At 45.3% G+C, this 72089-nt stretch overlaps 1 long non-coding RNA gene across 1 annotated transcript; it reads right to left on the bottom strand.

Annotated features, from left to right (window-relative positions):
* Positions 1–35344: 35344 nt before the first annotated feature.
* Positions 35345–60429, bottom strand: LOC142830482 (uncharacterized). Its single transcript, XR_012905768.1, has 3 exons — positions 60292–60429; positions 58135–58199; positions 35345–37022 (listed from the first exon to the last, which is right to left on the bottom strand). It is a non-coding gene; the product is annotated as an uncharacterized LOC142830482 (long non-coding RNA).
* Between the last annotated feature and the right edge of the window lie 11660 nt (positions 60430–72089).

The raw sequence follows: 72089 nt of genomic DNA, 5'->3' as shown, positions 1-72089 counted from the left end.
GCTCTTACACAAAAAAAGCAGAAGAGCAGACATGTTCCCTGGACATGGCGGAGTTTTTCCGGGATACCTCTGGTATCCCGGAAAAACTCCGTAGTGTAGACATAGGGTACATCTAGACTACATGCCTCTGTCACCAGAGGCATGTAGATTAGGCTACCAGACATAGGAAAATGAAGCGGCGATTTAAATAATCACCGCTTCATTTAAATTTACATGGCTGCCGCGCTGAGCCGACAAACAGCTGATCAGGTCGACATCCCAGGAGGCATACCTGAGTGGTCGACAAATGCCTTTAATGTCGACACCCACGCGTCCAGACTACAGTGCTGAGCCGACAAACAGCTGATTAGCTGTTTGTCGGCTCAGCGCGGCAGCCATGTAAATTTAAATGAAGCGGCGATTATTTAAATCGCTGCTTCATTTTCCTATGTCTGGTAGCCTAATCTACATGCCTCTGTCGCCAGAGGCATGTAGTCTAGACGTACCCATAGTATCAACAACACCACTTCCTGTCCTTGGAGGTTGTGTGTCTGAGTCCAGGTCTACACTTAGGGAGTGTGACGGGGTGCAGTCACAGAAGACTGTGTCACAAAGAAAAAGTCGACTTAAGATATTCAATTCCAGCTACGTTATTCACATAGCTGGAGTTGACATACCTTAAGCTGAATTTCTTCAGCATCCCCTCAGTGGGAGGTCAATGGGAGAAACTCTCCCATCAACGTCCTTAACCCTTATGACCCAGTGGAGTACCAGAGTCGATGGTGGTGCGATCAGAGGTCGATTTAGCATGTCCTTACTAGACCTGCTAAATCGAATCCCAGGAGATTGATCTCCGGAATGTCAATCTCCCAGTAAGTATAAACAAGCCCTAAGCACTGATCCAGCCCAGGCCTGCTTAGCTCATTACAAAGCTAATAAGAACCCCAATACATACCGCAACAGCTCAGTTGTGCTTTTTCTCTGCAACATCTAGGATCAGCCAACATTGGAGGCAGGACACAAAATTTGACTGATAACAGTCTATGCCCCCCCGAGGCTCAGAGCCCCCCCAACATTGGGGAGCCCACATTGGTGTTCCAGCCCCACTGGTGCCTCACTACAGGGGTGGAGCACCCATAATCTACTAGGCTGGGCCCTCCTAGGCTCTGGTGGGCAAGGAGAATGTGGGGAGTGCCTTTCTCCTCTGTTGTGGGGGAGTGTCTCTCCTCAATGAAGGGGGCTTTTATAGCTTCTCACTTATGTTCAGCTCCTGACTGATTTTTCTGTGGGTCAGTGGCCCCCGGCCCCAAAAAGGTTCCTCACCCCAGGTCTATGCCAACATAGCAAGTCTTATATACATGATATCATGTTATATTCTGTATTCAGATGTACACAGTATCAGAGCTAACAAGTGGAAGAATGACATGATTCTGGGTAGGGACTGGCGGATCTGCTTAGATGGGGGTTGTGGAACCAATTTTCATTACCAGAAAAACATTTAGCAGTCCTGTGAGTCAGCTGCAAGGACAAGAAGGGCGGAATGAACAAATACTGTTAATGGATAGGCTCTTATTCTCTTTTTTTTAAAAAAATTATCAATATGGTAAAACATCTGTGTTCGCAACCCAGGGAAGCACAGCTCAATGTCACCTTCCTATCTGCAAAATCTCTCAAGAAAAAACACAATGGCTTTGGATAGATTTCATGAGAATGCGTTTTCCTCCCTCGAGAGTTGCCTGAGATTAAGATCGCATCACCGTTTTTGCTTTTCAGATCAAGGTTTGGTGGTGGTCCATGCACCTCTCTGGCAACTGACCCTCTGAACCTAAGGAAAATTGGGTGTGCCGTGGAAGGGAAATGCCCTTGCTTTTAGAACGTCATTCTCTGTGAAGCCGATTGCATCCACCAACGCATCTGAGAAAAATCGGATGTGACAGGACTGACCATGTTCCGGGGCTTGACACTGTGATTGGATGCATTAAGGTTACCTGCAGCGAGGGTTTTGATCCCAACCCTAAGAACCCCTTCATATCAGAAATGGGGGACAAAGACATCAGGGATCAGAAACTGGGAGAGGTAAGGAAAAGGCCATGTAGTTTTCACAACAAAGCCATGGATCATCTGATCTGCCCTCTCAATGGCAAATGGAGAAGAAGTTTTGGGCAGTGGTCAGCAACATGCAGAGGACATCAATGTTAATTTGGAAAGGAAGATTTCGTTCCTCTGATAAGAATAAGCCAAATGAAGCATCCAACAGTGTCCTGGCATAGGCAAGGATGGTGCCAAACACTTATAGAGTCCTTTGGAGTGCAGGGTCCAGATCAGCTGACTGAGTGTTTGCCCTCCATTGGCTATAAAGTTATAGCTGTGACACATACCGCCTTGCAGAGATGGCTCTCCCAGGGACAACGTTAAGTCGGTAGGAGTGGGCGTGACCCACACCTCCAAAATTTGAATGCTTCCAAAGTCCAGGTGGGTCCATCCCGTCAAACGAGCAGGTACGTGGACATACAGACCTTATATTGGATGGCAAATGCAGATAGTGGCAATTAAGAACAACACCTTGTACTTGTATAGTTCTGTGCCACTGCAGCTTTACAAAAGAAGGCAAGTATCATTATTCCCATTCTATAGGTGGGGAAAGAGAGGCACAATGAAGTGAAGTGACTTGTCAAAGCTCATCGAGCTGACCAATGTCAGAACCAAGAATAGAGCCAGTATAGAAACGGGAGCAAGCTCCTGACTTCCCACCTGCAACCTCCCTCCCCTCCCCCCATTTAGTAAAAAGCTTGCAGCACTTGTCTTTCCCCTGCGCCTATGTCATATACAGCGGCTTTAACCTATCCTAATTCCTTATTAGTCTTAGGGTGGTAACTACAAAGTGAAAACACTGAGTCACAGTGTCAAAAATGATTTCTTCCTGACTGGATTCGAACCACATCACTAGCCGTGATGTTAGAGCATTTAAATATACTTTCCCACCCTTGCTGAGATGAGCTTGGATAGTTTCTAAGCCAGGTAACGCATCTTTAATTCAGAGGAGCTTGGCAAGAGGATGCAAATGAGACCGAAGAGCAGCCCTGATAGAGAAACCTCGTCCACCCACAAAGATGGGCTATGCATGTCACATTTTCCACTCTACTTCTCTTAGACATGTTTTGCACATTCTACTGCTAAAAATAACTCCGTGTTACATTAGAAAAGGAGCAGCAGCAGAAACCAGTACGTGCAGGCAATTTTTTTTTTAAAGAGGGCAGCATTTTATCTGTGGTGCTGCAGACTTCTTTAGGGTAACCACAGCTGTTCAACAGCAATACTACTTATGTGAAAGATGAGATTGAAAGGCTGTGTGTGTGTGTGCACTTGTGTGTGTATAGTGAGCTTGATTCTGTCCTCTCCGTGTAAATCTGGAATAACTCGACTAAATTAGTCTGAGTGCAGAAACAGGAAGAATATATGTTTGCATACATGCAAACCAGCATTTATTCGTGACTGCCAAATGGAACATACATTAACCGTACAAGTTACCATGCTGAAAGAGTACCACAAAATTGGGATATTCTCTGAAGGCAAAAACACTACAAATGAAATCTCATCTACGCAGTGTCTGGTCTCTCAATTTCAGTGTCACTCTTGTAAGACAGTAACAACTGTAAAGAGGGAATTATAATAAAACTGAGCCCTTAAACAACACTTTTTGTGTAGCCATCTCAAAGCACTTTGAGAAGCATTAATTAAGCCTCACTGTGAAGTCAGATGTTAATCCTACTCGAGTCGAAGCATCACTCCAATGATTAACAAAGCAAGGCTAACGCACAATTAATGTAATGGAAGGTACATCAGTCTCCAATATAGTATGTATGTGTGTATCTAAGAAGGCAAGTCAAATTATTACTCACTAGGCATTTCTGTATATTCCTGTTTATACTATGTCGCTTGTTTAACATTTCCGGGAGCAGGCCAATAAAGAAATTATCAAATATCAATATGTTCAAATATATTTAAATAACAAAAGCTTTCATGCCAAAACCCACCAAACAGTGCCACCTACCGTAGACTGCTCATTACTGTTTTACAGCCCTATGCATCACAATTCTCAATTACCTTCAACTCACTGGTTAAAATATTACAGAGCTCGACCGATTCGTTCAAATTTGAAACTAAAGAGCTATAGAGAGAAGAAGGAACAAAGAAACAAACATCATTTAACTGAGCTCTTCTGGAATCAGAAAGAACTAAAGAGTCTATTATGCCTTTCTGCTATTGTAGTATCTCCAGGACCTGTGAATAGTTGATAGTCTGCGTACAGAAATCATAATGCAAACAAAGATATATACACGCCAGGTAAATGCCTATAGGACTGTAACTCACAGTCAGCTGATTAATACAAGGGAAATGTTCCAGCTGAGACTGGAAGAGGAGATCCCTCTGACTGCCAGATTAAAAGACTTTGCCGTTTAGGAAAAAGAACAATCAGACCAGCTTCTATAGAAATCAATAGCAAAAAAAATTAAAGTCTGAATAAAGCATCAGACCACTATTTCAAGGCAGATGTTCTCACTCTTTCCCACAATAGGACTTCCCTCCCATCTAGCCTCAAACTCCCACTGAGTTAGTAACCCAGCACAGGGTGACTGCGACTCTCTCAAGACCCGCTTTAACTCCCAGATAGAGAACCACTGGAATTCATAAATCCACCCATGACTCCTCATATCCCTCATAATGTAACAGCTGGACTACAAGGGTATTCAACCCCAAAAAACGTGTTAAGAACTCATACAAAGGGGTCCTTACCTCCCATTTCTGTGATCATGAGCCTATTTGTACCAAACATGCCTTTGGTATTTCAGCTCAGATGTGCTTGCCTACCACATTGATGCTTACCCATGGACTAGAAACCCAGGGACTAATATCCTTGGCAAACTATGCAGCAGCGTCTTATTTTGAGCACCCATCTACCATGGTACTAAGCACAAGGAAAAATAATCATAAGAATGAGGCACAGAGAAATTAAGGCCGTCCATGTTTTATAAAATACAAATGTCAGGTGGCATGATTATTGAGTGCCCCATCTGAGGTATTTTTATTTTCAAACCCATTGCCTCCACACATCAGCAAAAAAGGGAATCGGAGCAGCAATCACTCGTTCACTCTGAAAATCAGCTCCTGGTAGTTTGGTAGGACCCACCCTGGGCAACCAATAGTTCTGGCATCCAAAGATTACAAGCTGCTTTTGAAAAAGTGAGCAAGGCAGTGCAGCCTAATAGATGGAGCACGGGACAGAGACTGAGCGGGTCTGGGTTTTGTTCCCAGCTGCCCTATGGGCAGAGTTTGGGCAAGTCACTTCACATCTTGCCGACTCAGTTTCCCCATCTATAAAATGGGGTTAATGATACTGACCTCCATTGTAAAGTACTTTGAGCACTATGGAGGAAACATGCTATGTAAGTGCTAGGGCTGATGATGATTAAATGACTTTCCCAAATGACCCAATGAATCCATAAAGCTGGGAACAGAACTCATACCTCCTAACTCCTACTCCAGTCCCCCACAGAGCCGCCGCTGGATACCACAGCTTCAAATCCCATCCGGGAAAACTTCATCTTTATTCAAACTACACAAATTATATCTGTTAATTGAATGGATGCTTTTGGCATCAGACATAGGCCCTGTCTGCTCTAGAGAGATACTAAAGACTATGCTGCACTTTTCACATGATTGGGGGGGTTGGATCTATTTTCCAGGGCCAAACTTTCCTTTTCCCCTTTCCTGCAGTTCTGTATGTTGTCACTTGAACCTCCGAGGTGGCTGCAGTTCAGTGGCACAGACAGTAGTTCCTGAAATATTACTATCCTTTGGGAGGAGAGGCGCGATATAAATATAAGCGGTTGGTGTTCCCAGAAACGAGGGGATGTTGATGCTCCCACATCTCCTGGCAATATTTCACTCACACTGCCACGCAACTTTTACTTTTGTAAAAACAGGTTAATTAAATACAGATTGATTTACATTTTTTAATTCACAATGAAATTGAAGTGAAAGGTGGCATGTCACAGGTGAAGCTCTATTAAAAGCCATAGAGACCGTGACAGGAATGAAAAAGTACCCGTCTTAATTGCTTTTGCCTTTACGGTGCCACACTTACCCAGTGACGCTGCTCTCCTCATGCATGAGCTCCGTTCGTAGGAACAGTGCTGGGCTGATAGAAGTGAAGACTAGAGTGTCTGATTCTCATTTACACAAGACTCCCGTCACTCTTCTCTGACAGTGTAAATGGCCCTTAAGCAAGTATAAATGCTACATTTGCCCACTCTGCCAGAGCTGGGTAAAGGGGTTGGACTGTAAATGAGCCCTGAAATCCTGTTTTTATTCACGGAATAGGCTGGCCAGTCGAAAACCAAGCCTTCCCAATTTACCATGCCAGTACACCTCGAACCTGCTCTTAAAAGGTGCTCCCAGGAAATAAGAATACCTCAACCACCAGGTCTCTGGTCTTCTGACAACACTAGCAACGGTGGCTGTTAGTGCCCTTTGTTGTGGAGGTGGGTACCTGTCTACTGGGAACTCGACTGAGACCTATCCATGTAGTCTATACGTCAAACAGCCAAAAGTTGATACTATCTTTCTGTCATTAACAAGGAGGCCTATACTAGAACCACTGAAGTAAAGGTGAAAGGCTGCGACTATCCCCCATCACCAAACTGATGTCCAGCTTTGACAAAGAACAGATAGCGTGATGTATCTTAGACTATTTTCAGCCGTGCTAAGTGCATTTGTGTACCACATCAGTACCCCTTTTAGTGTCATTATTGCACACCATATTGCATGTGTGCAGAACTAATGCAGATCGTGAGCCATGAAAAGATGAGACACCTTGGAGAAAAGACCCCCTGCTTACTCACCAACACATCCTTGCATATCAAGATTCCATATCTGCATCTAAGCTCTTCTCTGGGATATTTCATGTCAAGACTGGGTTGCTCAGTACTAGACCGGTTTCTAGATCAACCTTGCAATGTGTCTAAGACTATGAAAGTGTTTTGCAGACATTATGGAATGAAATCCTACAACATCCCTATGAGGCAGGGAAGTTTTCATATCTTCATTTCCCAAATGGATAAACTGAGGCATTGAGATAGGACGACCAACATTTTCAAAGCTGGAGGACAAATGTTGGGTGTACAGATCCACATTCAGGCATCTAAACAGCCCAAGTTTCAGAGGGTTAACGAATTCTGATTTATGTGTACACTGTTTAACTGCTCCGTACTATCACTGCCCAAAGTTATGATGTGCTCTATTGCTCACTGAATGAACATATCCTTTCCATTTGGAATTTCCAAACACTGGCACCTGATGATTCTATCCAGCTGTGGATAGCAGACAACTGATCTCGCATCACTTGCGCCATGGCCTACGCCACCAGACACTGGCCTGAGACATAACAGACATCGCTCGAGTCTTTGGGGAGAGGAAGGTCCTTCTGCAGTCTGTTGCTGCTCAGTCAATGTTATTTTATTTTTTAATGTTTTGAAAGTCTCTTGCCGTCTCTGTGCACATGTGCAACTGCAAACAGTACAAAACATAACAGTAGGCTTCCCACATAACAGATGCCTGTCTATACAGAACAAGTAGTCTGCACAACGGTAGGTGCAAAGGCTAAGTAAACAGCTGGACTTTGCATGGTGTCCTGATGGTTAACAAGTGCTGACTGTGCTCAACCGACAATCCCAGAGGTAAGGCTTTACTTTAAAATTAACTTGCTACCCCACTTCAGATCTGCGGCCTGTTAGCACAAGTGAATCTGAAGCGGGCTCTCTCAGCTACGATATGCATCTTGGCTACATCTAGATTGCATCCCTTATTTTAAAATAAGGGATAAGGGATCTTTCGGAAAAGGCTTTATTTTCTGAAAGATCCGTGTCTAGACTGGCGTTTTTTTCCGGCAAAGCTCCGTGCCGAAAAAAAGCGGCAGCCACTTTTATGCTAAGGAAGCAGGGGAGATTTAAATCCCCGCTTCATTAGCAATTGCGATACGTCTAATTTGCATCCCTTTTACAAAAAAAGGATGCAATCTAGACGTAGCCCTTGAGATTACAGGAGCAATTGAGCTGCACAGAGCTAATTCCTAGGATGACCAGCAGGGGGTGCTGGCAGGTGGTTCTTACCAGTGCGTCATACCAGCCCACTTTCACCTCTGTTTTCAGACCCAGTGTGAGATGTGTACACCCTGTCACAAAACCCAACTGAGCATGCCCCAGAGAGTCCTTGGGGGGGGACGAGCAATCACCCAGACACCACATTCAGTAACAATTTTGTTAGGAAAGGACATAAAAACAGTAGAAACTTTTGATGAGGAAAAAATAGAGTCACTCACCTCTACAGGGGGTGGATAGCTAGTGGTGTCTGGTGCTATACTGAGAATTCTGCTGGAATTTTAAGCTCACACTTCCAGAATGTGGGGATTCTCTTTTCCAGTTTGCAGGCTCGGGGCTCTGGCAAGAAGTGTGTGATCGGAATCAGTCTGGGGAAAAAAAACAGCCTAAAATGAGGTTTGATTGAGTTGTGCATCTCTGACTTAGGAAGTAGCTTGCTTTGCCGCTCTCTGGTTTTGTGGTAGTGGTGTTCCAGATTCTACAAATTAAAGTAGTGTTATCTTGCAACCTTCCAGAAAAAGTATTGTATGCTTTGATCTAAACTCCCTGTTTGTATGCCATGAATATAATAGTATCAAAGGCATTTGAGCAGTCCAAAAGAACTGGGATCTTTGGTCAGTTGTCCCTAGTGGCTTTTCATCTCATGGCAAATGCATAGCTTCTGTCTCAGCTCTGTCTGTTTAATTTGTTTGTGGATCAGCTTTTTCTCTGAGTGCCAATGCACTGTTTGAAACATAGATAGGAAATCCTGTAAATTTACAGATGGATAATTGTCAGCTAGTGTGCACAATCAAGCACAGTAAATTAACTGTTTAAGCCATAAATCAAGTTTATAATTTGCACTGTTAATGTAATTGTTAAAAATGTGCATTTTAACAGTAAGTAGCAGTTAAAAGGAGCCAATTTAATAGTGACAGTTTCTAGCTATAAATAGTGTTAATATTGTTCATTTAAACAGCAAACTTCTGTCCAATTTTTATAAATGGATATCACAGAATGCAATCTTAAAATTCCGAATAGTTTATTTCAACAGGGTTTTTTTCTTTTCTTCTTTGAAATGAGGCAATTACCTAACTGTGAGGTTTGGTTTCATGTGACTAAACACATAGGAGCTCACGTTAAACAGGAAATACCAAGAAAGGACCCAGTTCAACTCCACTTCCAGGGAGAAGACAAAGGAGAGAACTTCTCAAGGATAAACCAGTTGCTTTTCTGACAGGTACAAGTGTAAGGAATGGAAACACATCAGAGCACTGTGCAGAAGTCAGTTTTCGAGAACATCCTAATTACAGACATGAGGAAACTTGTGCATATTGTTTGCACAATCACACGCTTATTGGACAAAATGGAAAACGGCTTAGGAATTCATAAGCTTGGGAAATTATGAGCTATGTACGATTATGTATAAGATCTGTTAACGGCAAAGAAAGAGCAGCAGCTTACACACAGTGTGATCAATGCATGTGCCAAAGATGCAGAACGCTATGCAGTTGCTGCAAATTGTAATGCTCCTGTCTCTTTCTTAGAGTCAATAAATGATTGCAATGGTGTTAGCAAGTAAATTCCTTGCAGGGGCCTACCCAATATCAGAGTCTAAACACCATTTTACTCAGCTCTCTGCAAATTCCATATGCAGGTCTTTGTATCTGATTAGTCTACATTAAAATGAATGGTTTTTGACACTACGTTGTTTACACTATCTGTGGTGTTAGTCACCTCCCATATGCCTCCCAAGAAAATACAAACAATAACAATCTCTGCTCTCCTTCAAACTTTCAGCCTGAAAGAGAAATAGCTTGGTTAATATATGTAGAAGGTTCTCTTTATACGTATCTGGGTTAAGAAATGCCTCAGGGCAAGTGAAGCCAAAGACATAAGATCGGCATTGAAAATGGTGAGTGGTTATCCTTTTCTCTAGTGGGAGATAATTGCATAGGCTAAATCCAAGCCCTATGACAGCTGACCAATGTGGAGTCAGTAGCGGTCAGGGAAGTTCCATTCAAGCTCATCTGAGAAATGGATTTTGCCCACAAAAGCTTTTTGGAGAAGTTCTTGATCATGGAGAGATCATGTCTCAACATACTACGACCAACTGTCTTGAGGGCTCTGAGCATCTGGATGGATAACTCCATATTCATGGCTTTGACTTCATTGGAGCTACGCTGAGTTACACTAATTGAGGACATACTTAGCGATTTAAATAAGGGAAGGTCTTTAAAGGTGCGTCTGCATTGCACCCGGAGCTTGAAATAAGCTGCACATTTTGAGCTACGTAAATTGCGTAGTTTATTTCAAGTCAATTTCAAAATAGCTTATTTCATAATTTGGCGCGGTTTAAACAGAGCCAAATTTCAAAATAACCCACTATTCCAAAACATCCCGTACTCCTTGTGGAACGAGGTTTACAGGGGTGTCTGAATAGCGAGCCCATTATATTTCAAAATAATGGGCTTGCTGTTAAGATGCAGGATAGCTATTTTCGGGATACCTCCAGCTGCTGTGTAGACATAGCCTAAGAACATTGCCAGTTTTTGGCTGCTGATTTAAGAAATACCAAGCAGCTGAATAGTCCGCGCAGTAAGCTGGATTTCTTAGGCTTCGTTTCAACAGTCTATACCTCTTCAACAAAGCATGATGAGGCAGATTTCCAAAGGTAACTCAATCTCATTGATTTTAAGCATATGTTTAAGTGGTTTGCTGAACAGGAGTGGACTTAAGTATGTGCTAAAATGCTTTGCTGAATTGGGACCTGGGAGAAGACTAATAAAAATACAGGGACCAGAAATTATGTTCCCTGACTTCACCTTGGGAGGTTTTCCATTACTGAGACCTCAAGGATGTGGAGCCATGTAAAGGAAGATAATCAAATAAAAAGCCCTCATACCATTGGAGACTGTCAGCCCTTTAGCAACATCAGTGTTTAGTTCTCATTTGCGACGTTGTAATGGTCACCAAATTGGGCTGAATCATTCTCTTGTCATGGCTACATCTCGTTTGTTTGTGAAATTTGCATTACTCACTTCCCATTTACTGAATGTAGAAAGATAGTTTAAGGAGGGGGAAAGTTCACTTTTCACACCAGCCTCTCCTATCAGCAATTTGGGACAAAACAGTTCAAGGCAAAAGCTTAGTTTTTCAGTTTGACAGAGCTGGGTAATTTTACCTCAGAGACATTACAGTTCAGATTCCACATTTGCCCGCAGTGCTTGCCCCTATGGAAATCAAAATCATGTCATCCAAACATTGTCCTACCCCAGAGGGTTTTTATTTGAATCTGACGTTTTCTATATTTCAGGCCGTTCCTCGTTCCAAAAGGACATTCAAAATGCTAGGTCTAATCTATGCCGCTTAGACATATTTTAGCCCAGGCTTCGTTGTAATATTCTTCAGGGTCCCTTTTATTATAGTAATCCTAATTACTGTCAGTTTGAGGCATAGGAGGTTGACTGAAGAAGCAGCACCCTTTGGCAAAAATATTGTGCATTCTCAATACAGAGATATGCCTATATTTATGCTCATGTTTTTTTCAATTTATAACGCCTGAGGAGTTTTATTTTCCAGCAAAATTATATCTTCCCTTACCCCTGCCAAATTTAACAAGTTTTTATTTTCTTTCCTAAATAAATACTATTTTTTTAAAGGTGCTCCTGCTTCTACTACAGCACATGGGCAAACTCCTGGTGATATGATTCAGCTGTAGTCTATATTGTCTAGTGGGCGATACACTGGAGTGGGTGTCAGGAGATCTGGATTCTATTCCCTATTGTGATGGGACATCTGCCACACACTGGCCTCTCAGGGGTTAATAGAGCCCTAAGGAGGCTGCACAGGAGGCAGCCAATCACAGAAGAGCTTATTGGAGAAACCAAATAGAGCCATGCAGTCCATATAAGAAAAGCTGCAGTGCAGAGTAGCTGTAGTTACTCCCTGGAGCTTGAAGAGGGAGGATGACTGTCTGCCTTGCAGGTGGAGAGCAGCAAGTGCTGCTGGTAGAGGGCCAGGGAGCCAAAAGCAGCTCCTGGGGCATGGCCCATGATCCCATTGTGCTAGGCCCTGAACAAATTATCTTCCATCCCATCTTGTGATGAAGAGAGCGACATGGTCTGACCACTGTGTGGACTGAAGTCTAACCCTGTCTCTGGCATCTATCCTGCAGACCCCTGTCAACATATTTAATTTCACACATAAGTCATGTTACCGAAGCTTGGTTGAGTTCTGTTGCCTACTGTCACCGTGCAGAGTGCATGTGTTTGCTCTGAGGATGCTCTGTAACAGTTGACAATGGCTCCCGCTGTGGTATTGGACAAGTCGTTTCCACTCAAAAATGGTTCTATTTTGCAGCAGGAAACTATGAAATTCAGGGTTTGTGCAAAATGGGCTCGTTTTTACAAATGGGGAGGGGTTTGCATTTCATACACCCTTATTACTCATACTGCTACTTATATTTCAGGTCGCTTTGGGAGGATTAAGTAGTTAAGAACTGTGGGTATGCCTACACTACCCCCCTAGTTCGAACTAGGGGGGTAATGTATGCATACCGAACTTGCTAATGAAGCCCGGGATTTGAATTTCCCGGGCTTCATTAGCATAAAGCCGGCGCCGCCATTTTTAAAAGCCGGCTAGTGCGAACCCCGTGCCGCGCGGCTACACGCGGCACGGACTAGATAGTTCGGATTAGGCTTCTAATCCGAACTATCTAGTCCGTGTCGCGTGTAGCCGCGCGGCACGGGGTTCGCACTAGCCGGCTTTTAAAAATGGCGGCGCTGGCTTTATGCTAATGAAGCCCGGGAAATTCAAATCCCGGGCTTCATTAGCAAGTTCGGTATGCATACATTACCCCCCTAGTTCGAACTAGGGGGGTAGTGTAGACATACCCTGTGTAAAGGTCTTTGGAGATGAAAGTTGCTATGAGCCAGGAACCAGTTGCAGCTGCCAAGGTGATCTTTCCTCTGGCAAAGGGGAATTCTTTCTTGCCATAAAGCTGGTAGCTATGGCTCTTCCATCAGCCAACACCCCAGTCCAGGATAGGGGAATGGGAAAGTGGGCACGATATGGATAGGCAAAATGTGGAGTGGAGCTCTGCTCGACTACTCCAGCTCATATCTGGCACAGGGTCACTTGGCAATTACTGCCCACTGTCTTAAATTAGAGCAGCCCCAAGACTGCTCTAACTTATATTGGGATCAGGGCTCCATGAAGCTGTCTGCAGGAGCACAGACAATCTGGATCTATAAATATTTGTATTGTTCTGTTGCCATAGATTTCTATTTTATTATCATTTCTGTGAGCCACATCAATCCCCCTGGATTCATACATCATTTGAATGGAACAGACTTTTTGATGTACATCAAAAGTAAAAAAAAAACACCTAAAAAACCAGGAAAGCAAATAGAAATGAGACAGGAAGCAGCTTGTTTTCAGTTTCCCACAACGTTGTGCTCCGTCAGGCTGCCACAACAGAGTCTGATTTTTCCCAGAGCCATTACCAGGTTCATAGTTTGAAGTGCAGCAGAGGACATGTTCTCAGAAACATGGCCCAGACATCAGCCTCTTCTTGAAGAGGTGCTGGAGTGACAGCATTTGAGTGTTCTGTAGTGCAGATCTGCACGGTTAAGCCCACATGTCCAAGGAACTCAGAACAAAGGGTTCGCTGCATAGGTTGTACTAAAGCTATGTGTACGTTATGAGCTAGGGCTGTGATTCCCAGCTCACAGAGACTTACTCACGCTCCTCAATGAAAGCTCATGCAAGTATAAACAGTAGCGTAGCAGCAGTAGAAGAGGCAACAGACCCATAGCTTAGTTGTGCCAGCTACGTACCCACAGGATTCAGATAGGTTTGTACTTAGCATGGCTAAGCCATGCTGTTGTTGCTGCAACCCATGCCTACCAGCGCTACACCACTATTCACACCAGCACTAGCTCTCCTCAAGCTCAAGAGACTACTGGGAATCGCATCTCTAGCTCGTAGTATAGAGGTTGCATGACAGTAGGTTGCTAACTCAGTCAGAGGACTGGACTCTATTTGCAGCAAAGGTGTCCAGTCTATCTGGTCTGAACAAAATGGCAAAAGTTGTAGGGGGTGGGGTGTTCGCTTTTTTTTTTTTTTTAATGAACATCTTATACTTTATTTCTGGACATCCAACACTCTGGTCATCTGAAGAAGTGGGCCGTGCCCACAAAAGCTCATGATTCCATCTACAGGTTTTGTTAGTCTATAAAGTGCTACCAGACCATTTGTTGTTTTTTTAAGTTCATCTTATATTTGTTTGGCTCCGTTTAAAAACGCTCATCATGAGAGTCATGTTGCTTTACTAGACTCAGAATGCTCTCTGTTACATAGACACAGAAAGTGAGATGAGATTTTACCCTTTTCCCTAAAAAGAACTGACACAATTGCCCTCAGTCCTCTGGTTCATAGCAGAGTATCCCACGCCCATGGATTTTTCCGGGTAATAGGAAGGAATCACACATATAGATGGATTTACAAAATGTCAGACCTGGCAGGTTTCTGAAATTAGAACAGCCTGATGCATGGGGTGTGATATAGTCTCCCCTGTGCAAAATGTCAAGCTGTGGAACAAACTATTCCAGAAAGTAGCTGCAAGTTAAGCATGGAGTTCACTTCCCTTGTCACTTGATCCTCTCCTTAGAATTAAGAACTGAACTTGCCATTTTGAAACATGTAGAGTAGCAGTTTAAAAAAAAGACTCCGCCACAAGAATGTTCATATTAAGGGATTTTCTGCCTTTGCAAGAGTTTAAGAGATTGTCAGAGGTCAAGCAGGATTGAACATCCCTGCTGAGCCACTTCTGTGAAGACACTCTGTGGAATGGGGTAGGTGTGCTTGCTCTGTATGGCTATTGAGAGCGAGTCATGGAAAAAAAGGAAAAAAGACAAACTTCTTCAATATTGATGCTCTTTAGATCTCGGTAATAAAGGGCCCATTTGCAAATAGATAAGAGGTTATTTTTTCTGAGAGTGAAGGGTACTGTAATCCAGCGTTTTTCCAGCAACAGCCATGTAATTCATTACTGCACTTAGGACAATCCAGGCATGCTAATTTGCTCTTGGATAAATTAAACTTGCTTTACACAGAGGCATATGGCTTCTTTTCCTTTTCATGAAATTGAAAAGGATGTGATTTGTAGAGCCAGTAGCTGGAAAGGTTCTTTTAAATGAAAAGCTGTGTAGAAACAGAAACGCGCGCACACACACACACACACACACAAAATGGACATACATACATCCTTCAGAAAGAATTGTCAGAACACCTGTTAGACACCTACCTCCCTTTGGTGTAAATGGTCTCTCACTGGAAGCTGACATCTTGCTGCCCAAACTGCTTGGTAGGAGGCCCAATTTAATGGTGCAAAATAGGAGCATGAACTGTGTTCCCTGTGATGTGAGTGCTTAGGCAGCCACCCAGCAGAGATTCAAATGCCACCCAGCTTACTAGCAGAGCACCCACAACCAACAGCATGTGTTTCTACTGGTGGTGCACATCTGTACATGCTTTGGTGCACATAACAAAATTTATTCTGTACATTGATGGAAAAAGTTAGAGGAAACATTGAATGTGATTCCTTCTGGAATGCAAGGAGCCAAAGACAAGTTATTAGGCCAATTTTGTTTTTTAACAATTAAATCTATTCTGCACCAGTTTTGAAAGTCTCTGCTTTCTCATGCATTCAAAAGTGAGCAGAATTATTTGAGTCTTAGGCCCCCTCTCTGTTAAAGAAAGGCATACTTGATGAAAGCAGCACACTTTACTTTCCCCTTAGATTTAGCTGCAAGACTGTAAGCCCCATGTGTACCTGTGCAGCGCATTCACAGAAGGGGTTTGCACCAGAGATAACTACATTTAGTTACATACCTGTGAATATCCATAAAGTAGATTCAAGGAAACAAGGCCAGAAGGAACCTTGGGATCATCAAGGTCCCTTAACATCGTGCATAACAGATTTGACCTCTAACATCCTGCATAACAGATGTAGGGCTTATCTGAATTAATTCGGATTTGAACTGCATCACATTTTTTATTTAAATCTGGATTTTGAAATATCTAATGATGGAGAATCCACAGGAATGTCAAGAATTTACACCACCTGTCTAGTCTGAATTTGTCTAGCTTCACTGGATCTTGTTAAAGCTTTAACTGCTAGAATAAAGAGCCCTCTCTTCTCAAATTTCTGTTGCCATATAGATACCCGCAGACTGATCTCAGGTCACTTCTGAAAACAGTCTTTTTGATAAACTCAATAGACCAAGCTCCTTCAGTCTTTCACTATAGGTCTTGTTTCCCTATTCTTTAGTTATTCTTGTGTCTCTCCTCCAAACCCTCTCCAGTTCATCAATACCCTTCTTGAACTGTGAGCACCAGAAGAGGACATAGTATCACAACAGAGGTCGCACCAGTGCCAAACACAGAGGTAATATAGACAGGCTAGTCTCACAGCAAGACAGCAGCTTCCCAGCCAATTGTGCATCAGTCTTTCCTTATCATGGATTCATGCCACCTTTAACACGGTTTTTCGGAATGTGCTCCTCTCTTGGGATTGGTATTAGGTTTAACGTGATTTAACTGCTTTCCTGAATAGGCATGAAGTAAAGCACATACTTAATTGCTTTCCTGAATTGGAGTCCTTAGGGTTAAGGTTAGGGTTAGCACTCCTATGTGACAGGTTTGTAGATACATACGTATGAGCTCCATATTATAGATTGGGAGACTGAGGAAGCAAGGTTCATTGCCAGGCCTGCGAGTCAGTGAAGATGCTGAACTCAATGGGCGATCAGGGCACTCTGCGCCTTCCATCATTGGACGTGATTCATGTTTTAGCCCCACCTGACACATCCATGGCTACAGGGAGACTCCAGGTCAGAGCAGGACTTAACGTTCTGTCATTTCAAGTTCCCCCCAAAGGACTCCCCAAAGGCGAGGCTGGTGCCCCTTTTCCACAAGGACAGTAGAGTCCAAAAAGTACTGTTTCCTCTTTCAGGGTAAATACAGCCCTATAGGCCTAGTCCCAAAAGTACCGTTCCCTGTCTCAGGAAGGCGCTCTCTGGCCTGGAGGCCTAAGCCACCAGTAAGTCTCCCCCAGCTGTCTGGGAGACAGGTGCCATAGGATAGGTGGGTAGGGGGACCCGGGCCCTCCCGCTCCACCGGGTCCCAACATAGGGCCCTGTTGGCAGTGAAAGCTTTCACTGCCTGCTCAGTGGGGATTCCCGCCAAAATGCGCTGAGCTCCCGGGGGGGGTCAACCCTCCGCCCTGGGTCACATCCTACCGTCTCTAGCATCGTCCAGTTCTCTGGCCACTGCTCCATGTGTCTGACTCACATGGCTGGCTTCCCTTGTTGGGGTTGTTGCAGAGGCTGTGGCAACTGTGGCGGGTGCTGCCGGGGTTACTGCTCCTGGGGCGACTGTGGCGGCAGCAGCGGCAGCTGCTCCTGGGGCGGCAGCTGCTGCAGAGACTGGACGGGCACGCTGCCCTGAGCTCCTTCCCCGCTGGCGGTCTACCCAGACTGAGCTGCTCTGCTGGCTTTTATACTGCTCCAGCATTTGGAGCATGCCCAGTCTGGGAAAAAGGGCGGGACTTCCTCTGCTCACAGCATCTTAGCTCCCCCTGCCATCAGTGCAGGGCACCTTTGCCCCGTCACAGTGCCCATCCCCTCAGAGAGTTGTTCGAGCTGTTGGACGCTCAGAACATTGAGAGGTTCCATTCAGTCTGGGGCAACCCCCTGGAGAGGGGATGCATGGCTGAACCTTCCCCGAACTACTGAACTATCTGCAACCATGTGTCTGCGCTGGAACGCTATCTCCCCTGCCGGGTAGTAAGGCAAATTCTCAGACAAGACCTGCAGCATCCTTCGTGTAGATGGACCAGAAATATTGCAAGAAAGATTGGCTTCATTGCAATGTCCATCTCCAGCCATGGCCCATCCCCACACGTGCAGAGACCAGTGAAAACACCACACTAAAAAGGCAGGCTAGAGGCACAGTTTTTAAACTCTGTAAAGGTCTGGTTCAAGATCAGACAAAAAGTTCACTCGGTGCCTGAATCCCTCTGACTAGCCCTCTTTTCAATCCATCATTTCACCTCTCATTGCCTAATCCTGCTGCAGTTGTGGCTTTTTCCCTTTCTGACTCTTCTAGTTTCTGGTAACGGGTTTGAAAATTATCTATGTCTTCATGAGATGGATGCCGTTGAAGAGATTTCAGTGCTCACTGGGCCCTAAGTACAGAGCCTACTATGCCTCTGCTGGCCGGTAAAGTTTGAAATTTCAGATAAGTGAATCTTATCTAGATCAGACAGCTCTGCTGAGTAAACAGCTTGGTGAGCACGGTTCCAAATTGAAGAAGAGGGAGGTTATTAACACAGCTAGAGCTGTGGCCAGATTTATGACCTTGCATACTAGGAACATAAAACGTCACCTTCAGACTAAATAGAGCTGGGCAGATTATGCCCAGCAAATAATTTATCTGATGAATTTAGCTCCCCTCACACACACTTTTGGGGGGTTTGTGAATTCTCTTGGCTCACTGTTTGATGCACAGTTGATGCATTTTTTGCCATGATCAACTCTTTTGAGTATTTGCTAGTAATCCTGGCACATTGGTTTTCTAAAGCGTGTTCCCTTATTCGATGACCCCAAACTCACAAAGAGCTTGACGGCTGCACACATACTTCCAATGAAGGTAGCAATACAAATGGACAAGAGCGTTCAGGAAATTCTCTTTTCTGCATATACTTTTGGCAACAAAAATAGGCTCTTCTATACATTTGTGGGACCACAGAATCAAAAGGCCGTTGAAAACCAAATGCCGGTTTCACTGCCGTAATTGTGTGTATATCATCCAGGATTTGTAGTATTCACCTATCAGTAGCCTCAAATGAAAAAAATTAAGACACTTCACAGTGGAAAATGTCCAGCCTGTCATGCCATGTCTAGTTGTGTGTTAACTCCTTCATTGCCACAAGATCAATGTGTGTCAGCGATTTTAGATCTTGGTGAGTAATTCATAATCATTTCATTTAGGACAAAGTTCACTCTTCCTGCTCCCATACTGTCTGCAAAGATACTGCTATTTTCTCAAATGTACTTCATTATTAACATTAAGAATAGGAGCAGAGGTGAAAGTAAGCGGGGGTGCCTTGGTGCACAGCTCCAGCAAGAACTGCCTGAGCCATGGCAAAATGCCAGCAGGGAGCTATTTAAAAAGCTGGCAGGGACCTGGGTTGTGATAGGACAGTACCTGTAAGAAATGTAAGTTCCTTTCACCCAATCAGGATAAAGGATTCCCATATGGTAGGCACTTCATAAACACATAAGAGCTGTTACAATTATTGGTTGAATCATTTCTGCAAAATAGCCAGTAGCTTTGTTGGGAGTATTTGAAATTTGACCTGCTTTGATTGCATGCACAAGTCACATAGTATTGACTACATTACCAGATGATTAACACTGAGAAACAGGTTTGTGATTGGATATTGGCAATAATATAATCAAAACTTGGCATTCTGACTTTTGCTTCAAATTCCCCCTTTCAACAAACATTCCTGCTGGCAAACTCATTTAGGCCTTGTCTACACCATGGAGAAGATCAATACTACCACAGTCGATCTTCCAGGGTTGAATTTGAATTTGAGTCTAGTGAAGACCCGCTAATTCAAACTGAGAGGGCACTCCTGTCAGCATGTGCTCCCGTCAATTTCACGCTGTGTGGATGGTGCCAAAATGTGATTTAAGATACACAACTCCAGCTATGTTAATTATGTAGCTGGAGTTGTGTATCTTAAGTTGACTTTCCCCATTAATTCAGACCAGGCCTTATTAAAGGATTTCCTGGTGAATGACCGCTTTGGGAATGAATACCACTCTGACGATTCACTGCACAGAACGCACTCTGATAAATGCATGAAAGTACATCTGCTTTCACTGCAGAACAGCAGCTTCTTAGTCATAATTGCAATGGGATGTACAAGGTAGAAAACACGGTGGAACGGGAATTTAAAACCAAAGAGGCACTCTGTGACATGCACTTTCTTGTACAGCTTTAAGAAATGCAGTTTTCCAAAGTTCCATCTGGCCAGCTCAACTATACAGAAGCAATATTCCACCGAAACCCTTCGTTCCTGCACTGGCAGGCCCTGGAGCATCGCAAAGCAGAATGTCTCGGCCCGCCCAGCAGTGGGAAATGGATTGCTTTGCTTCGTGTCACCCGTGACGGCTAGTGACCACTGGAAGTTGGTAGGCAAGTCTAACGCACAAGGATCTTGCCCGAAGGCAGCGTAAAGTACTGACTACGGATCATAACATATCTCAATCAAAGCCTGCCTTATGAGGCTGCCACTCTGAGTCGCTCTTTGGCAACCCCTCCAGCTGGTACATGAGCAATGCCCATGGGCTCCCTTCCTGACCAGCAGGACAGCTGCCACGGTGCAATGCCTTGTAGGTAGTGGGAGCCAAGCGGCAAAACGGATAGAAAGACTTGGAGTGTTCTCCAGGGAGCAAATAAAGCCTGATTAATGATGTGTAGGGTTCTAGTCTGTTCTGATGCACCACAGAGATGGCTGATTTAGAAAGGCAGATCATAAACGCGCTAGTAATGGCAAGCCATGCATTGCTGATCTCTCTGGAGGCTCGTTGTGAGAGAAGAGAGCAGAGTGAGGAACTGGCTGGGGTGCCCACCAAAGGGTTAATTGGTGGAACTCTGCTGTTTCCACAAACAGCTACCAACAATGCCCTGCCCCAAGGGTAAAATCAGCCCCTACGAGTATGTTCTGAGGTTTGGTGCTCCTAAGTGGTGTGTGATTCTTGCAGCTTGCTGTCACTCTAAATCCTGCAGCAGGGCTGGAGTTCACGCTGTTAGTTTTCTCACTTGCCCCCAGCCTGCTAATTATTTGTGCTGCAAACACAAGCCAACTCCGATTTAACGGGCCCTTTTCTGTTCTCCGTTAACCCCATGCAGGCCAATTGTGTCGGTGTCAGAATTCAGCCCCCAGAGCGTACAAAGACAGACACACTCTATACCCTTTGTAAAAGCTGGTAGGTTTTCTCTCCTAGTAATTTATATGAGGCTCGTCACGATGGCTGGGGTGAGGGGAAGACCAACCTACAAACGGCCAGAAGAATTCTGTTGATCCTTAATGTGAATGGTCCTGTAATAGTATTACAACCTGCACCCAGACTATTGGACAGTTGGCGCTCTAGCTGTAATTGAATAAAGGCAGCCTAGAGAAGCCAGAGATTTCAAAAACAAAAAACCACAGCTCCCCACAAAAGCTGAAGCTCTTCCAGTAATTCTACCTTTGAGCGGGCTTTTAAAACTAAAATGAAATGAATTTACAGCATGTCATTATTCCTAGACCTTATGGAGTGTACACTTTACTGCCTACAGAGACAGTTTCAATCAGATTCCGCATTAAGTTGAATTAGTGTCCCAGAGTGCCTGCTCTCCTCCTCCTTTTAGACAGGTCTCTGGTTAGGCACAAGGTCAAAAATGGAGATGAGCAACATGCTGCTTTTGACTCCCTCATCTGCCTATTAAGGGTGGATCTTGAGTTTTATGACTGCGAGGCTTCTGTCAGCCAACCATCATTAATTTAATTTATTAGGGGAACAGTGAATGATAGGATGGAAATAATGTATAGCCAAGCTTCTCTGACAATGTCCTATCTGCTTATTATAAGCAAACCTGTTTTAGTCAGTACACCTGCACTGGAAGCCTATCTTCCCCTGTGGGATCACTTAGCATGCAGTAGTTTTTGGTATTTTTTTATCTTCCTCGTGATAAAAACTTTCCATTCTGTTTTCTTAGGAAATCTCTCTCCACAATCTGTTTCAATGTGTCCCCCTGTTAATCTCTCTTTTTCTTTCTCTGGCTTTATCCTTGGGTGGGTTTTCTGTTTTGCTGTTAGGACTTGGTTTCATTTGCTTCCATGTGAGTTGGTTTAATGTTATGAACTTTGCGGGGGGGTTTCAATCTCATGCAAGACTTTGAATTAGTGTATTTGTGTTGGGAGCATAATGTTAGCCAGCCCTTTCCCTATTTAGCATTTTTATGCAACAAGATTGTACAGAAAACAAATATTGCCAATTCTGGCTATTTCTGGAGGCATTATTGGTTTGCTCCCCACTTTGGACAAAAGGAATGTTTGAGGTACACTTAACCTAGACTCATCAGCTGCAGACATTAAGACAATAAAAATTACTAGGGAATCAAAAATTCCGCCAGTATATTTAAAAATGATGGATACAATGAAAGAATCTCTCATACTCAAGCTGATGGTTATCCATTTCCACAGTGACTAAGTCTGAAGCACAGGATTTGTACAGCTGGTTAGTAGTTTAATATAAAAATGTACCATATAATTTTAAACTTCACAATCCTTGTAGGTATCTTAACCCGGCATTCTTTGGTCCATTGCTATGATGTGTAAAATTTAACTTTTTGGTGGAGACTTTTATTCATCACTTTTAGGGCTTGTGTACACAAGGCCATTCAGGAAAATGAATCCAAATTAACTAAAGGCGTGAATCTGAAGAAAATTAATTAAAACACATTAAGGCCCTGCAATTCCTTTGACTTCTATGATTTGCTCTAGTGTCAGAGTGAACAGGATCACGCTCAAACTTGTTACTATCGCATTCTTTATGCCATAATACATTAGGGGTGGGATTTTCCAAAGCATTCAGCACTGATCTAACTCTGTTGCAGTTGAAGTTAATGGTAAAACTCATTTACTTCAAATAATAGAGGAGTTAGGCCAACACTGAGTACTTTGGAAAATCCCCTCCCCCCCAACCTATAAAAACATCAGATGAACAAAATATGCAACTTTAATGACTGCTCCCTATAAATTTACTTCCACCCAGGCCTCATCCGTGCTTAGTTCTTGCATTGCTCAATATCTTGAATACCGTGTGATGATCTGGTTTCTCCATCTCAAAAAAGATATATTAAAATTGGAAAAGGTCCAGAAAAAGGCCAACAAAAATGATTAGGGGTATGGAACAGCTGCCATTTGAGGAGAGATTAATAAGACTGGGATTTTCAGCTGGGAAGAGACAGATAAGGGGGGATATGCTAGAGGTCTATAAAATAAATAATGACCGGTATGGAGAAAGTGAATAAGAAAGAGTTATTTATTCCTCCTCATAACACAAGAACTAGGGGTCACCAAATGAAATTAATAGACAGGTTTAAAACAAAAGGAAGTTTTTCTTCTTGCCATGTATAATCAACCTGTGGAACTCTTTGCCAGAGGATGTTGTGAAGATCAAGACTATAAGAGGGCTAAAAAAAAAGAGCTAGATAAGTTCATGGAAGAGAAGCCCATTAGTGGCTATTAGCCAGGATGGGCAAGGATGCAAAACCATGCTCTGAAGTGTTCCTAGCCTCTATTTGCCAGAAGCTGGGAATGGGCAACATGGGATGGTTCACTTGATTATTCCATGTTTGGTTTATTCTTTCTGAAGCATTTGGCACTAGCCACTTGTAGCAGACTGGATACTAGGGCAGATGGACCATTGGTTTGACGCAATATGGCCGATCTTAAGTTCTAGTTGTTACACTGAGCTCATTGAAGTTTCACCCAGGCTGGCCAGGTGGGAGCACTGTTATAAGTAGATTGGGCACAGACATTCTCCACATAGGCAAGGTCGCACTGGTAGGAGGAGGGCCATTACAATAAACAAGCCCATGCCATTGCAATGGTATCTTTGGGGCCATCAGAGGTCTCGCACATCCAAACCATGCTCTTCAGGTGTTTCAAGGCACATCACTTTCCCCCTTGGCCCACTGGTAGTTTGTTAGCACATCTGAAACCTCGCCTTCTGCTTGTAAATTGCCAGAACAGCAACACGTCCCAAGCAACTGGCGTCTGAATACTTCAGTAATGGTTCCTCAGTCGCCATCTTCATTTTCTGTTGTCGAGAATCATTGTTCACCTTCCTCTCCGAAATCTGAGTCTGCGTTTCGGAACTGCAAAAATGTCCATGCTCGGAACAGCAGGAATGGCTGAATTCCTGAAAAGAGGCCAGGTGTGCTAAAGATTTATAGTCAGGCCTTGAATGGGTATCTTTTAATGATGAGAAGACCTTGCTGACATTTCTATCCATTTGTCATTGAAGATTATCCTCACCCTTCTCCTCCGCTTTTATTCTCACAACGAATTTGTGGAAGCAAAGATACCGTTTTAATCATAATTAATTTTCACGGCATGCTGTACATTTCAAATGAAAAATTGTATTGTAGCCACACAGGGCAGTATCAAATTGAAAGGTTGTTTTAAAAATCCAATTGGTCTTTTACTATAGCACAGGGGAACAAAAAAGGGTACACCTTTAGTATCCAAAAGAGACCATCCTACTGTCTATTAAGTAAGTACCAGACTCACACAGACTGCCAGGTCCTACATGGAGCGAAGAATGTTCAGTTGTTTTTCTTTATTCCTCATCTTTCAGCGGCACCGAGAGACTCCCACTGAGATCCGAGACCTCTTGTGGCAGGCTCTGTGCCAACGCCTAGAGAGAGTGCCTGGCCTAAAGAGCTCACAATCCAAAAAAACAAAGGCTGAGAGAAAGGGAGTTGTGTCACCCCCATCTTACCTTTGGGGAACTGAGGCAAGAGAGATGATGCCATGTTTTGGCTGCAGCACGTTCGGGAGGTGTGACAGACGGCTGGTTAAGCCAGAGCTCTGCCACTATAGCCTGGCTGAAGAGGCTGATGGGAAACAGCTGAGCAAGCCCAGGCTGAAGGGTTATCAGAAGCACCTGTGAGCCTCACTGGGAGAGGGCTATATAAGGCAGAGGAAGGAAGCCAGGAGGGGGCAAGGAGGATCAAGGAACCAGGGTGTGGCTGAGTGTGCATCCAGGCAGATGGAGGAGTCGACTGAATGGACTGAAAGCTTTGTAAAGACAAGGTGGTGGGAACTAACAATAAAAGTGTGGGTGACTGCACCAGAAGCATCTGTAGTGGATTCGTGGACCAGAAGGTGTCCCAGACCAAAGGGCCTGAGCAGGAGGTATTCACACTGCTGCTGCCCTTGTTTTGTGGATAAATGGAGGACTCCATTTCGGCTTAGAACAATTTTTCCTCTGTGCACCGAAGTAGCTACACCTCCAGTTGAACCCCCCATTACAGGGGAAGCCTGAGGAAATCCAAGAGGAGCTCTTTCCCTTCTTGCATGTTGGTCCAAGCGCTTCTTTCATGTCCAGTGAATCTTTGTACAGTAGACTTCCGATAATCCGGAACCTATGGGACCTAGGTGGTGCCAGATTATCAAATATGCTGGACTATCAGGAGGTACTATAAGATGGTTATATATATATACTGTATACATTATATACTGTATATAAAGTGTTCTTAACCCTTTTTATTGTACATACTGTATACAGTATATTGTAATGTTTTAGGTTTTTTAAAGTCTTTTTTACCCTTTTTGCTCAGTTCAGCTGCTGCTGCTGTTACCTTGTGACTCATTTTTTGCCAAAGCTCACTCACTAGGCTTTTGCCATTTTGATGCCGGACTATCAGGAGTGCCAGATTATTGGATGCCGGACTATTGGAGTTTTACTGTATTCTAATCTGTTGCTTCACAACACCTCTTAACCAATGATCAAAAAGCATCCAAAACAACCACCACCACCCTCTCTAAATGAGGCCATGACAAATAAATTAAGTCATCTGCTGGGAGAAATGTGTTAATCAGTTTGTTGGCAAATCATCTCAGATACTTATTTTGAAAATTAAAACAAATCGTTCAAATTAAAGATTGCAGCAGCATCCTAGGCGCTTGGAAAGGTATGCATCACTCTCCCTGCTTCCCCTTGTAGGACGATCAGCCTGAAAAGCAAACATGGTTTTTACAGCCACTTCTTTACGGTGTGCTGTGACAGCTGATTAATAACTGCAGTTCCAGGAGCTGAAAGTTTAGTAACCCAAGCTAGAAAATTCAATCTTATTCTCACATAGATGGGCAAAGAGGGAGGGGAGAAAGCTGCAAGAAACAGCTATTAATAACACCTGCTGTAATCGTCTCCTTAACATTACAACAATATTCCTTACATATTCCGATTTTCCCATGGCCAGCCCTCCTAAATGTAAATCTTGAGCATCAAGGTATTACATGAGGCAGACATGAATCTCCAGCTGTTGGAGGCTAGCCATATGGCAGAAGGAAGTGTCATATTTTTTGTTTCAAACCAGCAATAAAGACACAAGTATTTTCTAAAGCAGAGGTTCTCAAACTGTGCTCGGCTAGTGGTCCGTGGCCACCTTCCAGGTGGTCCGTGGCTTAAGCTCAGTCCTCCTCCTTCCTCCCACAGCGGGGAGACCACACTGGACTCCAGCCAATGGGAGAAGTGGGAGGCCATGCCTGGAAGTAGCACGGGGCACGAAAGCAAGTACATGCCCTCCCACCCGCTCATGTCCAGACTCCTATCCCCCTCACACACATACTCCTGGCAATACTGAGCACTCTCGGGCTAGGTCTATACTCGCGGCTTCCTGCGTGAGAAATATGCAAATAAGGCTAAGCATGGAATATCGCCGAGCCTCGTTTGCATACCTAATGAGCCACCATTTTTGCAGAAGAGGCTCTTGCTCCAGAAGGAGCTGTCTACACTGCGCCTTCTTGCGCAAGAAAAACCGTCTTGCGCAATGCCGCTACACCGATTATATTCAGGAATAACAGATTGCGCAATAGGGTTTTTCTTGCACAAGAAGGGGCAGTGTAGACAGCTCCTTCTGGCGCAAAAGTCTCTTCTGCAAAAATGGCGGCTCATTAGGTATGCAAATGAGGCTCGGCGATATTCCATGCTTAGCCTCATTTGCATATTTCTCGTGCAAGAAGCCATGAGTGTAGACATAGCCTCAGCCTGCTCCTGCACCCTTTCCACTGACCAGATATCTACCACAAGCCTGCTCCTGCACCCTCCACCCGGCCAGACCTGACCCACAGCTAGAGTTGCCAGGTGTCTGGTTTTTACTCGGACAGTCCGGTATTTGTGGCCCCATCCGGTAAGAAAAAACAGAAAATACTGGGCATGTAAAATGTCCGGTATTTTCTGTTTTCCTCAGACGGAAGGCCGACTGGGACATTCTTCCCCTGCCACATCTGGCAGGGGCAGGTGGAGAGCGGAGCGTGGGGATTTAAAGGCACGGTGGCTTTTTGCTCAACAAGTTTGGTCTCCCATTTTTGTTTTTTCTCAACCAATTTTTTTCCCTGGCATGTTCGGGATTTTGTGTGAAAGTATCTGACAACCCTTCCCACAGCCCATTCCTGCATCTCCCCCCCCCTCCAACCAGACACCCTATCCCCAGCCTGCTCCTGCACCCACCGTTGCCCCTGCACCCTACCTACCACACAGACCTTGTACCCTCATCCCCTCCTGCATCTCATCTCCCACCCAGATCTTGCACTCCACATCCCTGTCCCAGGGCTCGCAGCCCTGTCCCGCACACTGAACCCCAGCCATAAATAAGGAAAACATAGGAACCTTTTGTGCTGGACATAAATTAATATTTTACTATATTTAAAATGAAGTTTGATGAACTAACATGAGAAAGTTAAAGCGCTTAGTCTGTTTAGTAATTTAAATTAATATTTCCTTTCTTACTGGTGAAGGTCAACCATTCTCCCTAGCTGTATTGCTAGCAAAATGGCTTGAGTGTAATTAACGGTGCATTTCCATTAGCAACTGGTGGTCCACAGAAAGGTTTGCATTGAGCCAAAAAGTGAGACCCACTGCTCTGTGAGGAGCAGCTTTCACTCCTGCAAGGGCTTGATTTGAGTTTCTTTTCATCAGGAGCAATTTCAGTGGGGTTAAAGCAGCGCAAGCCAATTGAAGCAGCGTGTCAGCCCAGACACTAGTGCAAACAAAAAAATAGTCACGCAGATGGAAAAGCAGGGCCTGATCAAACAGAGAGGCCAATTTAGCAAATAGGTTTGTGCATGCAGTTTTCCACCATTCATTCCTGCCGGGGCAGCACCTCCCGCTTAGAACAGCCTTCCTATATCTCTGTTTCATTGATTTGCCATCACTCTTCAAATCTCGTTTGGTGATATGTCTTGTCCCCCTTGCCTAGCCTGTTTAATTTCTCTCTCCGCTGGCTATTATTTAACTCTCTTGGTATTCTCTAACTCCGTGATGCTTTTGGGGAGACTGTTGGCATGCAAGACACTTTGCCAAAGCAAGCGGCGGTTTGCTGCATTGTATTCTCTCTCTTCTGGGGCTCTAATCTGAAGTTCGCTCTGACAGAACCATGGTGCATTTGCACCCCAAATGCAACAATAATATAACGTCAATGTGATCTGTATTTTGAGTTCAGTGCTCTGTGTATGCTCAATTAGCCATCTTACTGCTTCACTCTTTGGCCTACCTTGTGCATTATCTCTGTGGTGGGGTGTGCCAGGCCTTCACGATCTCCTACTGAAGGCCCCGCTGTTCTACTACACCTCTCCCCAGAAAACAGTTCTCTGCGAGGAAAAGAGCAGCCATTGGGGAAATGAGTGAGATCGGGTCCTTCCACAGCCAATCAAGGCCCACCAGGCTGAATTAAAAGGAACTGTTGGCTGCCAGCAAGTCATTCCTTGGCTGGATACCCCCGGCAACAGTCAGAACAAACAAAATTGACCCTACTGCTGGGCACAGGCAGTAGTAGGAGCCAGAAAGAACATTAGATGTAACCCTTCGGAATGAAAACAGTACACTGTAACTGGACATTCACAGCTCCTCCTGCCAACTGACTCAGGCTTGTGGGGCTCAGGCTAAGGGACTGGATCATTTCAGTGAAGACATTCAGACTGAGCCCAGCCTAGACATCTATAACGCAGTTAAAGAGCCCCTCAACCTGAGCCCTGTGACCCCAAGTCAGCGGGCATGGACAGCCATTGGTTTTTAGTGGCAGCGTAGAGATCATTTTGTTTCTAATTAGCCCTGAAGGGCAAGGAACGGCCTTTCTTTTCATTCTTTGTACCCGGAAAGGGATTTCAGACTGAAAGACCTTACCAGCTAGCAAGTCATAGAAGAGCTGCAGAGTCAGGCTGACAGTGTACAGGGGGTACCCTGCTGCCATTCTCTTCAACTATGGAATTTCTGAAGTGTTGTGATATGGTGAAGCCCCTGGATTGAGATTTAGGACATTTGTGTGACCTTGGGAAACATATCACCAAAGTTCTGATCAAGCTACCCACATGTGCTGGTACCACTAATTTCATGTTGAACATGCAGCTCAATCTCTCTAATGAGCATCTCTCTGTGCCTCGGTTTCCCATCAGTAGGAAGGGGCTATTTCCTTTCTCCCCCCTGTTGTCTGTCGAATCTATCTAGGTGAGCTCTTTGAATTAGTATTTTCTTACTCCATACATAACCAGTGCCTACCCAAAGGTGGCCCAGATCTTACTTGGAACCTCTAAGTACTCCTGCAGCATATAGAAGCTGGCCATCTCCCCCACAGTGTGAAAAAAGAAGGATTTGCCCATAAGATGTTTGGTGCAAAGACCTGGAGATGGTTTATTTAAACATTAGGTAGTGACTAATACTACCATCAGTTTGATCTGTTTTAAGTTATTGCCCCTGGAGACTTCATTAATGTTTTCTAATGTCTCTTCCAATGGTTTTAGCTATTCATTTTTTATGCATTCGCAATTCTGAATCTACTACATTAGCATAGCTCCTATCTTTTGAAAACATTACTTCCACTTGCCATCATATGTTCTTGTCTGAGATAACAACCGGCTGTTAAAAAGAAACTCAGTATGGCAGAATGGAAGTGGACGGACACAATTTGATACAACCAAGTGTTTTTCATCCATAGCTAAATCAGTTTCAATTTCTGTTGGGCATGCACTTCGTTTAACACCTTCTGGAATCCACACTTCTCACCCAGAAGTTACTTGAGTTCCCTTGAAAACAAAAGACCACCCGCTTTGGGCAGCTCTTGAATCCTGCTCTTACCCAGGCTGCAGGCATTAGCTAAACACTGGTAACCTAGAAGCCGGAGTTCAGATTTCCCTGTATGTTAATTTTGCTCAAAATAAGAATGTATTCATCTTATAAGAGTGTATTGAGGGTTTAGACTCTGAGCATTGTCTGTAAGTTCCTGCAGGCATTCGTCTCCCATGTCACGTCTGTATTCCATACTAACAGAAAATACATACGTTTTGCTTTATAACTTTGAAAATGTTGCCTTGACTCTTGTGAACTCAGGCATGGGAATCATCCAGAAGGACTATCAAAATCAGATGGATCATCAAGAATCATTGCAGTACACGGGACTGGTTAATGGCACTGTTGCATCTGGGAAATGTTACATGCTACATCCTGTGAGCTTAGAAACTAATGAAGGAAAGCAAACCAAGCCACCGGACAATTTCCTATCTTTTTGGCTGTTTGAACTCTGAAGGACCAGAGAGCTCTGGGTCTTCCCTGAAATATACTTTGAATGCACAGATCTCTTATGGGCAGCAGGTATCATAGACTGAAGAAGGCTGTACCACCCCAAATCACCAGGCGTGGCCCCATTCACATTTCACCCTCAACCTCCCCATCTCCTGCTTCTGTCCAGTGCAACTCCAGTGGGAGATGGAGGAAGTAGAGGTTAACCTCTCCCAGCTAGCAATTCATGGAGTTCTGTCAGTCTTAGGATTTAGAGAGTAACTCATTTGTGTGTGTATGTTTGCTTTGTTCTGTAAATAACTCGCAAATTCCTTTTTCTTAGTTTAATAAGTCTTTAGATAGTTATTACAGAATTGGCTCCAATCTTTGTCTTTTGTGTAAGATTGGCTTTAGTGTATGATCTGGGGTAAATGACTGGTTTCTTGGGACTGAAAGCAACCTGAATGAGGTCTAACTTTTGATGTAAGGCTATGTCTACACTGCAACACTATTTTGGGATATCCTGAAGTAGCTATCCTGTGTCTTCACAGCAAGCCCATTATTTCGAAATATAATGGGCTCACTATTCCAAAGTCCCTGTAAACCTCATTCTACATGGAGTAAGGGACATTTTGGAATAGCAGGTTATTTTGAAATTTGGCACTGTGGAGACAGCACCAAATTTCGAAATAAGCTATTTCAAAATAACATCAAAATAAGATACACAATTTGCGCAGCTTGAATTGCATATCTTATTTCAAACTACAGTGCAGTGTAGACGCACTCTAAGTGATCATTTATCACCAAGTCCAGCTCTACACTTATGTTCTTAAGTTCCCATTTTTAAAAAAGCCCTGATGTCTTCTACCAGAGCACAGGACCTTTCATGTCAGGAGCAGTGTGGGATCCAGGACCTACAGACACTTTACATTTTCCTCTGGCTCAAAGACTCAGATTTAAAAATTCTTCAGGCGCTGATGCTTCACTCACAATGCAAGAGACCCAGTGAGGCTCATCAGGAATAGCCCACCTATGGGTTGTGTTTACACTAGGAAACTATTTCAAAAATAACTAAAATCAATTCAATAACTCCAGAAATAACAAAATCGAAACAGCGTGTCCACGCCAAGAGAAAGCCTCAAAATTAGTCTGAGGCAGGCTCCATTAACGTGGACTTGCTACCTCAACTCAGAGCCCCAAGAAGCACTGGGGAGTAATTAGTTCAAATTACTCTGGGGAGTCATTATTTCCAAATAGCATCCTCACTAATGTTATTTCAAAATAACTGTTTTGAAATTAGCGTTATTCCTCAAGGAAAGCAGGAGTACAGATTTCTAAATAAGCAGCCCCATTATTTCAAAACAGTAGGCTTTGTAGTGTGGACACTCCACTTATTAATTCGACCTAAGGGGGTTATTTTGAGATAACTCCCTAGTGTCGACCAGGGTCAAGTAAACAGTGAGGAGGGTGGAAGGGAGCATTCATATGCCTTGAGTGGCTGATTGCCTGACTCCACCTGTGCATGAGAGACACTCCCCTGAAATTACCCCCCCCCCCAACTGCTGCAAACTAAAATGGAATCATTTTATAGACCTCTGCTAGGGTCCCGTTATCTGCACAGAAATTAAAACACCTACCTCCATTGCACGACCTTATCATCAAGATATATATGGAGATATACCATCTCGCAGAACTGGAAGGGATCTTGAGAGGTCATCGAGTCCAGTCCCCTGCCCTCACAGTAGGACCATGTATTATATGTTGTAATAGCTTGTATTACACATTGTGACTTTGTACCTATAAGACATGCATTTCCCTTTCCCTGCAGTATTGTAAATTAGCATGGCACTACACGAACCTCAGGCTTTTTGTCTTGGAGTCTTGGAGTTTCCAGTGAACCATCTAAAGGGGATGCTGAAATGGAGACATAAATAATTCAGCAAACTATCAGAATGCAACTAACAAAGATTGGGTCACAAGATGGGCGATACATGCAGCTCAGTGCCATACAATGTACTTTGACTGGTGGAAAAAGTGCAGTGGTTCTGTGTGAGAACAAATAATCAAAACATTTGGATCGTTATCTAAACCATTGAGCTAGAGATGGGTCTGAGCAACACTTAGGGCTGTCCAGAAACAGGCTTCTGATTTAGCTCTTTATGGGTATATAGGCCTGCAATGAAGTATGGATTCAGAATTAAATCTCTCCAAAATGTGGGGGAATTTGAAGCTGGGGATTTGGCTAAAGCCTCTATTGCGATCTCTATTACAAACAGTCTAAAAAATGGGCTAAAAATCTGAGAGGAAAGGGACCTTTGAAACCTGGCTTCTATATTTGTGCCCAAAAGTTCTCATATACATATTTTCTTCCTCACATGGAATTTTTACATACATATTTTGAGCATGCAAAATACTCAGGCTGCTGGCTCTGCATCAGAGGCAGCAGCGCGGAGTGGCAGCTGGATCTCCCAGAGAGGAACCGGAAGGATGCTGCCCCGCCCTGCAGGTGTGCGTAACTGTGTAATCTCTGAGATTTTCAGTGGTTCCACAGTTACCCAACTACCGATATTTTAAAATCCCTAGTGAGAACATTATAGGCCCTTAGAGATAAGGTTGCCTGACACTTTCTATTATAAGACCTTCTGTATTTATTCACATACAACTTTGCCATATTTTAGCCATTTGGGCTGAAATTTCCCATGCTGAGTCTTAGGTTGCATTTTGGGGGAGGATGTGTCAGCTAAAACAGTTCACCCATTTCTCAGGTTAAGATTAGGGAGAAACAGATTGTTTTGCTCATTTTCAAACATTTGCTGAGAATTATTTAGGTGAAAGCTCTAGCTCTAACACTTTGGAGCAAGGATTTGACATGTGGTAAGCAGGGATGTGATTTTTGCTATGCTTGTGAAAATTCGCCTACCTTTGGCCAAATCGTGATCCTCTAAAAAAATCTCAATTCACACAAGACTTGTGAGAGTTTGGCAGCTAAATTCTCAGAAGATTATGTCTGCACTGAGCATGCTCCATCCCGTCACAGCTCCTGTGTGTCAACCAGATTATGTCTGTGCCATTCCCATAGGGAAACTGAAATATGCTCTGGCCCAGGTTTTTCTTGCAAATACTCCTCCTAGCCCTCCAGGGGCCATGGAAGTGAGAGCAAGGAGTCTGTCTCTCCTGTGCTCTCAGTGCTGCTCCTGTTAGAGCCCCGGGCAATGTGGCAGAGAAGAAAGAAGCAACCTGACTAGAATGCAGAATGGTGAAGAACGGAGAAGGGTGGAGGGAAGAGATGCAGGGTGAGGGTGAAAGGCAGGAAGTCAGGGAAGGATGTAAGGAAGGGAAGTCAGTAACCACTAGGACTCATGACCTGGAACTGAGCCTGTTACCTGTGAGTTTCAACATTCAAATAGCCATAAAAGTCACGGTCAAAGTGTGTGTCTCCAGGCAGCTCTACATGGGTGACAGGCAGCTGCTACTGCCAGATACTCCTTTAAGTCAACTGATAGGGGACTGTTCTGTGGATCTAAACATCCCAATGCTGCAAAGGACCCAGGCTGGGACCATGATGGTTGCATTCTTTTAAAAACATTTTTTAAAATACATAGGAAATGACATTACACAGCCCTAGTAATGGTCTTCTACCATTGCTTTTTAAGACAAGCTCTCTCACATCAGGAAAAACCAGAATTAAGTTTGTGCATGTAGACAGACAGAGGTAACTTTATGATTACAGAATTAGACTGCAGGCAAGATGCAAAGTTACGTTACGGGCCAGACGACTGGAGCCCAGAGTGTGATAAAAGCACTCTGAAAAGGTGAATCGCTGCCAGCTCACAGAGCGGGTTTGTCAGTAAGGCACAATATTGTGTGTGGATATCTGCCAGGCTGTGTGGACAAGTGAAGAGTGTTGCCATACAACTGTCAAGCCTAGCCCAAGCCATGGGCCTCCCTGGCTACACAGAAGTAACCAGTCAGCTAGGGACACAGCCTCCTACAGCTGCTTTCTTTTTTCTTTTCTCCCCCCCCCCCCCCCCCCCCCCTTCCATTACCAGCAAACCTCCCTTTTCTGTTTGGGGATGTCACATTACATTAATCAAGCTCCAACTGCTGAGCCTCTATCCAAGAGATAGAGAATTATAAGGCTGTTTGGATCACTGGGATATCAACCCCAGCGGTTTTATCAACTGCTTATGTAAAGACAGATCTGCTACCGTCAGCTGAAAACACTGGTCAGGAACCAATATTGCTAATGGAACAAACATCGCTGGCAGAACTTAACTTACAAACAAGCTTATCACAGCAATAAAGCCCTTTTAGAAGCCTTTTTGCAGGGGGGTGTCAAACAAGGATAAGGATCAGTGTGTCGAGTGACCATGCCACTAACTTCACAGGACTAGCAATTCATGTACCAGTAACATATCCAGAGCTATCACGTCACTAAATTCCCTGTGCTTTGACAGAAATCTGCTCACTTCCTTGTATTAGGTGCAGTGCTGATTGCCTACTATCAATGCCACAAGCAACTCTCCAAACAAGTTCTCCTGCTGCATATTTTGGCTATTTGGAAGCACTTTCCTGTGATTAAATCTGTCTTAATAAAGGAGGTCTTTCCCTTGTTTCTTTCAGGCCATGAGGTATCTCTTGATCACAGCATTCGTCCATGAAAAGCATATTTTGTGTTCTCCAAAATAACCGGCCAATTTAACTTACAGCAGGGCTGAGAACTGATCTTTCACTATGCACAAATGTGATGAAAAACTGACCCACAAGCAAACCCTTGGGGTCTTTTTTTAATCCACCTGTAAAACTCAGACAATATTCTGAAAAGAAAGAAAGAAAGAAAGAAAGAAAGAAAGAAAGAAAGAAAGAAAGAAAGAAAGAAAGAAAGAAAGAAAGAAAGAAAGAAAGAAAGAAAGAAAGAAAGAAAGAAAGAAAGAAAGAAAGAAAGAAAGAAAGAAAACAGGCAGACACGGACGTTATCCGTGTACGATTAAAGATACGTCTCAACGTGCAGAAGCATAAAACTAGGAATAAAATGTGCAAAAATGCTATTCGTTTCCATTAAATGTCTCCATTGTTTCGGATATCAACTATCTAACTTTTTTTTTTAATACGGTAAATAGAAGGGCTGGTTGCCCATGATAAGTTGGCAGCTTGGAGTGTGCGCCTTCAAGTGCTTTATAAATATAAGTCTTTCTGATTATCCTCTTTCTCTGTTCCGTAAGATCACATTTCCTATGTAAATAGCTGATTGGAGGGTTGGTTTAAAAGTAAGCAATATCTTTCAGTGACTCACTCTCGGGGTCACTGCAATACGTACAGCACTCTATTGTGCCCTGTGAGGAGCCTAGTTCTGGGAGTTCAAGAGCCATTCATCTAATTGCTGTACATGTGCTTTTTCATATTTGAGAAAAGCTGTGTTTTGCCTTCATGTTCAGAGCCAAAATTTATTTTCCTAATATATTTCTCCCCCCTCTTTCATATGTTACTCATTTCATTTTGTTAACAACTTGTCTCGATTTTCAAAAGGGCTTTCAAGAAAAACAGGCTTTGGGGCTCTTCTTGCCCTATTTCGCAGGAAATCCAAAAGCAGAATTCTGTTGCCAGCTGCTGATAATCACCACAATTTAGGAGAGAGGGAGGGGCCGGGTGGTTTTTGCCACATTGCAGATTGCACCAATAGCATGGGCCCGATTCTCACTTAAAACCAGGAGCTGCTCCACCAAAGACAGAGGAGTTACACTGCAGTGAATCGGCGCTAAGTGAGTTCAAGCTCAGAGTGTTTTTGTGGTTTATTGTGGTGTGAAAAAACACAAGCATCATCCCAAAGCCTTAGGAAGGGACACCGTCATATTATCGATGTGAAGTATGAGATCTGACAAGAGGATAGTTCCGTATCATGCTGGGAACCAGCTTCTGAGCTAGTCTAGTCTGGTCTGGGTGGGATCCATGTCAGCCATTTTTGAAGTTAATTGTATGTCAAAAATCAAGCACCTGAAATTGCGGACTCCGAACCAAGTGCAGTTGCCTTCCTCTTTGTGTTCGCCGAACCTCACGGGGTTTGTTGAGGCATTTTCTAGACAGGCTGGTGGCATATCAAAGGCAGAATAAAATCCTTGGGACCGATCACAAGAAGGAGTTCACTGTGTCCTTAAAGAACACCCAACTTTTCTGTGGGGCTGAGTGGGCTTCTGTCCTCATTGCAGATTGCCATCACACCGCAGCGGCGGCAGCGGCCCTTTTGCTATGCTAGTCACATCCAGTCCTCCATCCATCCAGGTACCTGATCATAATGCAAGTCACATCGGCTGGACGGCTGCCGCATTGCACTGATTCATGCTGGGGCCTTGATTGCAAATAACAAGGACACCAGGGCCAGAAGATGTAGGAGCCTGTCTTTATTGCACAGACGCTGTTTTCGAGCTGGAACTTTCCAGTCTTTCGCTCCTCTTGCAGGTATGCAGCGTGTGTTCATTCCCTCTCCTAGCCTCTGGGCAGAACAGTGGCACTGTGTAATACATAAAGAATAGTTGGGGGGGGGAAGGGCGGGCGGGTGATGGAGGAACAGAAACAAATACAATTTGATCACTACGCAGCTAGTGCCTTTTCAGTGATGTGGCACTGTTTCTTACTACAAGTCATCTATTCTGCTTTCATCTTTGCCACTGGGTGAAGATCAGTCTAATTGCCATGAAACACAGAAAATACAGAAAGGGGGGCCATAAACACTGTTATACCGATTACTGACAAAATAAATACCTTCCTGTGCCATTTGGCAGATGCGAACGTGTCTCTCCGTGTAGGTGCCGACACTTACGATGTCATTTTTCTACAGTTTGCCTACAAGCGCTGTGTGATTTGTAAATTACACAAATGCTTTAAAAAACCCATGATAATTACCTGCGTTTATATTGATTTTTTTTTATCCTGATGTAGCTCAACAAGCCAGTACTATCCCGCACAACATCCCCCAAGTGCTGTGCACAGCTTCAGTACAAAACAACAGAACAACAAACCAAAGCAGCAGCAAGCAACCATGTTTTTCAGACTACACTTAAATACGGCTACTGACTGGGAGAGGCTAATGGATAGAGGAAGGCACTGAGCCACACTGGTCAAAAAGGGTGTTTTACGTGAAACGATCTAGAAAAAAATTATTTTGTTGAGATTTGTTCCATAAAATTTTGCATCATTTTTCAACATAAACTAAAAATATTATTTCCAACAGCAAGTCAACTGAACATTAATGGCTTTCCCCTCTGGAAGGTTATGTCTAGACTGCAAGCTGCTTTTGGAAGAAGCTTTTCCGGAAGAGATCTTCCGAAAACCTTCTTCCGAAAAAGAGCGTCTACATAGCAAAAGCACATCGAAATAGCAATCTGCTTTTTTGAATGTTAGCATCCACACTGAATGGACGCTCTCTCTCATGTAAGCTGTGATTACTATGGGCGGAGTGGCCACCAGAGCACCTGTGCTTTTTATTCTTTCCTCTTCTTTCAAAAGAACTCTCTCTTCCCCATCCACACATGCCTTTTTCCGAAAGAGCTCTTTCGGGAAAAGGCTTCTGCCTCATAGAAAGAGGATTACCAATGTCGGAATAACCCCTCTGTTCTTTCAATTTTTTATCAAAAGAACACGATTGCAGTGTGGAAGTAAGTGAAATTTTTTTTCGGAAAAATTGCCGTTTTTTTGAAAAATCTCTGCGGTGTAAACATATCCGAAAAGGGAGGAGGAAAAGAAAAAGAGAAAAGAATGGCAGAGGGAGTGAGATGAAAATTTTGGGTTGTCATAAGCTTTAAAAAAATGAAATGATTCAACGATATTTTTTGTCATGTGAATAACAAACAAGAAAATCCAAATTTCTATGGAAATTTTCATTTAAACTGAAAAAACCCTTTTTTGGCCAAAATCATGTCACGACACCTCTACTGTGCAGATGCTATAATTACAAGGGCTAGCCCAATGGAGGGCCCATCTAATTTGGGGTCTCTAGCCAAAACTATAGTGCCGTGACACACAAAAATAATAATAATCATAAGAGTCTAAACATAGCTCCTTCAGAGTTAAAGGCTGAATTCAACAGAGCTACCCGAGTTTACACCACCCGTAGATCTGGTGCAAAGTACATCAATGCAGAATGGTTCCAGCCCCCTCCATTGTTATTAGATTCAGTTCAGGGCAAAATAAATTGCTGGCCACTTCTAAATTTTAAAAGGTGATGCAAAATATAAATGGAAAAATGATCAGACGATTATGATGGAGAAAGTCTATTCAGCCGTTTAAAAGTAAATGAAAGAACCATGAAATCAATAAGTGACTTTATTGGAGGCCAACGTAATGCCTTTGAAAACACATTTAATATTATCTTGGAGTACCTTTAAGAAAGCCTCCCAATGGCCCTTTCGCTGGGCTGCACTCTGATCCAAGTTAAGTTGTAGTCATGTCCCCCTCAAGAGGAAGACTTTCAAACACCAGACAAGGAGGGCATAATAATTAGTTGATGGAGCATTCCCTCAAAGCAAGGTTGCAACTGGGCTGGATAGTGCACATGGCAACAAGGCAAGTTAGCTATTAAGGAAACCGAGGACTCTTGAGAGAGCACTATGTGCAACCTCTTAGTAGGGGATGGACATGTTGGGTAATAGCACAATCGCCCCCCTCGGCCTTTCGTCGGTGGTTGGTTACTAATTGAGTGTCTCCTGTGTACTAGCAGAAGTGCCCGATGTGCCTTCCAAAAGTCGAATCCCATTGGAATGACATGGAGAACTGGAGCAGATCCGAACCCGTTGCACACAGTGCGCTGCAAAGATTTCCTCTTCCAGAAAAGGGTTTGCAAGTTGTATGAACGATGTTGTTACCCGCTTATGACCACAAGCATCTAGTCAAAGTACAAGGCCCTGGCAATGTTTTAGATGGGACGGAAACCGATGGTGGAATCTAATATTTTCTTTGATGCAAACTTGGTTATGTAAAAGAAGCCTGCAAGGTCCGGCTTCTCCAAACACAGGAGGGAAAGGATTGCTTCTTAACTTACCGTCCAACAGACCCCAGAGGCTCTGCTCCCAGGCTGCTGCTTGGCTCTCTTGCTACGTGCCTCTGAGTATGTCTCTTTGATGTTCTCCCATCCCTCATGCACACACACTACCACTGGCTCTGTCTTTGTGATTCCTCCAGGGCTGGAAAATAGCCTGCTGGCACTCCCATGGATCAGTTCCTACCCCTTTCCCCCCAGACCTCCCATCCACAGCCCACCAATCAATTCCTCCCCCTCCGTCCAGCGCTGCCCAACCACCAGAGATCAGCTGTGGAGCGATGTTCAGGAGGCACCGGAAAGGGGGAGAGGAGTGGTGGCAGGAGAAGGCAGAAAGAAAGGGCAGAACAGGATGGGGTGGGTGCAGAAGTTTGGGTGGAGGGAGGGAGGAAGTGAGGGTTGGGACTGGGGCAGAGTAGGGATCAAGTTGGCACCTCTGCATATTACCCAAAAGCCCCTCCTCCCTCCCATAGAATCATAGAACCATAGAGCTGGAAGAGGCCAGCCTCCTGCCCAAGGCAGGACCAATCCCAATTAAATCAACCCAGCCAGGGCTTTGTCAAGCCGAGACTTAAACACCTCTAGGGATGGAGACTCCACTACTTCCCTAGGGAACCCATTCCCAAACCACAGCTCCTGAGTAAGTTCCCATAACCCTTTTGTCCTAGGTGGGGGATGGTAACTAATTTATCCTTACAGTTATGCCAATTGAAAAGTGAAGATACATTCAGAATCCCTTTCCTTTTGTTACCATGAAGTAACCAGTAGTGACTGCTACTCTCCTGACAGACAAAGTCTACTTTCATGTAGTATATTTTTTAAATCTGTCTTAACATTGCTGCCCAAAAGACATCACTATTAGCTCAGTCAGTCAGACAGGAAGATGCTCCTCAGGCCTCCATTCCTGAGGCAAAGTTTCTCAGGACAAACGATCATATAGATTCAAGCATAGATATACAGGTACAAGCAAATAGAAGACACAGGGGCTGTTTCTTCACTCTCTGATGCCAAGTTTAAACATGTATTGACATCCATGAAGTTACAGCAGCATAAACTCAGTACAGGTTGATCCTCTTTAGTCCAGCGCACTCTGGTCTAGCAACATCCATGGTCCGGCATGATTTCAGTTAGCCGGCTGTCCGCTTATCATGGATGTGGCCTAGTTTCCCTCAGTCCCATAATGTTTGTTCCCAACCACCAGTTCTGGCTCTCTGTTCAGTACTGTTATTTAGCTCTAATTTACCCCTAAATGTTTTCTAAGAGCCCAGTGAGCAGTGGAAGTGTTGGTGATGTTTTTAAACCATATTTACCTCCTGTGGTCCAGCAAATTCTCTGGTTCCTCACCCGTCAGGTCTCACGGGTGCCAGACTAGAGAGGTTCAGTGTGTATAACAGAGGGGAGAAGCAGATCCTATTCTTAGTTACACCAGCCATGTGACTGCATCTCTATGAAAGTTGGCATTCAGTGCTAAGAACAAGCCACTTTCCCAGTATGTTTGGTTTCTAAGCGAGTGTACACATGTTTGCATAAGGATCAGGAAAGACTCTTTTGCATGCCTTGTTCATTCAAATAAGAGACCAGCTGAGAAGCAGGAGAAGGATTCAAACACTGGTTCATGTGTATTTCTGGGGGCAGAAAAACCCACATTTATTGTAAAGTGATGTGGGCAGTAAATCTCCCATCTCCCCCAGGCAGAGTGCCAGGATAACAGAAAGGGACGTGGAAGAAACAGGAATGACTAAGCCTTCTACATTTTACTTGAAGGGATGGATGAAGCCATTTGAAAACAGCCTTGAATTACATCTTCCCAGTTACACCACATTATTAAGTAAGTGGCTTCCTAAGAGTCAGTAATGAAGTCTCTATTGGCAGAAGTCAATTCACAGCCCAAAGGGAAGCATCTCAGTTTTACCGATTGCTTTGGGGGATTAGAGGCAACAAATGCAGTGGGGGGAAATTGTCACACCAAAAGAAAAAAAAAATCAGCAAAACTGCATTTGCTCTTTAAATGTACATAACATAACATCTCCTCTCCTCAGCCTAGGAACATGCTCTGTATACAGAGAGAATAGCTATAGAGAAGACAGGATAGGAATTCTTTCACCACTTCAGAAAATTTGGGGGTGTTTGAGGAATAGGATAACTTATCTAGCTCAGGTCATACAGGAGTGGTAGCTACGATCAAGCATGGGATTTTCTAGTTAGACGTTCTAAGTTCTTTTCCCAAGACTGCCATTAACTCATCATGTGATCCTGGGCAAATCACTGATCACCTTTTTTGTAGTGGCATTGTAGAACGCCAACTCCCGTTGAAATTAGTAGGATCTGATGCTCACCCCACCTCAGGAAGCATTTCCAAAAGCACCTACTTGACTTGAGAGGACAATAAGATAGGAAACAGATTTGAATTTTTTTCCCCATCTTTCATCAGAACAAGAACTTGAAATCTCTGAAATTTCCATGAACCAAAAATCTAACCAAAAATCAGTTTGGATCAATCAAAATGCTTCATTTTCATCATCTGGGAATATTTCACCTCAATTTTATCCTTCTTAAATAAAAAAAGACTCTGTACTATCATTAGCTTGCATTTGTAAACCAACCATGTTGAATCAGAAAATCAGAATCTTTAATTTCCCAAGTGCTGAAATGGGATTTTGACGATTGTAATGCTTTTGTTCCCAAAAATATTTGTGAGTTGAGAAATTTGTTGAGACAAACCCTTTCCCGCAAGAAGTTTTGGCTTCAAAATCTTGTCATTTCATTGAAAAATGCCCAGCCAGTTTTGCTTAGAAGTTCAATTTACACCAAAACTCAAAGGGATCTAAGCCCCTACGTGACTTTTTAAAACAGGAAGTGGGTTTGTAGCTCACTTAAGAAGAGCTTTTGAAAATGCCATCCTCTATGCCTCAGTTTGCCCCTCTGTAAATGGGCTGATACTATTACCTAACACTCAGCAATCCAATGAGATTTCAACAATAAAGTGATACCTACAAGGGTAGAGGTCTTTGACACTTACGTCTGAGATGCTCAGATTAAAAGTGCTATGAGAATCAAGATATTAGTTTTGTCTGTCTCACATATTGTATAATCTTCCCTTTATAATCAGATTATTAAGGAATACAGCCAGGCCAGGTAAAACAATTACGCTTTTATATGTACCCACCCGTATCAGAAATCAGCCTGACTCATACATACTGGAAAATGTTGCTTTGCTTTAGAACACACAGTGTAGCTGATTGTCCCTGCTTCCTAGTTCCTTCTCCTGGAATGCACTCCAATCTCGGAGTTGCTCTTCATTCTGGACCCCTCTCCAAGCTATAGCAGCTACCAATAGGGTATCATGGTCCTTCAGTCCAGCCCACATTAGATCTTCCTGTCAGCGTTCCTGTCCTAGTACTATTTAACTCCCCGTTCCCTTCAACTCACCATCATCCCTGAGTTCCTTGTGCATATTCTCCCAGGTTCCCAAAAATGATCGTCTGGAATGGTCTTGAAGCAGGGAAACCATAGGTCCAAATATTTCTGTCTGAACTGACAACAACTGCTGTAGTCGCTGCTGCCTCTCAGTGCTCCATCTGGGTCCCTGGTCATTAACACAGCCTCCCTTACTGCCAATCTGCCTCTTGCAGCCAGTGCAAGCATATGGAGACAGTCCCATTCTAAGGAACCCCCAGGGATTTCCATCCGCTCTGAGAGCAATGACATCCGCTCTTTGATTTCCAATGGCATTTTGTACTCTAGACTCAAAAGTTGCACTGTGCCAGCCAACTGGACCCTCTGATAGACCAAGACAATGTGGCCTGGCCCCCTTGTAGCCCAAGGTGTTGTTAAATCCAAGAGGGTCCATATGGAAGGGGAAATGGCAGCCATTCAGATATGCCTGGCATTTACTAACGAGCAGAAGGCAAGCTAGGAGCACTCACTTAATCATTACGTAACATTATTCTGAGAGGCTACATCTAGACTACAAGCCTCTTTTGAAAGAGGCTTTTTTGAAAGACTCTTTCGAAAAATCCTCTTTCGAAAGACAGCATCTAGACTACAAGCAGTTTCTCAAAAAAGCGAGCCGCTTTTTTGAAAGAGTCTAGACGTTCTTTCAAAAATGCCGTTTGCATTCAATAGTGCCTTTTTTCAAAAGAGTACTTTTGAAAAAAGGCGTTATTCCTCATAAACTGAGGTTTACCGCGATTAAAAAAACTGCCACGTTTTTTATTCACTTTCAAAAGAACACAGCTGCAGTCTGCATGCAGGTGAAGTTTTTTTTGAAAAAAAGTCCACTTTAAAAAAAAAAATTATAGTCTAGACACACCCCAGATGTCAGGGCCTGGAAAGCAGACCTGCTGACTTCTTCTACATGCTCCTGAGGTAGCTATCGCTATCAAACCATCATCTCTCCTCAGATGTTCAGGAAAGCAGATCTCTTTGGGCCAAAATTAAAAGTGGGTTCAGGCATTTTAGGATGCCTGAGCAGAGGAATGGTTGGCAGCGAGGTTAGATGGCAAGCGATTAAGCCAGAATGGCAATGCCCAGCAAGCTAAATAAAATATGACCGCAGCAGCATGATGTGGCTCTGGACTCATGACAGCGATGGAGCCTTGATCCTGGGGTTAGCTGGGCATTATGAGGGCAGGGGAGATGGTCCTCAGATGCAGGCTTTTTCCAAGAAGCAGAGTGAGGTTGGTTCTGATAACTTAGAGTGGGCCCATTTCTAGCATGCGGCACTAGACAGCTTTCCAGTGCAGGTCTGGCCACCCTGGCCTGCCATTACGCTTGCTATTCCAGTCCAGAGCCTTGCTTAGAAAGCTGCATGAGCTGCGAGTGGGACTCACCTGTGCAGCAGTGTCTCACCTGTGCCGGCTTATTGTTATGCTTTGGGGATTGCCCCAGACAAGGCTGCTGCTGAAATCCACCACCCGCGGAGACCTGCCTGATTTCAATCTGTCGTCGCTTCTTTGTGAGATCCTGAGCAGCATTCCCTCTCATTCCTCCCACCCCGGAGTGGAGTGAATTTGGTTCTGTGCTCCAGTGGGGAGGGGACGTGCGACACAGAGGATGTGCGGGACGTCACCCTCATGTCGTGGGGAGCAGGGCCAAGGGGTGTTGAGTGTGGGAGGGGGCTCAGGCCTGGGGCAGAGCATTGGGTACAGGGGTGTGAGGGCAATGGCTGGGGGGGGTGAGCTCAACGTTGGGGCCAGGGCTGAGGGGCTCAAGGCTGGGACAGAGGATTGGGGTGCAGGAGGAAGCTCTAGGCTGGGGGGGTGGGGCCAAGGGATTTAGAATCCAGGAGGGGGCTGCAGGTTGAGGCGGGAGGTTTGGGTGCAGGAGGGGGGTGCAAGTTCTAGGGTGGGCCCAGGAGGTGGGGTTTGGAATGCCAGAGGGGGCTCTAGGCTTGGGGCGGGGTGTAGGAGGAGATGCTGGCTCTGAGCTGGGGGTTAAGGTGCAGGAGGAAGTACAGGCTCTTAACAGAGGGTGTGGGCTTTGAGGGAGATTAGCAATGAGAGATTTGGGGTGCAGGAGAAGGTTTGGGGAACTCAAGGTGGGGTGCTCAGGCTTACCTGAGCCGCTCATGGGCAGCAGCGCTAAGACAGGCTGCCTGGTGCCTGCCTGTCCTGGGACCCCTCTCTGCACCCTGGAAGCGGCCAGCAGATCCAGAGCCTGGTGGGGGGCTGGCATGAGGCTCTGCACTGCACACAGAGCCCCATGGTGCCCTCTCCCCTGCCTTGGTTTCTATAGGACCTGTCAACTTCATTGACCACATTCTTCCCCTCCAGAAGTCTTGTCCCCAAACACCACACAGAGGTTGCTCTGAAGTCCAGTTGTCGCTTGGTATCATCATCAGTCACGGTACCACACCAGGGCAGGTCTACACACTGAGAAGCCCACGAATGGTCTGTGCCCCCTCTCTCAGGCTCCCAGGGCCTGGGCTGGGGGGCTAGTACATCACTATCTACTTCTGGGACGTAGAGCCCCAATTCAGCTCAAATATAGAAGCCTACCCGGCAATTAAACAGCCTGGCTTTAGCCAGGGTCCTGCAAGCCCAAATCAGCTAAAGGTCAGCCACAAATGTCTAATTGTCATGGAGGCCTACGCAGTGACTGATCTCGGGCAAAGGCATCACCAGGCAATTTTTAGACTGGGTTCTACCCTTCAGTGCATGGAACCGTGCACAGGGAATGCCACCAAGCTCAGATGCACCAGCTCAGGCATAGTCCTTATAATGGAAGAGATGCCTAGATACCTTGGGTGTGTCTAGACTACAGGGTTTTTTCGAAAAAAGTAGCCTTTTTTCAACAAAACTTTACCTGCGTCTAGACTACCTCCACGTTCTGTCGACAGTAAATCGAAAGAACGCAGCGGTTTTTCGATGATGGTAAACCTCATTCTACAAGGAATAACGCCTTTTTTCTAAAGTCATCTTTTGAAAAAAGGCGCTATTGCATGAAAACAGGGCTTTTTTGAAAGAGAGCGGCCAGACTCTTTCAAAAAAGCAAGCCGCTTTTTTCAAAAAATCCTCTTGTTGTCTAGACGCTCTTTTTCGAAAGAGGCTTGCAGTCTAGACATAGCCCTTGTGCACTGTCACCTACAGTATTTATTACATTTCTTTTTTAAAAGAAGAAAAATCCTAACCTTGAATTAATACTAAGGACCAATTTGTGAAATGTGTCTACCAACTTTCTGACGACAAAACATGCATAGCCATACCTACCTGTAAACCGTGCAACTATACATGCCAAAATACACAGCTGTCCATCTGTGCATGCAAATGCTCCATTTTGGGGCACATGGACTTGTTCCTGCAAACCCTATATGAGTGCACAAACAAGTATGCACACCCTTCTCAGGAGAAATTAAAATTAGAAATTAAAATTCTGACTTACTCCTTAAAAGTCAGGGCATTGCCCTGGGATTGAGTATTGGTGGTATCTGCCATTGCATGAGGTCTAAAGAGGGTGCAGATGTTCAGAACTAATCAAACACAGCAAAACCTCCATTCACCCACTTTAGATAACTCTAATGTTTTTCCTACAGACTGTTGTGAACTTAACATTCTGTGTCGTTTTTGTGACTGAACTAATATGACATGTGACTGTGGTTTTGCCCCAGTACTTTTGCCAAGCTTGACATTTTAGAGGGCCCGTTTAAGTTGTTGCGGCTGGTATATTATCACAAAACAAGAGTAGCGAAAAAAACTCAGATATCACTGCACTTGTTAGCTGCTCCGCGAAGCATGACATTGGAGGCTGGCTGATCCTGCTTGAGCCGCCAATAGGTGTCTGGTTGACGCTTGTGGCATTAGATATCACGCAACTGTCAAATTAATCTGGACAAGTGGAGGTTCAGACTCAAACAGCAGCGGAAGGATCTAGCCATCCTCGTGGATCGAAGTGCTGCTAGGAGGCATTGGGCACTGCACCAAACCCTGCCACGATGTGAGCACTTAACCTGTCGGTAGACACTGCACTGCCCAAGATAGTTTGCTGGGGGGGGGGGTTAAACACATTCTCTTGACTGTATGCACCAGTTGTGCCACTGTGGGAGGCTGAAACATGCTCCCCCTGACTGCATTTGGCTAATGGTTCATGTGTGATTAGCGTCAGACAAACAAGGGCTTGTGATAGTTATTCTGTGCACCCAACAGGCCTAGTGCCATACTCCTTGTTATCACTCTGGCTATAACTACACTAGGGAGTTCTTTCAAAATAAGTCATTTTGAAATAATAACTCCAAAAATAACTATTTCGAAATAAGCTTATTCCTCTCCACAAGCAGGAGTTATTATTTCGAAATAACAAGCCCATTATTTAGAAATAATCGGCTTGGCAGTGTGGATGCTCACCTTGTTATTTTGAAATAAAAGGGGGTTATTTCGAAATAACTCCCCAGTGTAGACACGCCCTCCGTGACCCAACAGATAGAACACAGCAGTGGGACTCAGAACATGCGAGTTCTATTCCTATCCCTTCACTTCCCGGTGGTCCAGATTGGAATAATGATACTGATCCCTTTGGTCAAGCACATTGGGATCTACAGATGAAAAGAGCTAGCCATTATTACTCACATAGATGCAGACTTTTGAGAGCAGCTGATGGCAATACTCAGTGTGATTGGGAGTTGCTGACTTGGCTCCTTACTGGACGAGACCCCACAGGAAATGCAAATATCAGATAGTGAACTACAGAGGTGGCCATGCACAGAGCATCTGTATGGAAAGAGCAGGGTATTGATTCAATAAGGTACTTACACTGGTCCCATGGTTTGGCCTGAGGTTGCATGCTTTGCAGGAGATAGACCTAGGCTATGTCTAGTCTACATTCCTCTTTCAAAAGAGGGATGTAAATTAGACATATCAAAATTGCAAATGAAGCCGGGATTTGAATTTCCCATGCTTCATTTGCATAATTGCATTACAGCATTTTCAAAAAACGCTATTACGAAAGTGAAACCACGGTCTAGATGCACTTCTTTCCAAAAGCCTTTTTCGAAAGATCTTGTACTCCTCAAAAAATGAACTGTGAATTAGGCCGGAAGGCTGTCCATGTCCTGGAAGAGGGCTGAGTACTTGTGAATAGGCCTCAGGGCCGTAAATACCCTAATAGGGGTGCATGTGCTTTTGACCAGGTGGCAGGGCCATAAATACCCCAGTAGAGGGGCACGTACTTTTGACCATGCCGCAGGGCCATAAATACCCCAGGAGAAAGGAAGGTACTTTTGGGCTTGACATCAGGGCCATCTATTCCCAGGTAGAGGGGCATTGGGTATAAAACAGCCTACTGGCTGTGCTTGCCCCAGAGAGAGAGCCTTGCACTAGGCAGAGACACTTGTACCATCGAGGGGGGAGCATGCCCCTCATCTGAGCCCTACTTCTACTGCTCTCCTGCCCACAACCCTCTCAAACAACCAAGACACATTCTTTTGTTGCAGCACTCGCTGATCTGCAGATCCAGCACAGCAGTGTTTTCAGCTTGTATTTTGCTCACTTTCCAGCTGACATCTTCTACCTAAGTGTTTTAAGGAAAGAGGGAAATTTACCCACCGACACCAATTAGGGATGTAATAGTGTAATCGATTAACCGATTCACCAATAAGAAAAAGCTTATTTTTAGGTCAATGCTATAGACTACATGTATTTCGCTCCCCCTCAACTAGTAAATTTTTTAGTTGGCTGGCCAGCAACCCGACTCAGTTCTGGCTCACACCGGGTCCGGGACCTATCCCCGCTGTGGCTGTGCATTTAAAGCGTATTAGCACTTGGGCGGGCAGGAAGGCTGGCTCAGTTTCAGTTCACACCGGGTCCAGGAGCTCAGACCCAGCTCCCCCAGACAGGAGCTGCTGCCACCCCACACTGCTGCCTCTTTATCAGAGGCAGCAGCACAGGGCGACAAGCAGCTGGTCTGCAGGAGGAACTGGTTTTTAAACTAGCTCCCCTTGTGGACTAGCTCCTGCCTTGCACCCCACGCTACTGCCAGCCCCGCCCCCAGGGACTTTCAAATAGTTGATTAACCAATAAGAATTCATGAGGTTACTCAACTATTCAATTAACCAATATTTAACATCCCTAACACCAATATTCTTCCATCACAGGCTCTAAGTGCAACATGGACTAGAAAGGTCTGCCCCTGCTTTGTGAAAGTCAATGAGAGTTTTGCCATTAACTGAGCTGGGATCATGGTTGGGTCCGGCAAAGCCTATGAGAGGAGCTGCAGTGCTATCAGGAGCTTCAGGAAGCTCAGGGGAAACACGCAGCGCCTCTCAGAGCTCCAGCTTACTATTTTTGTGCCTGCAATTTTACCTCTTTCCTGAGGCTTGACACTTTGGAGACCAACCTGTTTCGCAGCCTTGAAGCCGACGACAATATTGTGAAAGAGACATGACTCCGGTGAGTAATGGAATACGCACATCCAGTGTGACGGAGTTTCGTGAAATGTGAGCATCATTTGCCTGGAGAACGTTAAATATAACTAAATCTATGAATCACCATTCGAGTTTGCATTACAGAGACCTCGCGTCTTTACTGTTGGTGCAGTTTGTGTTGCTAGGATGCAAGTAACGCAGTGTGTAAGACTGGCATGTGGCTGAAAAAAAAATGCTAAAAAAATTAACTGTACTAGAAGATTTAGCCAATGTTGCTCAGGTCCTTCAGGGCAGGAGGCTAAGGGTTTGGGGAGGAGGAGAGGGGGTTCAGGAATCAGACAGGAGCTTCACAATGTGGGAGATTGGGGTAGGGGCTGGGAGGTGAAGGTATCAGGGTTTGGGTGTGAGGTGGGGCTCAGGGCAGAGGGATGGGGATGTGGAGAGGTGCAGGACTCAGGGTGGGGGTTGAGGAGGGGCTCAAAGCATGGGATTGCAGTTGTGGGGCAGTCAGGAACCAGTGGGGGCCACAACACCCAGGTGGCAGGCAGGAAGCATACCTGCTCCCCTGTCTCCATGGGGTTATAGCTGCCCCTGTCCCTGTCCCCATCTCTGGCCTCTTGCTGCCCCCCCTGTGATCATTACACAATATAACGGTCCCTGCTACCAGCCCCCTCCCTTTCCGTGTTATGAAAAACATTCCCATTCCTGGCACATCCCATTGTCCTGGCACAACCAAACCTTGACCTCGCTTTAAGTTATGATAAGAAGAAGATGCATACCAAATTTGGTGGTCCTAGCTCTTATCGTTTAGGAGGAGTTCTTGAACAGATAGATGGACAGACAGACTCGCTCACTCACAAGCGCTCTCAAATATATTGTCGATACGTTTTCTCCTTTTGAGGGGCCTCCCTGGCTTATCTAGTCCTTCCCACTGAACGAATTCACTACTGTATCACACGCTAGAGACATGTGATTTTGAGACCAAAAACTAAAATAAATTCAGTGACTGTATGCACTTTTAATCCAAAAACATTATTTTCTGTTTTAATAACTTTTTAAAAAATGTGACCTGTGTAGGAGAACATCCCAGAGAAAAAGTAACAGATAAGACCTTCTATTTTTAAAATGAATTTTAATTTTACATCAGTGGAATTTAAAGACGTTTTGGAATCACTGTAGATTATAAATGTATCAAATGGGGAAAATATGCATTGACCACGTCCTACAGGGTCTACCTCCCTTAACCAGGACTCTCTAGTCTAGCAACATCCCTGGTCCGGCAGGACCACAGATGTTCTTGGAGCACAGAGCCCAGGCATAGGGAGGTCGAGCAGTGGGGCAGGAGCAGCATGGGGAGCCAGCAACTTAGTTGGTGGAGGTGGGTGGAGCAACAGGGAGTTCCGGCCCCTGTAGCTGGACACTAGCAAGGAGCTGGTGGCAGCAGTCACAATGCTCCAGCTTTGGTGGCAGCCACAGAGTTCCAACCTGGGGATGCCATGCCTATGCAGGCAGCAGCAAGGACAGGTTGGAGCTCTAGACAGGGGCAGCAGGGCAGCACAGAACATGTTGGGAAGAACCTCCCTTTGTCTGGCAAATCCTCTTGTTTGGGACTGATCAGGTCCTAAGGGTGCCGGATGAGGGAGGTCCAACCCGAATTTGGCCATCACTTTAGTGTTATTCTAGCCTATCCTGGTATTTACAAGGCATCAAACAAGAGGTAGGTATTCCTGTGTATAGTGCTTTGAAAAGCATCATCATCCACTAATGGATTTTATCCTTCTGGCATATGTGCAGAATAGGGAGGTAAGGTATCATCCCTTTTTTTTACAGATGAGTGTCCATAGCTGAGTCAAAAACAGAACACAAGGGCCCTGAGTCCCAAACCAGTGCCTGGCCCAGTAGACAATCCTTCCTCCTCACATTTGCTCTTGCATTCAACTCCACCACAGACAGAAAATGCTCTCAAAACCAAAAAGGCTAATATTAAAGATTGCGTGTCTTCTCTCTCTTCCCCTTACCCCTGCCCTGCCACCCATTCCTCAGTGGTAGAGTGGAGGTTGTACATTAGGGAGGACCATCAAAGAAGCTCTTTCAGAAATGAAGGCTCAAGAAGATGCAGAAGCTGAAGGATGCGCATGTGCAAGTCATTCTACGGCTGCGGCAGAAGCCAATCAATCCACCAAGCTCTCCAAGCGCAGAGATTCTGTCTTTGATGAAACATTCTAATCGCAGAGCTCTGCACAGAACTGCCAAGACTTGGGGGAGGTATTAGACTTTCCAATAACAAGCAACAATTATCCTGCAGAGATGCGATAAAAGCACGTCAGAGCCTCTCGGTACCTAACGAGACAGCATGAGCCTGGTTCCCCAGTGTGTGAAGAATTTTGCCAGGGACAATTCTCATCATAAACTGAAGTCTGCAGGCTGCCAGGCCCCCAACTGCTGGATAACTGGCTGTGCATTATGGTGAATTTCACATCATTTTCATCTTAGAAGGGTGATGGGAAAAGGCAGAGGAAATGAAACCACTAGAATGCACGTAGAACCCGGTACTGGCTGACAAACTTCCAGCATCACTTAAAAATGCCCCAGAGAACATTTCTCTCACACATTTGCTTCAGGGGGGGACAACAGCTGTAGGTGGAAATCAAATGCCAGACTCACCCCTCAGGACATGGCTTCCTGATTCACAGGTGCAGGCAAAGCATCGCGCCATTATTATCGAGAGCTGCTTGAAATGGTTTTGTCCAAAATGCGTAGAGAGGTGTAAACAAAACCAGCCACTGTCAACATCTTTGCATCGTTCCCAAAGATAAAAATTTCATTCATCGAATGTCATCTGTTGAGCTGAAGTCTCTTCCGCCCATTTGTGATTTGAAGACATATGGAATATCCACCATTTCCCTAGTGGTTTATTCCAATGGTATTTTACTCTCCGCATAAAAAAATGAGCACTTTATTTCCCATTTGAAATTATGTCACTTCAGCTTCCAACCACTCGTTCTTGCTGTGTCTGTCTATGGTGGATTAGAGAGTCATTAGTCATTCAGTACCTAGGTTTTCTCTCACTGACTGTAACTTACACACCTTAATCCTCTCACTTTTCTTTTTTCTAAAATAAGCAAACTGAGCTCTACATCTCCCCTTGCAAGGCATTTTCTCTTGCCCTCAAGTCATTTTAGTGGCTCTTTTCCTACCCTCTCCACTTTCTACATCCTTTTTGCATTGTGGACACCAGACCTGCACTCAGTATTCCAGTGTTGGCCTCACTAATGCTACATACTGAGGCAAAAATCACTTCTCCCTTCTATTCCCTATCCCCGGTTTACACAGCCTAGGAATTGCATTATGTGAACATCCTTTGCCATGGAACTGAACTGGGAACTCCTGTGGAGAAGCTTGTCCATCGTTACTCCTAAATCCTTTCCAGAGTCGTTGCTGTCCAGGATGCACTCCTTGTGGATAGGTGTGTAACTGCATTTGGCAGTATTAAAAGGCATTTGGGGGGCTGTGGGACTAAGGAATCCAGATCCCTCATTTACCTCTCTCCCAACCTTCACACAATCTGCAAGTTTTATTATCTGTGATTGTAGAGTGACTTCCAGGTCATTGATCGGGGCAGGTATTGATCACTACTGAATCCTACTAGAAACTGTCCCAATCTATGATGATCCCCCAATGACGACTGCTTGTGGAGATCTCTGTGTCCCTCACACACTCTGTAACACATGCTTTGTTGATAACTAGAAGATTTACCCAGTGTTGTTTGGGTCCTTGTTTTTTGGAAAATAAAAGCAAAATGTCCGTGCATTATGTAAATCATTGCTCTGGGGAAGGGTTCCGTTCGCAGCCTGCCCCCGGAAGAGAGGACAACCCCAGGCCCCTCTCACTGCAGCAGCTTGGGGCCAGGTGAGAAGCACCTGTCCATGGCACTGCAGTTCCAGCAGGCACGTCTACGGGAGGGATGCATGCCTCAGGTCCACGTTAAATTAACCCCTGAACTCTCCAGCCAGACTGAGGAATGCAGCCAGCTGAGCACTTTCCCCTCGCTCCCTGACAAAGGGGAACAGCCAACAATGTCCCATATGAATTGGGGGGCTTCAGCCCCCTCACCCACTTTAAAGGGTGCTTGGAGGGGTGGGAGGCTCAGGGCTGGGGCAGTCCCAGATGGGGAGGCACCCCTAGCCACCCCTTTTTACCTACCGGGTGACTGTCTTTTTTATGAGACGCAATCCCATTCCAGGCATATCCCATTTCCCTGCCACAACCAAACCGTGGCCTTGCTTCAAGTTATGGTAAGAGGATGCTGCATACCAAGTGTCATGATCCTAGCTCTTACCATTAGGAGGAGTCCTTAAACACAGACAAACTTCTCAAATCCATAGTAGATTATCGACCCATTTCCTAATGGTTCCTAACACTGTTATGTTTTTTGACTGTCACAGCACACAGGGAACTCTATGTTCAGGACATGCCCAATTCCTAGGCCTACCCTACAGATTATCGTACCATCACACCCCTGATTGGGAAGCTCTCCGTTGTCACATTAGCTACTCCTGGAAAGAGCAGATTCACAAGGAATGCCATACTGGAACAGACCACTGATTATATAGTCAACTACCTGTCACCAACAGTAGCTACTCCCAAGGGAAATGCAAGACAACAGGAAGTGAGCTTTTATAAGATCAACAGCCCCTCCAACACACCTTTCAAGATGCATGGGCCCTACACATGCCTATCAACACGTGACATACCTCATTCTGTGCATTCAATGCCCCAATACCCAATATGGGGGTGAAACCAGTCAATCACAGCACTCTCCAATGAACTCGCACAGGAAAGTGATCAATCTTGAAAACACATCCACGGTGGCTGAACACAAAACAGTGCCTCTACATCTGAGCTCGCAGGCCTCATCCTCAAAGAAAATCTGCCGAACACTTTCAAAGACAAGCTTGGGAGCTTAAATTCATAACTTTCCTAGACATTAAAAAACATGGTCTTTGGCAATGTCTGCACTGCAAAACTATGTTGACCTAATTGACGTCAGCATATGACTACTGCCTTTATTAAATCACTCGTGTGTGCACACATTCGGCTCCTTGCCCCTGGTGAGTATGCAAATTGATGGCACACTTGTACCCAATTTTATTGTCAGTGTGGAATGTTGTGGGACAGCCCCAAAAGCCAGTTACAGTCGACCTAAGCAACGTAGCATCTAGTCTGACACTGCATCCACATAATTACATTGACCATGACTCTATGCCGAACTAGTAACACCATTTCCCCAAGAAGTATAAAGAGACACTTAGGTTAGTGGGAATCAAATTTAAGTGGAGACATGTCTACAACTAGATCAGTGCAAAGCAACTTACGTCAGCTGAACCACGTAGTATAGAGCAGGCCTTAATAAAAGCACTGCATTTATCGCTGATTACCCAATCTGTGACCCACAAACTTATCCACTAGTGTGCTGTGGCACTTTCATAGTACGGTGTCAGAGTTTGTAAGAAAGTCATTTTTAAAGTGAGGTGAAACGTGGAGTATACAAGATGGATCCAACTCCTGAAACTGGACTCTGGAAAGGATGAAAGCCACGGCTCTAAGCACTATTGCAATTTCAATAAATAGTAACCTTAGAGCGTGGACAGCACCAGCATAAGCATCCTCCCGCTGTCTGATCCATTTGCCTCAACCCTGTCCTAAGGCTGCCGGGTTAGTCTTCAGTCCTATGCAATTTCTATTCTTTCTAATCAGACTTGCCAAGCAGGGAGGAATCAGTAAAGGACATAGCTATAGATTGTGGTGTGAGCCAGACAGATCTTTCCCTTCTAGTGATGGACCATTTTTTAGAAGAAATTCATTTCAGATGAGAAAACAATTTCAGTAACATTGTCATTCTAATTAACCTGAACTGCTACTTTCTGACAATACTTTGCTATTGTTTTCCATGGGAGGAGGTTCTATTTCTCATGAAGAGGAGCCTCAGAGAACATTTGAAGTGCTTCGGTTTTGAAAGCACTCTGGAAAAAAAAGGTGTTCGTCTTAATCCAAAAGAAGAGGAAAACTCTCACCATGTCCACTACATATATAACAGCATCTTCTACATTTTGGTGGCATCTTCCCTTATTTACATTACTGGTTGCTTTTGAAATGGCCGTGAACTTTTACATACTTGCTAAAGGCTTGCCTCTAACAGAGCTGGTCTGCAGGGATTTTCAGCTTTAACTGCACATTGTGCATTTTCCTACTCCATCGCCTCAAACCACAAGAACTTTCTATGGAGTTTTGGATTTGTTTGCACATATAAACATTTTGCCTTGATTTGGGCCAGCAAAGGGTTTTTAAACATTAACTGTTGTTGTTGCTAAGACACAGGTCCTTTGAATGTGATAAAAAAAAGGAGAGAGATACTTGAACATCTGGTTATCTTCCATAGCTGTCTCCAATGACTATGAAAAGGAGATAAATAATTTCAGAGATGGATCCTGGCAACATTGCAAGAAATTTAGCAATTTCCTTTCTATCTAATTTTCCAGTTCCATCCCCTCCATGTTTAACTCTCTGTATGCTCAAAGTATTCTGCATGCTTATTGCAGCCCTACAGATCCCTATATAACTACTAAACAATTCTACAGCTTGTAAATGTTAATAGCATTTTGGACCATTACTATAGAATACCATAAGGGGTTTTGTTTTGTTTTTGTTTGGCTGGTTGATTTGGTTTGGGGGGCATTGAAAAAGTAAAGCGTAAAGTGGCCATAAACATCATAATTTCTACGCATACACCTCCTTACAGGAACTACACAGAACAGCGGGGACCGAAAATACTGGGAAAAGCTACCGTTGAGATGCAAAAAAGCTTGTCTAAACTTTGGCAAAATCTTCCCATACTCTGAAGATCAGACAAAAAAAAACAGGCAAAGGTCATGGTCCTAAAAGAAGAAGGGAGTAGAGATGGGGGATGGGGAACGGCGCATTCTAGGCAACACGGTCCACCTTTCTGCAGATCAGCATCCCAATACAAATAGCAGGTTAGATACATTTAATTTCCAAGTGCACAGAGGTAATGCTACATGTACACCCAGAGTCAGAGTAGTTGCTTCTGAGTTACTCCAGATTTACCTGCAATGTAAACGAAAGCAGACACTGGCCCATTGTGTTTTTCCTTGCTTTTGAAGTCTTTCTACACCTCTGCAGAGAATAATTCCTTTTGTGCAAATACTGTCTTATTTTGCTACCACCACCCAGTCTGGTCCTCCCGTTCAGCCATGGGTTTTGTGACACTTTTCACAAAAAGCCATGCGTGGACAGGGAAGAAGGAGTTCTTTCAGAAAAAGAGGAAAAAGCACAGGTGCCCTGGTGGCCATTCCATCCACAGCAATCACAGCTTACAGGCAAAAGAGCGCCCATTCAGTCTGGACACTCTCTTTCGAAAAAGCAGATTGCTTTTTCAATGCACTTTTTCAGCATGGACACTCTTTCGGAAGATCTCTTCTAAAAAAACCTTCTCCCGAAAGAAGCCTGTAGTCCAGACGTAGCCCAGGAGAACTCAGAAGAAGTAGACCATGCTATCTTACCAAGGAAATGTCTGAGGTAGGGGAAGGAGGGCAGCTATACACCCAGAAAGTGATGAAGTGTTTACACAATATACTTTGTGGTAAACTAAGCCACTGGTAAGGCTAGAACTGCTGTTAACTATTAGCTGCCACACAGTTACTGAATACTACCTATATGGTTTGTTTAGCTCACATAGTGCAATGAGACCTAGTCCATGACTAGGGCTCATAAGGCCTATCACCATCTAAAGAGTAACAAATAAAATTAGCTAAATGCTTTGGTGATAAGCGGTAGGGCTGACAGTCTTGTGCAGCTTTACTTGATGATCCATTTACATTGTGTGGAGGAGCAATTTTGCAACCAACCATGCCTACTTCTTGGGACCACACCTCTTCCGGAGGGGCTGCCAGGGAGCCAATGACCCAAGAGGCCCCAAAGTAGTGTAGCAGCTAGTGTTATTATGCCATTTTGTTCAGCACGTACCTCTAGCCCTCCCTTGCACAGCAGGTTCCAGGCCTTCTCTCTACCAGTTCTCTCTTTTTTTGTACATTCCTGAGAGCTAGAGCACGTGCCTATTCCGGGGAATGAATTCAGTGTTGTCTATTACACAGTTCGTCGTTAGTTTATTTGGCTGTTCTCCTGACCTAAACCTGGCAGGTCTAAGGTTAACAAGGCATTTATTCTCATTTCTTCTCCATCAGGAAGCAATTTAAGAATAAGCTTTGAAGTCCAATGAATTGCGCATACTAATTAATTAACACCATTTGATCATCTTTTCTGTGAGGTACTTTGTGGATTTTTTTTTTCCTGAGCTGTGTCCTTCGATTGGCAGCTTTATGACAAGTAACAATGATGTAGATGCTCGGTGGCTGTACTCTTAACCAGTGGTGTAGCCAGAAGGGTCCATGTGGGTGGGCCCCAAATTCAGGTGGGAGGGCAAGAATGAGGAGCAGGGGAATGGGACAGGAGGGATGGGGTAAGCCCTGAGCCATGCCCAGCCAAAGCACTGGGGCGGAGTGGGGTAAACTTCACCCCCACTCTCTAGCCAGAGTGCTGGTTGGAGTGAGGTAAGCTCCAGGGGATGACCCTAGGTTCAAAGAGGGTGGGCCATGGCCCACCCATGGCTACACCCCCGCTTTCACCTGTGTTTATAGCATCCGGTGAAACACTTACCTTGGTGAAGCGCCATATGTGGTCAATGTTGGTGCACAGGCTATCATTTCATTTCACTTTGTGCCCTGTGAATTAACAAGGTCAATTTGATGTTCTGCACAAACAGGGGCTGTCCCATTCTCTACTCGGAAATGGCTGTTTTTTAACTAGAATACAAAGGCCAAAATACTGGAAAAGTCTGTTGGAATCCCAGACTTAAAGTTCTTCCATTGGAAGGGCCTCATATGTTTCTACCATCCTTGGCAGCAGTCCTCTACTGGATCAAATACAAAGACAGATTTACCCTGTCTAGGTGCAAGGGTATCTTCAACAGAGCTGAGACCCTAACAGAAAAAACTGTCCAAAGATATCCATGATGCAGTATATTTTGGTATTTGTTCCGGAAACACTCATGCATTGTAACCATGAACACTGCAAAAAGTATCAGAGGGGTAGCCGTGTTAGTCTGAATCTGCAAAAGCGACGAGGAGTCCTGTGGCACCTTATAGACTAACTGAAGTGTAGGAGCATAAGCTTTCGTGGGCAAAGACCCACTTCGTCAGATGCAAGTGCAAAAAGTGCATTTCAAATACTTGCTTAACGTGATTTTTGAGTTGCATGCACGATTATAAAATTCTCAAGTCGCAATTGTGTTAGTTACATAACTCCTCCACTATGGGAAGGAAGCAATGCCATGTGACATATTTCGCTAACCAACCTCTTTTCAATTTGCACATTCTAATTTACTGCACAACTTGCAGTTTATATAATTAGTCAATGTTACCTACAGAGGCACAGTTTCAGCTCCCTAATTGGATGGTCCATCTAAAAAATGCAGCCTGAATTTTGAATTGTATATTTGATTATATTTGTCATTCACATTCTAGATACATCAGCCGTCCAACCAGAAAGCAGAAACTGTGCCACCTGACATATTGGTATGTTACACACAACACAAATATTTTCAAGAAATATTTAGCAAATGAGCTGTAGAGCAAGAACTATTTCAACTGGAAATTATGGAATGATTTTGCAATGAATAAATTCATTGCCATTTTTCAATCTGTTCACAGATAGTGTCACGGGAAAATATTAATTTTGACAAATTATTTATTGTTTTCACTCAGCTGTGATTTCCACGGACCTAATCCAACTCCCAAAGCAGCACTGACTTCAATGGAAACTTGATTGGGAGCCAGGCTGTGACTATTATTATTACATTATAATAATTCTTCTATATCTTCTTCTGTGCCTTCCACGGATGAAGAAGCATTTTATAGACAATAAATCCTCACACTAACTATAGATTTATACATGAGGAAACTGAGGCACGGAACAGTTAAGGGACTTGCTTCAGGTCACACAAGCAATCTGTGGTAAAAATGTGTCTCTTTTGACCTGGCCTGTGCCTTAGTCAAAAGTCCACCCCTTTTTTATCATAGGTCAGGTAGAAGTAGGTTTTAAAAATGTATCTTAGAGGCTTGTGCTTAACCCAGATCATTAATAGCACCAATGGAAGCTATTAGTATTACACAGTGGCTGTGTAAGGGTTTGTAAATCTCAGAATGGTGGTTTGTGGGTGGTAATCAGTTTACCTGGGCCTAAGAGAGAATCCAAGCTGATGCAATCTACGTGCAAAGCTGACTAGAAAATAGGTGTGTCAGGGGGGTACGCCCCTGTCAAGGGGTTCGGCCCCCTCCTACCGGGCCTGTATAGAACCCCAAAGTCCCAACGTAAAAGTCCAGGCCCTTCTATCAGGGCATATACGGTAACCAAAGTCCCAACGTAAAAGTCCAGGCCCTTCTATCAGGGCATATACGGTAACCAAAGTCCCAATGTAAAAGTCCAGGCCCCTCTATCAGGGCATATACGGTAACCAAAATCCCAATGTAAAAGTCCAGGCCCCTCTATCAGGGCATCTACGGTACTAGAGGCCTAGCGGCTCTGAGAAGCCTCCCCTGGCCTGGGGTTTGCTTGTCCAGGGAAGGGACAATGGGTGGTAGGGGGACCCGGGCCCTCCCTCTCCACCGGGCCCCAGCCCAGGGCCCTTTAGGCAGGGTCTGTGGCTCCTGCCGGCTCGGCGGGGGATCCGGCCAAGCCAAACCTTGTCTCCCCTGCCCTGGGCTGCTCCCTACCGCGCCCTGGCTCCCCCCGGCCCCTTCGCCTCTCAGGCCGGACCTGCCGGGGTTGCGGGCGCGCTCCTGCCGCCCTGGGTCGGCTGCTTCCTCCGTGTCAGGGTCCGGCGCGGGCGGCGACTCTGGTCCCAGCGGCTGCAAGAACCCTGGCCCGGCCTGGGCTCCTCCCTCAGCCTGTGGCCTCTCCGACTGCCGGGCTCCTTCTGCCTTTATACCCGGCCGCTGCTGGGAGCATGCCCAGCAGGGTCGGAGGGGCGGGGCTTCCTCCGCCAGCTGGGCCTGGGCTATCCCCTGTTCGCCAGTGCGGGGCCTGTCCGCCCCGTCACAAGGTGTAAACCAGCGGAGACTCTTAGATGAGGGTTATTGACTCCAATGTGAGTTTTGCTAAACTAAAGACTGCATCATCTGGTCCTTGTTGTATAAAGTACAGGTTGGACCTCCCTCATCTGGCGCCCTCAGGACTTAACTGGTCCGAACGAGGAAGTTTGCTAGACAATGGGCTGTTAATTCCGGCCTCTCTGCTGCTAGCCTTCAGGCTCCCCCTGGATTGCCAGGCTCCCTGCCATGATCCCCCTCAAGGCCATCAACCCCATGGCTGGACCCAGCCACCAGGCTCCGCTGCCCCCAGCTGCCAGACTGACTCCACTCCTAGCCCCCTGTCCAGGCTCTGGGAGTAGAGAAGAGCCAGCAGCCTCCCGGCCACAGAAATGGCTCCACGCCCAGCCCCTCAGCTGGACTCGTGCTCTATTCCTTGACCCCTGGCCAGGCTCCGGGACCAGCTCTGCTCCCAGCCCCCCAGCCATGCAACTGGCTCTGCTCCTGGCTAGCCTCCTACTTCACTCCCAGCTGTGGGGCCAGCTCTGCTCCTAGCCAGGCTCCGAGCCACCAGCCACTCCAACACCGAACTCCCAGCTAGCCCCAGCTCCTACTTGCTGTGGCTCTTTGGTTTGGCAACATCCATGATCCCACTGGACCACAGATGTTGCCGAGCCAGAGAGTCCTGAACCAGAGAGGTTCAACCTGTACAATAAACCAAAGACTTGGGCTTTGACATATATTCAGTAAGTGAAAATCATTACAGTAATTTTGAGCTTCAGGGGGTAGCCAAGTTAGTCTGTACAGGATAAACTTAAACAACAAATGTTCTGGAAGCACTTTATAGACTAACAAAACTTGTAGATGGTTTCATGAGCTTTCGTGGCACAGCCCACTTCTTCAGATGACTGGAGTTTTTTGAATGTAGTAAACTTTTTACTATCAAAAGGGGAAAGATACTGTAGCTCAAAGCAAACACTGTAACATAAGTCCAAGATCATCTATCAGCTAAACTCATCAGGCTTATATTTTTAGATACACGTATGTATGATCAAGTAGTAAAATACATTTCACTACATTAGTCAGGCTGTTTGGACTCAGTAAACAGATAAATTAGCTGATGACATTAATGTATTATATGGAGACTGTTCTCTGTGTGACGAATTTATAGCCAAGTCAAATAATGCCCATGTACTTATGAGTCTGTCAATAATGCTGGTCTAAGTCCTGCTTTTAAAGGCTTCACAGCTAAGTGTGAGCAAAGTATTATGAACTGCAAGGTCTCAGTTGAATATTAAGAAAAACTGTTTTTCTAGAAGGCTGGTGAAGCACAGGAATGGGTTACCTAGCAGGGCTGGCCGGAGCCATTTTAGCACTCTGAGTCCGGGCACATGGCGCCACCCCGGGGCACAAGGCGCATGCGCGAGCCTGCCTCTGGGGCATGGTCCCACCCCCCTTAGGGCACACGGGCCCACCCCGGGGCGCATGGCACATGCGCTGCCCAGCCCAGCCTGGCCACCGCTGCTGGCGCACAGCCCGAAGTGGGCCGCGCCTGGCTGTGCAGGGCCCCGCGGCCGTGGGGTGAAGGGCGCTGCTGGCCAGTGCCGCGGGCATGGGGGGTCACTGCGCACCCCTTACAGCTGCCATCAAGTGCCCCCCATTGGTTGGTGCCCCTGGCAGCTGCCCGGCTTGCCCACCCCTTAGTCCGGACCTGTTACCTAAGGATGTGGTAGAATCTCCATCAATAGAGATTTGTAAGTCCTAGCATGACAAAGCCCTGGGTTGGATGATTTAGTTGGGGTCGATCCTGCTTTGAGCAGGGGGCTGGACTTGATGGCCTCCTGAGATCTCTTCCAACCCTAGGATTCTATGATAAAGTTCTAAGCTATTTGTAGGTTTGACTAAAAATGTGGCTGCTTCCTCATGGGCATTAACACCAGACTATCCTTTGGCGTGTGTCCTGTAAATCACAAGCCATAGAATTTCATCCAGTTACTCCTGCGTCAAGCTCAATTCTGTTGTACTCCTTCAAGACCAGTATCTAAATTTTAGATTCTAACCAGTGTGCAGTATTGTACTGAGAATCTCCCAAGTTATGTGGGAAAGGTTGTTGAAAGAGGGAAAGGATGTGTCATTGGAAATATCAGGAAGATCTTGTTTCCATTCTGTGTCAAAATGTAGATGTTTTCCATCTTGTTCTACCATCCGGAGAGCTTTTTGATTCTTCCTACTGGGAGAAATACTAAGAAAACAGAGATTCTCACAGGATTTGGGATACAAATGGAAAGACAGACGCAGATTTTTAAAATCTTTCCTGTCCTAGCAATCTATCTATTGACTTTGATTTTTATCTGCTTAGATTTAAGTACCCGTTCTCCAGATACTTAATGATGCTCTGTCTCACACACCCCTTCCTTTTTTCTTTTTCTCCTTCTCCCTCCTCCCCTACCCCTCTCCTATTTATTCTGAGTTTTCATATCCCCTACTCATAACTCCAGTCATCTGAAGAAGTGGGCTGTGCCCACGAAAGCTCATGATACCATCTATATATTTTGATGTTTTGTTAATCTATAAAGTGCTACCAGACCATTTGTTGTTTTTTTCTGTAACAGACTAACTTGGCTACCTCCCCCCCTTCCCGGAGATCCTTAAAAAATGAAAATAATTGTATCACAAAGGAGGCTCAGATCAATTTCAGTGTGCATGGTGGGTCATCTTCTCTTGCTGCTTGCCAAGCCCTGTTTGCCAAGCAAGCTGGAGTATATGGTGGTTGTCGCATGCGTCTGGGTGTCAGGCCTCTTCCAGTGAGTTGGGGCAGTGACTTGGATGAGTCTACACATCTCTGTGCATCGGTTTCCTCATCTGTAGAGTGGGGATGATAGTAACACTCCTTCCTCAGAGGGGCCTTGTGACGCTTAATGGACGCCCTTTGAGATCTCAAGATCAAACAAAGCTACAAAATGGGAGAGGGCTGTTAGGCCACACTACCCCGAGAGACAGTTTGACAGGGCTGTGGAGGGTCTGTCACCGCCCTCACAGGGGGATGGGAAAGGCGCCCCTCGACACTACCCCTTCTAATATTTACTCCACGTAATGGATAACCTTTAGCTCAAGTGCTGGGAACTCAATATCTAAGGTCCAAAGCTCGCTGCACGGAGAATCCTTATTGTCTCACATGGCAGAATGTTTTCTTTGTACGAATCTTTTACTCATTCACACACTGGGGGTACGTCTACACTACAGCGCTAGTTCGAACTAACTTAGTTCGAATTAGTTAATTCGAACTAAGCTAGTTCGAACTAACGCATCTAGAACTAAAAACTAGTTCGAACTAGCGTTTTGCTAGTTCGAACTAGTAAGTCCACATTGAGTGGACTCTGAACAGGGCTTAATGATGGCCGGAAGCAGTGCCGGCAGGGCATAAAAGGAGGACTTAGAGCATGGAGATACTGTCTCAGGCTAGCCGAGGGCTGCGCTTAAAGGGTCCCAACCCCCACCCCGGACACACAGTTCTAAGGGGTGCCCCGCTTGCAAAGAAGTTCTGGCTTGGAGTGCCCTGAGTGCCCACACTGGGCACATCACACCACTCGGCCATCAGCCCGGCTGCACTTGCCGCAGGCTGCCATCTGGGGAGAGGGAGTAATTGGGGGGCTGCAGGAGAGCTTCCACCCCCAGAAGCCCGCAGAGCCAGCCCAGTCCTCCCCATCGGGGGCTCGTACCCCATTCCTCCCTCACCTCCTTCCACTTGCCCTTCCCTAGCCCCCCTTCTTATTGATGTACAAAATAAAGATAACGTTTCTTCCAACATTGACTCTGTCTTTATTGAAAAAAACTGGGGGAGACTGGGAAAAGGAGGTGGGAGAGGGGAAGAGAAAGGCTGGGAGAGGGGAGGGCAACTAACATGATCAGGGGTTGGGAACAGGTCCCAGATGAAGAGAGGCTACAGAGACTGGGACTGTTCAGCTTAGAAAAGAGGAGACGGAGGGGGGACAGGATAGAGGTCTCTAAAAGCAGGGGTTGGGTGGAGAGGGTGCATTCAGAAAAGTTCTTTCTGAGTTCCCATAAAGAAGGACTAGAGGACACCAAAGGAAAGGAATGGGTAGCAGGCTTGAAACTAGTAAGAGAAAGTTGTTCTTGACAAAGCAAATAGTTAACCTGTGGAACTCCTTGCTGCAGGAGGCTGTGAAGGCTAGAACTAGAACAGAGTTTAAAGGGAAGTGAGATAAAGTGATGGAGGTTGGGTCCATGGAGTCCTATTAGCCAGAGGGTAGGAGTGGTGTCCCTGCCCAAAGTTTGTGGAAGGCTGGAGAGGGATGGCACGAGACAAATGGCTTGGTCATTGTCTTCGGTCCATCCCCTCCAGGGTCCCTAGGGTTGGCCGCTGTTGGCAGACAGGCTACTGGGCTAGATGGACCTTTGGTCTGACCCAGTACGGCCATTGTAAGCTCAGGGCTCAGGGTCGGGGGTCTCAGTGGACCCCCTTGATTTTCATGCACACCTGCTCCTGGGTGGCCAGGCTGGCAGCTCTCCTGCCCTAGACAGCCACTTTCCTGTGCCTAGTGCGGAGATCGTGGACGAGGTCCACGATGTCCGCACTAGCCCAGGAAGGTGCCCGCCTCTTGCGGTCCAGGGCAAGCTCCCGGGAGCCGCCAGCCTGGTCCCGGCAAGAGGGGGTGGGCTGGGGGGCATCGGGTGGGTGGCTCTGTGCCGTGCCAGGTGCAGGGTCTGCTAGCTGGGTGCTGGCAGGCTTGCACCTGGCACGGGCACCGTAGCCAGCCCGTGCCCCTTTAAGGGGTCCGGGGCCGGGAGGGGGGCATAGAGTTTCCCTGGTGTTGGCCAGAGTGGCCACCAGGGAAACCTGGGGAGGGCTAGCCTCCCACTAGTTCGAACTAAAGGGCTACACAGCCCTTAGTTCGAACTAGCTAGTTCGAACTAGGCGTTAGTCCTCGTAAAATGAGGTTTACCTAGTTCGAACTAAGCGCTCCGCTAGTTCGATTCAAATTCGAACTAGCGGAGCGCTAGTGTAGCGCATAGGAAAGTTAGTTCGAACTAACGTCCGTTAGTTCGAACTAACTTTCTAGTGTAGACATACCCTGGGAAAGCAGCCTTCACCATTATCATCTCTCAGTCAGGGTACAGCCGGCAATAAAAGCCAAGCTCCACACTGCAGACATTTTGATTGCCTGCGTCACTCCCAGGCAGGTCGGGAGACGGAGAAGCTCGTTGGCGGGCGTGACACGGTATCCGTCTCCTCTAGAAGGATCTGAGGCTTCTCTTCCACTGAAAACAACGGGAAACTTCTTTGCTAGGGGCAGCCCCCTGCCTTCAGGAGCAACGAGAGCTGGTATCCCCACAATGGAAACACTGCTTGTGCTTCTGCATGTCATTCCCTCTCCATCTCACGCAGGCACAGGAGCGTGGGGGCAAGGGTTGGACCTAGCGTGGCTGCCGCGGCAGACCTCACCCCCTTCCCTTTGCCTCCACACCCTGGGGAAGCCATTTTTACTGAAGGGGTGAAGCCTCGCTCTCTTTGGGTTCGAGATGTGAACTGGTAACCTTAACCAGTGATGCTTGCTGGGTAATGGTCAGGGTTGGCCTTACCATGAGGCAAACTGAGGCAACTGCCTCAAGTGCCAGACTGAGTGGGGGGGGGACACCACTAGGCCCCAGAGAATTGAGACCTTTCAAAGTTTTGGCCCAAGCGAGGGGGCGTCATTTGAGCTCCCCGACTCAGGTGCCAAAATGTTGTGGGCCGCCCCTAGTAACGGTTAACTGTTACCCGGGAGGAAGTGGCTACAAGCGGGGAAGGGCTGGTGCTTCCAGTCCTGTGTGGGGTCAGAAGCAACCGGGCCAGAGCAGCCCCTTTCCACCGCCTGGGGGCCATTCCACCCGGCCGTGACAAGGAGGGCCGCCCCCGTTTCATCAGTTAACTCGTTCAACATTTAATTCGTTCATTAAACAGGATTTTACATCCCTCCTTTGGGCACTTTAATCCCCATTTGAAGTTCTGGGACATGACAGCCACTTAGAGGAAGGAAAAATTGCCGCGGAACGCAGCGGAAAAAGCAGAGGGGAAATCATAACTAACTTTGCTTCTTTGCAACCTCATTTCTTCAAACGGACATTCTTCACTAGCTGGCAATGAGTTTCAGCTATGTACAATGTAACAATCTCAGCATTTATTAGCATGAGAGCATGAAAAGAGGCAAGACAGGCAAAAAAAAAAAGGGGAGGGGTCCTTTTTGTCACCTCCAATATGTACTAGATGTCTGAGATCAGACAGACTGCTGATGAGTTGTAGGTAACTGACCATCCCCGTAATGAAGAAACCAACTAGCCTACAAATTATCAGAGTTGCAGGAGGTATGACTCAAATGAACTAAAAATACAGAGAAATACGGAACCTGATTATTTTATTCTGCTCAAACTCTCTCATTGACACACACATACGGCCCATACACGGAAATTTCAGGGGAGTGAGCCGTGGGAGGGGCTAGTGGCTGCCCCGCCCCTGCCCCACATGTTGCCCCAGCCTCACTCTTACTTGGAGGACCACAGCGGGGTGCATTTGCACCCATCACTCCCCCCAGTGCACGGGCCTGTATATTTATTTTGCTTATGCAGCATTTAGTTTGCCAAAGGGGCGGAGGGATAGCGTTACGGGTACTTTTCCAGAGACACCCCTGTTTATTTAGGTTGGCAGCAGGAAACGATGTTTTCAAAGCTACATCAATGCCCTGCCACCTGTGGTAAGCTGCTTGTTTTGCAACAGAACAGTACTAAATGGCGGATGAGAACTGGAAAAATTTAATTAAAACTCACTTCAAAACAAATACATCCTGCAAGCATCTCAGGAAATCTAGAGGTTCATCATTAAATTCATTAGCAAGTTTATAAAAATCCAAAGACAAAAACAAACACAAAAAATCTCAACACACACGCACAAAAGAACACCCCCCGCCTCCACTCCCGTTATTCAAATTCTCTTGGACCTTGCTCACTGTGGCAAGGCCCCTGGAGGCAGGCAAACATGAACCACCATCTGTTATTTTTGTCTGCAAAAGCAGCGGCTTCCCCTGATGAATCTTTGAGAGCAGCCAAGGAACGGGCAGCAACTGCTGTGGCAGAAACTGACAGCCAGCAGCCCCTGTCTCCATTCCTCTTTTCACTCAGCTTGCATGTTAAATGGCTGCTTCAAACCCAGGAGTAGCTCTTTACATATTAAAATTGAATATCCTTTTTCTGCACTGCTCATTTAAATAACAGCAAATGAAGGCAAGTGTCAGGGAGCAAGCGAAGGGAAAAGAAGAAAAGGAGAGAGAGAATGTCGGAGAATGAGGAAGCCCAGAGGGAGCATTCACAGTGCCAAAGAGATACTCATTTTCTAGCACCATCTGTCAGGAGCCACTTGGAGCTTTTCCTTTCATTTTTTTCCCCTCTTTTTTCCTTCTTGTTCCCTTCCCCCAATCCTTACCTTGCTTGTGGGAACCATCAGTAAGTACAACTAACAGAACGGGGGACTGGGTTTGCTTAAAGCGACATTTTATTTTAGGGCTTGATCCGCCTCCCATAGAAAGATTTCCACGGACTTCAGCAGGAGTCAGACCAGGCCCTGCAGCCTCCATCGGTCAACTACGGCTTCTCTCTTTGTCATCGCTGCTGCTTCCGTGGGATTCTTACGCTGGCAAACAAGCCCCCAGACATGTGTCCACTGACTCCAGATGACCTGGCCCCAGACTGGGCTGGCAATCCAAATACTGGCCCTTTTCTGTCTGATGGCTTGAGAATGGCACAGGGACCAGCTGAGCGGTGGCACCGCTGTGAGGAGAGACAGTTACCTGCAGTTGTTCTGAATTCTATCGGTCCCTTTTTCAGAAATCCCACACACTGTCAGAAGATGCGCAGCATTTTCACCATGTCAGATTTCCAGAGAAGGATGATCTGAGAGTCACAACTCAACAATATTAACAGCAGATTTGACTGAAAATGTGTGTTGGTGACATGGAACTCGGAAAAGACAAAACGTTGTTTCTTACAGAAACTTGTATTAATGTACGACCTTAACATTTGGGTCTCATTCCTGCTCCGCCTGACAAAAGTCATCTCTATTCTGAAAGCTCAAGATCACACTCGTCTAGAACTCAGGATGTAAAGTGATACCTGTGACAAGTACACATGTACCACAAACTGTAATAAGTACATCCGCCTGTAATCCTCTACTCACATGGTTGCTTATGAACAAGTAATTCTTTAAGTGACAGGGGAGGAAATTACATCACATCCAGGTCATTATTTACCCTTACAACACTATAGCAATACCAGCTGTCATGCATCAACGCAGACACTACCCACACCAACAGTCATTGGTGGTAACTAGGTTGACAGAAGAAATATTTCATTGACCTAGCATGGGGACTTGGATCTGCTTAATTACACTGTTCAGGGGAGTTAACCAACTGAGTTAAACTAACTTAATTTTCTAGCATATTAAAAGGCCTTAGGTTTCTGGTTTTGAAACTTCTCCACTCCACTGGGGCTAGAAAAATATTTTCGATGAAAAGCTGAGATTTAAGCAGGATTACTAGCTCCTAGAATAAGGTTTTAAAATAAACTTCAAATACCAGAAGACTCGTGGGGAAGTTGTAACTGACAACACTGCCTATCCCATGTTGGTGAATCAAATCTGAACCTGCGGGGTCAAGAAGGAACCTCAGCCATTATACCACTGTATTCATATCTTCCATGGCCACAGTCTACAGTGTTGCAGTACTGTGGCCTACTGGCGTTTCAATTCCCTGTTCTTTTCACAGGCACTGTTGACAAGATATTTTTCCTCCTGTCGCATTATTATTACAGGTAATGATGACTCCAGTCAACGTATTTTGCCTTGTCGTTCAATCTGTGCTAGTCCATTGTTTTGTTCTATTGATCCTAGCTATAAGTCCACAGTAACCTTTAACTTCTCCAGATACTCCACGTGAGTCTCTCTCCCTTTTCCCATCTACACTCCTCCCCCCGCTCCCCCCCCCGCTCCCTCCGAGGAGTCCTTTGGGGAACAGGGGAAGAGGCTGGATAGCCATCTGGCTTAAATTGCAGCAAGGGAGGTTTAGGTTGGACATTAGGAAAAGCTTCCTAACCATCAGGGTGGTTAAGCATTGGAATAAATTGCCTAGGGGGGTTGTGGAATCTCCCTCACTGGAGATATTTAAGAGCAGATTAGATAGGCATCTGTCAGGGATGATCTAGATGGTGCTTGGGTCCTGCCATTAGGGCAGGGGACTGGACTTAATGACCTCTCAAGGTCCCTTCCAATTCTAGTATTCTATGATTTTGGTGTCTAAACCATTGAAGACAGAATCACAACTTCTGCATTTTGGCAGGGGTTTAGACTACATGACCCTTGCAGTCCCTCCTAACCCCATGGTTCTAATTCTTCCCTCTTTTCTCTGGGTATTTCAATTCAATCCGGGGGCAATCTTCAGAGCAGGGTTTCCCAAACTTTTTCTACCATCGGGTCTTGAAAATTTGTCAGAGCCCTTAAAATTGTGTGATTTTTAATTTAATAGGTACCCAAATAACATAGGCAAATTGGAATTCTATTTTTATTTCTTGTACATTTCTTATACTCTTCCCCCCCCCAAGAAAACCATCTGAAAATTAGTAACAAAGTAACAAGGTCATACAACTGTCATTAGTATTTTCTGGTGCTCATCGGTTAATGGTCTTGGTTACACTCAACCACCTCCCCGGGATCTAGGCGGCCAGTGCTGCTGCTTTATATTGCGGAGCCAACTGTGTGGCTAATTGTGCCAACACTGAGATGTTCAGCAGTTACGTGCTTACCCTAACACACGATATTTAACATCCCTGCTATACATATTTTTTAAAGTTTGTAAGCCAGTAATTGTTGGATCCTGCCCTTCACTGTGCCACCTTGCCCAGCCCCATGATCTAGAGTGCTCGTGTTTACAGTCTATATTCAGTCCGAGTTTTGGCAGGGGTATAAGATGATGCAACTTCCATTGAGTCTCATGACTTACACCAAAGGCTGTAGGAGGGAACCTAGCTACTTTTCTGGTATGGTTTCCTAGCTCAGGGATGGGCAAAAGGGCCTCTGTGGGCAGGATCCAGCCTGCCAAGCAGGTTGGCCCAGCCCCCAGAGGCCCTGCCACTCCCCCGTCCCTAGGCCAATTAGGGCCTGGGGGTAAGGGTGGGGGGAAGCGTATGAAGTTTCCTCTGCCCTGCCAGGAGCAGACCTCATGAGCTCCCCCGCCCCCAAACCCTGATTGGTGTGGGGACACGCACTAAGTCTCCTCCCACTGCCAGGGGCATGGGCGCCAAGGAGGAACCTCTGGGGGGTGGGGAGAAGCACTTCCCTACCCCAAACCAATCATGGTCTGTAGGTGGGGAAGCAAGGAAGTAGCCTGGCCCCTTCTCTTACACTTGAGGTCCCTCCCCTTCTAGTACATCCCAGGGCCAGTTCAAAAATTTCTGAAGTGGTCCCTGGCAAAAAATTAATGCCCACCCCTCTCCTAGCTACAGTGGATGTACAGATCTCTCTGGCCATTGCAGGCATATTGCTTTGGTTATGCCTTCTCCTGAGCAAGAATCACCCACTGCCAGGGATGCGTAACCATTCAGCATGGAAGGGGAGAGGGATTTGCAGGCACCAAGGGCCACCACTACCCTGTTCCACAAGGAGTTGCAGCAGACAAGGGCTCTGTGCCACGTGTTATGGCAAATGAATCTCTTAATTTTGGCTCCAATATTCTCCCACTTGTATTTCTGCATGGCCTTTTGCTGCGCTTTTGTGAGGTTCATGAGATTTCAGCATTGGTGGAATAAAAACAGAGCAAGCTTGAACAGCTAGTATTCAGGTACAAATCTGCTTTCTTACTTTCAGGCTATGTCTAGACTGCAGGCTTCTTTTTGAAGAACCTTTTTTTTTGGAAGAGATCTTCTGAAAAATCTTCTTCTGAAAGAGCGTCAACACATATTCCTGTTTATCCAGAAATATAATTTATGCCATCATGTGCCGAAAGTGTCCGTCTGCTATGTACATTGGACAAACATCTCAAACACTTTGCCAAAGAATCAATGTGCACAAAACAGACATAAGATTCTCTCACGGAGAGAAAACTGTTGCTTGCCATTTCAGCCAGACTGACCATTCCTTCAATGACCTTAAAACATGCATATTGCTTCAAAGAGACTTTATCTCCAGACTTCAACGAGAAGCTTCAGAATTGTCATTCATGCTTAAATTAGACACTTTATGTATGGGTTTAAACAAAGACTCTAATTATCTCACCCATTACAAAGATAGCTTCCCCAATTATCACCCCTAATGTTATTACCTCACAGAAACTTCCCCTATTATCATCCCTATGTCATTACCTCATAGACACTAACCTGCCCCCCTCACCCCCACTCTGTTCTAAAATTTGATTGTCAATTTCACATGCATTCATTTTTTTGATTGTATTACTTTGGTATATATGGTTGTGCCGATTTTCTTCCACATAT

Source organism: Pelodiscus sinensis, chromosome 8 (genome assembly GCF_049634645.1).
Source record: "Pelodiscus sinensis isolate JC-2024 chromosome 8, ASM4963464v1, whole genome shotgun sequence".
Taxonomy (NCBI): domain Eukaryota; kingdom Metazoa; phylum Chordata; order Testudines; family Trionychidae; genus Pelodiscus; species Pelodiscus sinensis.
The sequence above is the reverse complement of the archived record's forward strand: the minus strand, read 5'-3'. Positions and strand labels throughout refer to the sequence as shown.